Source organism: Adelges cooleyi, unplaced genomic scaffold (assembly GCF_023614345.1).
Source record: "Adelges cooleyi isolate 19-005CV unplaced genomic scaffold, UGA_ACOO_1.1 ACOO_flye_CR_arks_rails_tigmint_CR_PRNA_2, whole genome shotgun sequence".
Classification (NCBI taxonomy): domain Eukaryota; kingdom Metazoa; phylum Arthropoda; class Insecta; order Hemiptera; family Adelgidae; genus Adelges; species Adelges cooleyi.
In genome coordinates, this window is record NW_026095860.1 from 5,295,082 (window position 1) to 5,363,534 (window position 68,453).

The 68,453-nt window shown below is 28.8% G+C and overlaps 4 protein-coding genes and 3 long non-coding RNA genes across 11 annotated transcripts; 3 read left to right on the forward strand and 4 right to left on the reverse strand.

Moving 5' to 3' along the window:
* Positions 1–6,738: 6,738 nt before the first annotated feature.
* On the reverse strand, positions 6,739–9,744 carry LOC126833488 (actin depolymerising venom protein gelsolin 1-like). Its single transcript, XM_050564864.1, has 9 exons — positions 9,509–9,744; positions 8,362–8,436; positions 8,232–8,282; positions 8,031–8,154; positions 7,664–7,957; positions 7,402–7,517; positions 7,230–7,331; positions 7,033–7,170; positions 6,739–6,958 (listed from the first exon to the last, which is right to left on the reverse strand). Exons 1-9 carry the CDS (start codon positions 9,575–9,577, stop codon positions 6,887–6,889), a joined length of 1,041 nt encoding a protein of 346 aa, XP_050420821.1. The 5' UTR covers positions 9,578–9,744; the 3' UTR covers positions 6,739–6,886.
* A 3,843-nt stretch (positions 9,745–13,587) lies between these two features.
* On the forward strand, positions 13,588–15,662 carry LOC126833595 (uncharacterized). Of its 2 annotated transcripts, none has more exons than XR_007684978.1 (3): positions 13,588–13,667; positions 13,806–13,851; positions 13,929–15,024. It is a non-coding gene; the product is annotated as an uncharacterized LOC126833595 (long non-coding RNA). The 2 variants fall into 2 exon arrangements; XR_007684977.1 differs by adding an exon at positions 15,075–15,662 and having other exon boundaries at positions 13,600–13,851; positions 13,929–14,608.
* Positions 15,663–16,492: 830 nt separating this feature from the next.
* LOC126833504 (zinc finger protein 239-like) lies at positions 16,493–19,080 on the reverse strand. 2 transcript variants are annotated; one of them, XM_050564888.1, is made up of 4 exons: positions 18,954–19,080; positions 18,294–18,518; positions 17,784–17,885; positions 16,493–17,528 (listed from the first exon to the last, which is right to left on the reverse strand). In XM_050564888.1, exons 2-4 carry the CDS (start codon positions 18,476–18,478, stop codon positions 16,718–16,720), a joined length of 1,098 nt encoding a protein of 365 aa, XP_050420845.1. In that variant the 5' UTR covers positions 18,479–18,518; positions 18,954–19,080; the 3' UTR covers positions 16,493–16,717. The 2 variants fall into 2 exon arrangements, with proteins under 2 accessions (XP_050420845.1, XP_050420847.1); XM_050564890.1 differs by lacking the exon at positions 18,954–19,080 and adding an exon at positions 18,653–18,797.
* Positions 19,081–21,814: 2,734 nt separating this feature from the next.
* On the reverse strand, positions 21,815–23,429 carry LOC126833885 (uncharacterized). The gene is made up of 3 exons (XR_007685018.1): positions 23,290–23,429; positions 22,907–23,062; positions 21,815–21,941 (listed from the first exon to the last, which is right to left on the reverse strand). It is a non-coding gene; the product is annotated as an uncharacterized LOC126833885 (long non-coding RNA).
* Positions 23,430–25,235: 1,806 nt separating this feature from the next.
* On the forward strand, positions 25,236–26,454 carry LOC126833884 (uncharacterized). The gene is made up of 3 exons (XR_007685017.1): positions 25,236–25,371; positions 25,461–25,616; positions 26,328–26,454. It is a non-coding gene; the product is annotated as an uncharacterized LOC126833884 (long non-coding RNA).
* Positions 26,455–43,619: 17,165 nt separating this feature from the next.
* On the forward strand, positions 43,620–52,257 carry LOC126833675 (uncharacterized). Of its 3 annotated transcripts, none has more exons than XM_050565134.1 (27): positions 43,620–43,796; positions 44,117–44,224; positions 44,348–44,497; positions 44,733–44,777; positions 44,842–44,946; positions 45,007–45,171; positions 45,348–45,428; positions 46,100–46,204; positions 46,283–46,444; positions 46,514–46,579; positions 46,657–46,761; positions 46,834–46,998; positions 47,190–47,327; positions 47,745–47,843; positions 47,926–48,049; positions 48,112–48,169; positions 48,295–48,470; positions 48,542–48,731; positions 48,806–48,997; positions 49,055–49,165; positions 49,417–49,544; positions 49,862–50,042; positions 50,113–50,647; positions 50,721–50,831; positions 51,179–51,295; positions 51,513–51,593; positions 52,155–52,257. In XM_050565134.1, the coding sequence occupies exons 1-27, from the start codon at positions 43,710–43,712 to the stop codon at positions 52,224–52,226; spliced, it is 3,657 nt and encodes a 1,218-aa protein (XP_050421091.1). In that variant the 5' UTR covers positions 43,620–43,709; the 3' UTR covers positions 52,227–52,257. The 3 variants fall into 3 exon arrangements, with proteins under 3 accessions (XP_050421091.1, XP_050421090.1, XP_050421092.1); XM_050565133.1 differs by lacking the exon at positions 52,155–52,257 and adding an exon at positions 51,649–52,124; XM_050565135.1 differs by lacking the exon at positions 52,155–52,257 and adding an exon at positions 51,681–51,853.
* A 670-nt stretch (positions 52,258–52,927) lies between these two features.
* Positions 52,928–57,618, reverse strand: LOC126833314 (protein Lilipod). The gene is made up of 12 exons (XM_050564572.1): positions 57,174–57,618; positions 56,985–57,109; positions 56,779–56,918; positions 56,430–56,533; positions 56,233–56,359; positions 56,070–56,138; positions 55,873–56,002; positions 55,174–55,349; positions 54,939–55,093; positions 54,646–54,877; positions 54,426–54,582; positions 52,928–53,558 (listed from the first exon to the last, which is right to left on the reverse strand). The coding sequence occupies exons 1-12, from the start codon at positions 57,237–57,239 to the stop codon at positions 53,453–53,455; spliced, it is 1,587 nt and encodes a 528-aa protein (XP_050420529.1). The 5' UTR covers positions 57,240–57,618; the 3' UTR covers positions 52,928–53,452.
* Positions 57,619–68,453: the final 10,835 nt, after the last annotated feature.

A 68,453-nucleotide genomic window follows, 5' to 3' on the forward strand; every position in this document is an offset into this window, starting at 1 on the left:
ATAAGTCAAAATTTTGTATAAAATTATATGTGTTTGAATATTTTATTGACATAGAAGTTTCCAAATTTAGTAATTGTAAATGTTTTTTAAAACGAAAAATTAAAAATTAGAATCATCTTAGGAAAAAAAGTGTCATATCCCTAATGAATCATCTGTATATAACATAACATATATATTTGAATGGGTACGCAACTTTTGTGTACAACAGCACCCCTCATAACTCGTCAGGGTACCAACCGTATACACTTCTTTATAGACAATCTTTAGAAGTGCCGTCCAAGTTACAACGGGCAACCGAATCACGATATAATTACGATGATTTTTATTTTTATTTAAAACAAAAGATACAATTAACGCACAAATATAAATGGTATTTATTTCCAATGGTGAATCAGTATATATACTGTTGATTTATGTATAACCTTCCTACACAGAAAAATATATAGTTGGTCCAACTTAAACTATGGTTAATATAATATGATAATAAAGCGTACTCTAATTAAGACTAACTTTATAATAACTCGGCCCAACAAGAAACGTATTGTGCCCTTATATTAACTATAATTTTAGTTGGATGAACTTTCTATTTTTTGGATAGTTAAGGACGGCTCCCACCAAAGTAACTCGTGACATATAATATAATTACTTAAATTACAAATGACAAGTGTCAATACACTCCCACTAAAATGACGTAATTTTTAGTCATATGATGCCTAAACTTAATTTTATTTTTTTAAATGTCATCACTTTAACTTAACTATACTTCTTGTATTTTTTATTACATTGTTTGTAACTTTCTTTATGTACATATCACCATTGTAACGCTTTTCTACTTTTGGTTATATAATAATTTGTAATTGTCGATCCATCATATTTCCCAATAAAAGCTAATAAAAACAAAAACAAAGTTTCATCAGAAGATGAAGTCGTACTGGCTGCTGTAAACATAATGAACTTCTTAAATCATAATCAATAAAATATTAAGTTCGTCCATTTTAGCGCAAAAATTGTAATAGTCGTGGTGTTTACTCCGTGTTTAAAGAATTAAACGATCCTGATAGGTTTAAAAGTTTTTATAAAATAGAAAAATCTACATATGAAGAGTTGGTTTGACTAGTTGGACCCAGTATATAAAAAAGACACAAATTTTAGAAGATCAATATGTCCTGAAGAACGTCTACTTATAACTCTAAGGTAAGTCAAATAAATTATTTTTATTAATATTGTATTAATTATTTCAAACTATTTTTTACTATATCAAATTGGACTATATTTTCTTTATTAACATTGGTCAGTATATCAATATAAAAAAAGTAGGTGTACTCGTATAATTATTGTAGCTACAATAACAGAAAACTGAAAACTAAAAGAAATAATTATAAAAACACAATTGCACATAATAAACACAACTAACTTTAATAAACCAATGCCAATGAATGTAGACAAATTAAAAATTAATACCACTGTTGAGAGTAGACGATATCTTCACTGGCTTCATTGAGGTGAGATTGAGGTCTGGTTGGTATACTAGTTATTGTTGGTATATTTGATGAAATTACAGTGCTTGGAAACAAATTGGACTGTTGTTGACTAGAAGACGTTTTTGGTTCACTTGGAATTTTAGGTTCATTTAAAATACTTCCAGCTATGTTAATCATTTGAATTTTATAACGCCTTTTTTGGTCTTCGTACATTTTTCTCATATCTGGCAACAAACTTTTTAAAAAACATAAATCAGTGTCTTCTTCAGGCACCATTTTTTTCTTTTTGCTTATAAAGAAATCATATGCAGCTTTGTTAACTTCATCCAACTGGACCGATTGACGTTTCTTTATCAAGATGGGCTTTATTTTGCAGGTTTTTATTGGTTGATTATCTTCGACATCTTCAGAAAGCTCTTCTTCGTCAGTGTCTGGGATAACATTAGGCAAATAATTGCAATCATCATTTTCGATAATGTTTTCTGCGAGTTCTGACTGTTCTACTGTTGATATTGGTGATATATTAACTAGACACACATAAATATTTTTACTAACATATTGCTTACAAAACATTAAAATATGTTTTTCTACAAACCAGTTTGTTTCCGAGTTTTTGTAAATGGCTCTAAAAATTGCATATACTCTGACAAATAGTATGGTCGTTTGAATTTTTCCCCTGATCCTGATGGTAATTTATTTTTTAAATACCTGGTATAACACGCCCGAAGATTCTTATACCTTTCTTTACATTCCGATACTAAAAATATTAAATAATGAATTTAGTATTTATAATACACGATACTTGAAACTTGTGAACAATTTTAATTAAAACAAGTCAAAATTGAAAATTATGACGACCTTATACCTAATTGTATTATTATATAAGTAAATTATTCATTTAACGGTTTAATTAAGTTAATTAGTTTAGTAAATATATTTATATTTACGAATGTTCTTATTTAGTTTTTTTTTATTTAGATATTTTGCTGGTGATTCCTCTATGAAAGCTATTTCTTACTATTTTTTAAGAGGTGAAACTACTGTACAAAACATAGTTGAAACTACAAGTGAAGTGATATGGAAGGTTTTACAGCCTCTATACATGCCAAAGCCTTCATAAGACATTTAAAATATTGTATATAGCTAAACGCTATCAAGAATTATGGAATTTACCGAATTGTGTCGGCAGCATTGATGGAAAACATATACGTGTCAAAGGACCAGCGAACTCCGGATCAACGTTTTATAAGTATAAAGGCTTTTTTTCGGTTGTAGGCAACAGTAGGTGCAGAAAGAAAATTTAAAACAATAGATATCGGAGAATATGGCTGGAATAGAGGTTGACGAGTCTTAAAGGAATGTTCTTTTGGTCAACAAATACTAAAAAGGGATCTAGATTTACCGAAACCAGCGACTTAGCCAGTAGAATAAAACGAACCACCTTATCCATTTTATTTTGTTACGGATGAGGCATTTCCACAGTTAACAAAATCTAATTATTATATTAGTATATTCAACTATAGGTAATTTAAATTTAAAAAATCGATATCCGAATCGGTATTTTAATACTAAAAAAATTCATATATAAATTCAGCAATCGAACCTAGAGATAAAATGTGTAATTTTTTTTTTAAACCATATGCATCGTTGCATATGGTTGTTTAATTGTTATAAAATATACAATTTTTTTTAAAATAAAATTATAAATTATTACTTTTTCACTGTTTGATTTTAATGATTCTAAAAAAAAATAATTAAACACTAACCTGTTCCTTGAACTTCTCGGCTTATACTTTCCCAAGCTTGATCCTGTATTGTTCTATTAGAAAAGTCTGAATGGTGAAGGTCATACAAACATCGACGACTCTCAACGTGTCCAACAAAATTAATATTAAACTCTGGATCGTCTTTCATAATTTTAATTTACTTATTTAATAGTATAATGTTTAAATGTTATTTACAATACAAAGTATTGCTTCAAGAATTTTTTCGAAAATTATTAACAAGTGTCGTGATAGGAATGTGAAACGGCCCAAAACCTAGTTAAAACGACCAACACATAAAAATTAACTATATAATAATATAAATAATATATATACTACCATTGTGTATATAGTATATATATGTGTATATATATTGAGAAACAATCTGCTGTAAAAATAAGCTGCGCCGATAATGTAAGCAGCCGATAAATGGCGTCCAGATGGCATATGACATTTTCAATAACTTATTTTAATAATAAGTGCTAGCTGAATGGCTACTTTGATATGACAATAAGTAATTATACAATGAGCTAACAAGTCCAAACGAGAACTAAATTTTGAAGTTTTCAATCTTTCTTGTTTTTAATATGGCTCATTGCTCATCGCTCATTGGGTTTTCTAAAATCGTATTAAATATTTTTTTTAACAAATGATTTATTGTCGATTTCTTTTTTAAATTAATTTCGTGTTGTAGTCCTTTTTACTTATATGTTAGCATAACAAAAATTGGAGAACAAAAAAAATAATCATTTTGACGACTACCGGAAAACTTATCGAATAGACGTTGCGAAAAACACTGCTTAAGCATTGTGTAAAATTAATATTTTTAACTAATATTTTTCAAACACAATAAGTCAAAATTTTGTATAACATTATATTCGTTATTATTATAACATTATATTTTTTCTGTGTAGGAAGGTTTTATATAAATCAATAGTATAAGTATAACAAGTATGGGTTTTATGTTGAATACAAATTATTCATTAAGGATAAGACAATTTTTTCTAAAATTATTTTAAATCTTAGATTTCCTTTTTAAAAACATTTAAAATTGGTAGATTTGGAAACTTGTATGTCAATAAAATATTCAAATGAATATAATTTACATTATTTAACAAATGTTTTTCAAACTATGTAGAAACAGTGCTATAAAAGTATGACGCAAATGGCATTGTTTTTTGGTAAATAACAAACATATCATGTTTCTAAAAAAACATATGAGCCGGATAAAATATTTTGTTAGCAATAAACAATTTTGGTTAGCATTGCATGAAAATATCGTTTAATATTTAAAATATTCCTAACATTTTTCAAACACGATAAGTCAAAATGTTAAATATATTATTACATCGAGCTTTAATTTGGCTGAACTAAATGATTACAGGAACACATTTTTATTTAGTTATTTCAACTAGAAATTAATTGAGCCTCTTAAATAAGCGTATTTTAATTTAGACCAACTTTATAGTAACTCAGTCCAACTAGAAATTTATTGTGCCCTTATATCAACTATAATTTTAGTTGGATTATCCTTGTATTTTTTAAAAGGTTACTTAATCACCGTAAATTATAGGTTAAATAATATATTTAACATTTTGACTTATTGTTATCGAATAATAACAAGAATGTTTCAAATATTGTACAATAACTTCATGCAACGCTAGTCAAAATTGTTTATTTCTAACGAAATGTGTCGGACAACACATGGGTTTTTTTTTAAAACGTGTACGTTCTGTTATTTTCCAAATAACATTGCCATTTGCGTCATGCTTAAATAACAATGTTTCTAAAAAGTTTAAATAACGTTTGTTAAATAATATAAATTATATTTATTTGAATATTTTATTGACATTCAAGTTTCCAAATTTACTAGTACTTACAACAAACTGATGTTAATCGCCTAGTTAATTGGGCTGAATCAATTGGTTAGACATTTAATATTTTAAAATGACAAAAAAATATTTTTTTCCGGATTTCTAATACTCATGTCCATCGTATTTCATCCATTATCACCCTATTGCATCAATCTCTTAAAAATTCCGCATTCTCACCACGACTTGACTCCCATTCAAGATCTCTTACAACGTTTCCTTTAAATAATAATATTTGGCAAGATAGATTCCCCTGTCTTACTCTCAAAGTGAACTTTCTGAGTTTCCGCTCGACATACTCGAAACACTGCTCCTTTTTTCATTCCTCCCACTTCTACTAACTATTCTCTTCATTCCCTTAACGCGCATTGTAAATAGTAATCCTGATTTCTTACTATCTTTGTAAATTATGTAAATACGTTGTCATTGAGCCAATCTAGAAAACTTTTTTCTATTAATTATTTAGTTTTTTTTGTAATCATTATTTTGTGAAATATTTATTGCATGCTATATATTTATTTATAACAATTAATAAAACTTAAGTTGTTTGATGTTAAACTGTTTAACAGTTGATGTTGAACAGTCGTTAATTATTAATTTATTTATTCGATTATTTTGTGTACATTTTTTTTGTCTATTCGCTAGATAGTATTTTTAACTTCAGTACAAACCTGATGTACTTCTTGCCTGTATATAACTTAAAAACCGCTGGTTTGATTTGTTTTATCAGCAAGTCTACCAATCAGCAATAATTTTGTTTATTTTTCGTTTTGAGGGGGAAGGGGGCGGTGTAAAATTGGAAAAAGTTCAGATAAATGTAAATTGTAAAAAATCTAATTACTGTGCGTGATTTGGTGATGAATACCACGTGTGTTTAGCGTATATTTGAATAACCAAAAGGTAAACGACGAAAAGGTGTTAACATCAATAGCGGGAATGGTACCGATATATTATTTATTTTTGTACTAGGTCATATGTTGTGGAAAAAAATTTGCAACTTTTTAAATTCTGTATATGAAATTTCGTTGAATTTTTAGTTTTTACACCACAATTGTTACATATGCGTTAAAATATGTTGTTTTTGGATAAATGTATATTGTTTGTTGCATGCATTTATGTATGATAAAACAACAATAATAAATAAACAACGTACTAGATCCTAATATTAACTTGACTGAACTGGTTAAAAAAAAGTAGAAATCATTAACTAAGTAACAATTTAACAGCATTCTGTTAAGTGGAGCATATTAATTGTAATACTTTTGGCTGGCTTTTGTGTACGTTTCCGTCATACAAGACCTATTAAGACTATCTGTTAATAGCTCATACTTAAAAAACCGTCTTAAAACCTATGGCTAATAAATGAGAATTTTTTATATATAATATAACTAAAATAATATTTTATTCAACATAATAAATGTGTAAAATTTATAATATTTGCAATACATTACATATGGTTTGTTAATCATTTATAAATATAAAAAAAATATATATATATTTACATTTAGATAGATATCATTTTAATTTCAATAATTTTTTTTTTACTTTATGGCATTCTTAGTAAATTTGTCAATTCCCAGCAAATAAATTCATAAATATCTTCAACAAGACCATAACACAATATTTAAAACTAATACATGTATTTAAAATAACATATAACAAATTTAAATACGCTTATTATTTTAGTAATATTTAAAAAAAAAACTCAAAACATTCTACATATATTCTATATGTATATTTTATTTCAAATGGAATCCACCTTCATCTCTCCTCAATTGTCTTTCCAATTTTCGAAATATTGTTTAAACGCAGTTGGTTCACTGCCCTCGACAACTCTTACAACCTATATTAAGCGTGCATAAATAGTATGCAATCATTTTGTATACAAAATTAAAAAAATATATCTAATAAGCGTACTCTTGTCCAAGCAGGATAATTGTTCTCCAGGATGAAAGCTTGCGCTCGTTTCACGGACTCCACTTTTTCTTGAGACGTTCCTTTTTTGCCGATCCACACGTATACACCAGAAGAAACCGTATCCAAAATAAAACAGTCCTTGAAAAGATGAGTTTTTAATATTCAGAAGTACTTTTTTCCATGTACGCCGTACTTACGTCGGTTTCCAAGTGAGATCGGAGAAGTGGTTTTTCATTGACTCTTTCTGATGAAATTTGTCCACCTTGTGAATCGGTTATTTTGTACAAAACCGGTGTTATCTAATCAATAATATTGTAAATGAGTGTAAACTATAGGTTAAATTTTAAATTTATTTTCTAATACACTAACAGCTTCTTTCTTTTCAAATTCTACATCGTCATCGACAGCCGGTGCTACTTGGTCGGCCGATCCTGAACCCAATTGCTCAAAGAACTGGTCGCTTTCTTCTGGCGTGCTAGATCCGTCTACAAAATAAATAATATTTATATATATATTGACTTAACTACATTTTTGACCGCGAAAGGTATACTTTATGGAGCCAAACAAAAAACGCCCTAAAAAACATATGCATTTTTTAGCCTACAATATTAATGTTTATTAGTTCACTAACCAACGATATTTATTTTGGCTCTTCCCAGATGATCCTGATCTCTAATTTGATTAGCAACGCTGATGGCTTTGAGTCGCTCTGTTCCGTTTGCTTGTGGTCCAACGTACAAGTAAATTTCCTTACCGGTGTCCAAAATAAAGCAATCGCCTTGATTCATCGCCGACACATTTGGAGCTACTTGCCTGACTCGAACGTTCTTTTTGCCTTTGATTTGATACAGTTTTTTCTCGCCGCCAGGATTGATTTCCGTATGGTGGAATCCCGAAGCTACACCACCGGGCAAATAACGGATAGCTAAAACGAGAAGAAAATTAATGAGCGTTTTAGGTAGGCATTGGTTGTACCCAATATTTTGGAGTATAATTACAAGGTAAAAAAAGAGACAAAAACGCATGGCTCTCGTGATCCTGAGTTTCTTTATGCTGGACTGGTGCACCTCCGAGAGCGTCATCCAGTTGCACAGCATGCATAGCTGCTGATGCGATTTCATCCTTGATAAAATAAAAAGATATTTCTTTATTGAAAATACGTATACGTGTAAAATAAGCCATGAAATATGATTACACACTTGTGAAGATTCGCTTCCAGACCAGTAGTATATGTCGGAATTCCCGTTTGACTGAAAAATGTAAACCGTTAAGATTATTGGTTAGTATAATAATTGTTGCCCACCAATGTTTCTTTTTGTGAATTCTTACATTCAAAACGATGTACGAATCTCCGGTATAGAATTTTCCATAATCTTTTACTGGATACGGTACTGGTTCGAAATTCTGAAATAAAACAATTTGTTGTCAACGATTTTTCATGGCATGCAAAGGTAAGCTAATATACACTACACTACTTATGTAGGTAGTATAAGTATAAAATATACCTGTCTTATACATTTATGTTAAAAATTGTACAAGATAAACAATAAATTATTCGATATAAATGAGAAGATGATTAGGTACACTCACACTTAAATAACATTGAAAATCCCATTTTAACAAAACCCTAATTGAATACAGTGATAATGATAGTAAAATAAAACAAATTTTTTACCCTGCTTTGTATTATTTAAACTTTATGGAATAGCATTAAGGAGAAACCTTTTATATTATTAATTAATAATTAGTATTTTTTAATTGAATGTAACAGTAATCAAAAATAGTAACAATGCTGTGTGCCTTTTGACTGTATAGGTATGTTATTAAGTATATTATGTTTCTTAAATGTATACTTATATGAGAATAAAAAAAAAAGAAACAAATTTTAACTTTGAGGTAAATTTGAAGAAGAAAAAAATAATATTTAGGTACGATAATGTACAAAACTCAAAAGATGAAAGTTTTGAAAATACCTACTTATAATAGAAACCCCTATTACTAACCTTAAATTGTTTTCTAAGTTTTGTCGCACATATACCTTTATTGCCAAGTGATCATCTTAATCTAAAGTACCGAAAATTACCATTTGTCATGTGGAAATTTTAAAATAAAATTATATCCTTTATAGTCAAATGTATTGGTTGAATTATTGTCCAAGAAGAAGCTTATTGGTAATAACTTTTTTTTTGCGCATGCAACAATTATTTTTAATTTAAACAAAAATTGTTGAAATTTAATTACTGGATAATCATTTATAGCTGTTATAGTTATAAACGGTAATATTTTTCGGTATAATAAGTAATCATAATATACATAATCTAGCATGAACATGAACCAGTTCCTTATTTGAAAGAATTTTCCAAGCACTGGACTATGGTCACGTTGAAAGACTATAAATCAAATACGGTCTTTTCCCTTTTTTGTAGGCGATTTAAATAACTTATGATGATATGGTTTATAAATAATAGTATATTACTTCTATTCTCCAGATCTTTAGTCCAGCTGTTTTGCCGGCAGATTCAAATGCAGCATGGACGACTGACATGACGGTCGAATATAACGGCCGGTCTTTTTGGCTTTAAATATTGTAAAAATAACACACAATTACAAACGTGTGCACGTTTGACTCACAACCCGGTGACTGGTAGCATTGATTTTAGAATAATTTATATACTAAAATCAATGTCGCTATTATCATAAAACCATCAATTAAAGTATAATATTATTATTTATCAACAGCTATTCGGTGCAACGGTTTGACGTTTTCATAAAAAAAAAAACGTTGTAGATAGCAGTTGCTTTTTCCGCCTAATTAGCTGACGTCAATTAAAGAATAATTATCCGCTATAATATATGTTATATTTTGTTAGATTAAAAGAAAACGCATAAGCATGTATGTAGTCGTTATCGTTATCCAATGGCTTGTTGCTTTATATTAGTTTGCATATTATTGCCATAGTATGCCACTTGTGTTTCACAATACTGTATTATATTTTTAACAAAAATATACTCTATCGCCTATACTTTATCTTTCTCAAATAATATTCGAGATCTTCAATTGTTTCCCCCCCTTTGAATGTTGACTCGTTTTGCCCTCTAGTTCTTGACAAGGATGCTCATACAGAACTCTGCATTTGTAAATATTCAAGGCTCTATTACTATTAATATTTAAGGCTCTAAAACTGTTGGAACTTAAACTATGTTATTTAAAAATAATGTAAATCTTGTACTGTTATTTATTGCTACCATGTAAACAGTGGTGTGTCCGGCCAAAGATAACCGACATAGTTGTTAAACAATTAACTAAACTATGTACTAATAATGATTATAACCGTAAAAAACAATAATTATCAGTCAAAAATCACAATACTAGTCACTATACGGTCAAGTTAAAAGCGACGATTAACTGCTGTTTTTTGAATTTCAATCGCTGTAGGTCGTGTAATTACCGTAAGAATAATTGTGACAGCAATACACGAAATTGCACTATTTTAAAATTGAAATAATTTGTTTGTATTAAACATTTTGAAAAATAAAGTGACCAATTTAAACTAATGTAATTGAAAAAAGTTATAGTTTAATTTACACAATTTTTATACATTGAAAGACACAGTTTTTTTATTCGATTTTATTATAAAAAAAAAAAATTAATAAACTAATTTAACAATTAACAATAGAAATAATACAGTATTACTAATATTATCACGGACCAGCCTCAAACTTGTTACGATCCGCAAAAAGAGTGGTCTGAAAGTAAGTAAACTATTCTTAATTTATAAAGTTAAGAAAATGTATACGTTACCGTTTAAGTATTAAAAGTTTTATATAAAAATAACCAATTTGGAAGGGGGTTTAAAACATAAGACTTAGCGAAAAATTGAAATCTCATTGTAGAAAAACACTTCAATAACTGAATAAACCCTATTGATGTAGATATAATATTAATATACATGTAAATATATATTGTATTATATGCCCTATGTACCTATGCGGTTATAACACAAAAACTATTGTTTTATTTTTATAACTCTTTTCGTATTCAAGTGATATCAATGAGACATAAAGTGCATTTATACAATATATAATTAGATTTAATATAGATTAGAATATATATATATTCTATTATACAATTGTATGCGAATCAAAGATTCTAATGTCTAAGCCCACTATATAGGGAATATACGATACAGCTTGATTCTTATATTTTAATTAAAGTCGTTAATGTACTAACTAGTAAATAAGAGAGGTTATTTTGTTATTACTAAATTCACATTTGACCCAAATCCAAACTATTAATTACGAATATAAACTTCATATGCTGTTCAGTTATTATAATTAAAATAATATATAATATAATATATAAATATATGTATATACATATTTTTAGAGCTGTCTATTTCCGCGATTACTAAATGTATATTAGATTTAATGTTAATCAGTGGTTGGGAGTAACGCACTATTTGTAGCCATTCTACTAATTAACAAGTAGTGTAGACAAAATTGTTCTGAAGAGCTATTATATTTATAATAATAGAGCTATTAATTAATATTGAACTACATTCGTTTTTTTTTTTTTGTGAGTTCATATAATAAGGTACTTTGTGATTTTTCTGGTTTCAGATTTATAGTTGTAAATAATACTAGATAATAATAGAACATTCTTCTAATATAAATTGCAAACATATAATATTATGTTTAATTAACTTATTACCTAGTTATTTACATAGGCGCAACTAGTGGGGTGCTAGAAGGACTTCAGCAGTCCCAGACTCACATTTTAAATAATTTAACTAACATAGATAGTGTTTTATAAAATGTTTTTTAAAAAGTGTTTTTATTTGAAATCTTCGAATAATAACCATAACATTATATAATTGAACTATAGATGAACATGAGAAAATTGTGTGACCTTTTTACTATTATCCGTTTTAGATAACAATATATGTTTCAAATTGAGTATTTTCTTAAATAAATAAAAACTTAGCTTAGTTAGCATAATATTGTTTATTTGAACGATAAATGAATACGAGTAAATTATATGACCTCTATAAAATACTATACATATATTAACATTGCTTTATACATTAGTACGTGTATGATACACACATTTGAAACATTTCACAATAAAGAATTTGTTATTAAAATATTGTCATCGTGTAGAATGTGTAGATCAAGTAAAATGGTATTTTACTTGTTCAAAATAATTTATCCTATAGAAATGACTACGATAGTCTGACAAAAATAAAATGGCAATCAATAAAGAATCCCAATTATTGTAAATACTAAATAAGTGTATACTATAGTTCAAGTTTTAAATTAAGATTTTGCGAAAAAATTGCCTATCCTTACTCCTTAGAAATAAACGGGAACTGTCCTCTTAAGTATTTATGCCAACATGCAAGTCACTTTCTTTGACGGCTTAAGTTAAAAACTTAAAATAATTCTGCATTTTAAAAATGATTAACAATTGGTTATTGGGTATAGATATAATAGTAATTTTTTTTTTTTTTTTACATAGTATTGCAACTAAAATATTATGTTATTGACTTTTAAATATGTACTACTTAAGTTTAATTTTTATTCAAATACAAACATTGATTTTAGATAGGTATCATAAGATTTTTTTTCTAAGAAATATTTAAAACTAATAGAACAGATAAGATAAAACTAATATAAATAATATAATAATATAATATCTTATTATGGTTTCATATTTCATTATTAATTAATCAATTTTTGAACTTTGATCATCTTCTTAAGGCTACACCACTACAATATTGTTATATCTGTACATAATCATTTTAAGTTTGTGTAAAGATAAAATACATAATACCAAATAAGTCTTTACAAAATGGTCGTAACTTTTATGTTTACATTGAAAGTGACCCTTCTGCTTTTATCTATTTTGTTGGCCAACCATAGCCATATAAAAGCATTGTACTATAGGTAATATTATGTGTGTTGTGTATACCTGTTTGAGTTCAAATGCACCTAGTAATACGTTCCGGTCAATATCGACTTTTGAAACTTACATACTAAAATAGTAGAAGTTCTTAGCTTTCGAATGAGACTAATATCGAAGGTTTCATCGGTCACTAAGTATTTTTAGGATTTTTTTTCTAAGTCCAAAAAAAGCATGATATTATATTATGTGTATTTTATAAGTTGTCATTGTTTAAGCACCCTCCCCCACAAGAAACTCCTTCCGTCTTGATAAATAGTATCTAAAGGGCCCAAGTATTCTAATAGTTTTCTTAATTAGAAAACATAATAATTATTTTCTAAGCACAATAAAGCAATAGCCAATATAGAAGTAGGTATATTTAATGATTTTATTTTTTCTTAATATTTTGGGAACCTCTGGCTGCTCTTATCATATATTACATCCACTACATTCTACCTCCAGCCGCTGTTATCACCTACGACGCCGGCATTCGCACCATATAACCGTAACCACGGTTATAAGTAATGAGAGGTAACCGTGTTTTTGTTACATGACAGAGCCTATGAAACGCATCCACGTCACACAAGTGACGCTCATCATTATCAAGTAGGCACTTGTTTAGTTATATAGCTGTAGCGTCAGTAATGTGTATTGTGTAATATATAATGTGTTTATGTCTCGCCCGGTTAAGGTACTTGTCCATACTCCATGGTGTCGTCCAAAGTGACGGAAAATGAATAATAATCGTCTGCTTACATAATTATTTGTTTGACTCATAATATTAGATTTAGAATTGTGTGCTTTTTATACCCGTTGTTTTAAATTTTAGGATCAGAGCCGTAACCGGCGACCTCATCGTGGCTGTTTAATAGTAGGTAAGTACCGGGTTGGTGATGAACGGCGATTTTTATTTATTTATTCATTCTATTAAAATTCTATTGTGAATCTACAGTTTTCGGGTTCGTACATTCGTTCCATATTCAAAGGCTTACAGAGTGAGAAACGCTTTCATCAGTCGAAGAGGCGATAATGGTGAACAACGTTATAGGCTCTATTTAAATGTTAATGTTTTCCATGTGTGTGTGTACATCACTTTCAAGTAGATAGTAGTATTTATTATAACATATCTATGTCTTCTTTAAAGTGACTCTGATCTGCATGAAAAATGTTCAATGTTGTGTGTTTGCATATTATAAAAAAATATTATCATTGATTTGATCGTTTTATTGATATATTTTAATGAATTAATTAATGTTCTGTTTACGGGTTTGTACAAATTTTACAAACAACCTAAATTATTTACATACGTTAGTTTAAGACTTGAGAGAGTCAGAAGCGCTGTAAAGGGCTGTAGAGGTGATGCCCATATTTCATAGCCATAGTTATAATATGTGTTTTTCGGACTTGCCAAAGAATAGATAATTGTCATTTATCTTTTGGTTGAAGTGGGATTTTTCAGAAAATGACTTAGAACATACTTTTATATTTGTGTGTTCTTAGTCATTTTCAAAAAAAAACCCACTTCGTGACAGCGACAACTACAGACACAACTTATTGGCGGAGTTAGCTGTGAGAGAACCGTCGTACCGGATATAAAGCCATGAACCAAACGTCGCTCTTCAACGAGATTAGGTATATTATAATATTTAAAAATAATGTTCCAACTCTCCACTGAGGATAACTTCTGGAGATTATGACTTGATGTTTTATATTACTTAAGTATGATTGTAAGAGGCAGAGTGGTTTTATTAACTAACCCAATAAATGGTTATTTACTAGTGTTTTATGAGAAACGCAAAAGACATTGTGAGATTTGTTTGTTAATGTAATATTTAATGTTTCTTTCTTGACAATTATAAATGTATGTTTGCCAGTCAGTAAATAAAGAAGATTTAAACAAAATATTTTATTATGTTAATAATTATTATTTGTATCTTTAATTATGATATAGTGAAAAATTGAAATTTGTTATTATTTTTCGGTGAAGGAAAATTACTAGAGCTATGTTTGTATTTTATATTTGTGCTAATTATACTAGTGTATTATTTTTAAAAGAGTATTCATTATTTTATACCTTGTAAATATTGTTCTGTTGCAGTGTCAATGGTTTGAAAGGTATGAAGCGCATAAAAACAAATAGATGGTCGTCTTGAAGATGAAGTGGGAATTTTGAGAAAAAGACTTTAAGCACACGGTATATATTTTGTGTGCTTTAAGTCTTTTTCACAAAAAATCCACATCATGTCGTCAATGACCAAAGCGATCAAAGACGGACACAACGTAATGCAGAGTTAGATCTGAGTTGACCGTCATACTGGTGATTGAACCATTAACGCACTCCAATCAGATTAGGCTACAAACTGATCTACTCACAGTTGTCAAACTAATTAAAATTATTGTAACTAGTTATGAATGTTTTTTTCATTTGTGTGTAGAGAGCTCCTATAATTATTTAATTTAACATATTTATTATTATAAGAATTTTTAATTATCATAATGTAAACCTTTTTTTTTACCCTTATATATAATATATAAAATATATTTTTCTTATAATAATAACCAATGTTTGTGATTGGCAATTTTATTGATGTATACATTTTTTTTTATCTAAGATAAATTCAATGATATCAATTTAAGTGTTAACAACTTTTTAGATATTTTTGAATAGGCCATGCAAATAATTACAAAATTATTAACATGTAAATAAATAATGACATCTCTTTATATCACATAGTAAATATTTATTAACTTATTTTACGTATTTAAAAAAAAAAAAAAACTATTTTTGCTACTTTTATATCTGGTAACTGCTGGATAAATAAACACAATATAAAGTCAATATACTTAACCTATTATTGTTAGTTTAACTGTTTGGTTTGTATTTCAAAATCATTTATCCTTGTAAGAACAACCATTTGAACATTTATCGTGATGAATTAATACATTAATTTTTAACGGCTGAAAGGCAACACTAGAAATTTTCAAATACTTCGTCAGATGCCTTGTTAATAAAATAATAATATTATCTTCTATTATTACTTAAATATAATAAATAATGTTAAATGTTTTTTTTAATATTAATTATTTTAAAGTATTCTCTGGATAATTTTTTTTTTTTACTACTAAAAAGAAGTTTGAAGAAAAACCTAAAATGATAATAAAACAAATTTACATAAAAATAAAGTGAACACTGCAAAAATGGATAATGTATTTTTCAACCAAAATGTCTTGTGTTGTGTAACTACATCGATCAAGCTAACAAAGGTAGGTATCTAATCTAAGTTACCTAATGATAATGGAACTCAATTGTATCATTAATAATTTCACAGGAACATTTTAAGATGATTTCTTAACGCTCACTATTCGTGCGTGTGAGCCTGTGAAGTAAGACGTCATGTCAACATAATTGAATCAATGTAAATCCTACCTAACATATATTCAAATTTGTTATAATAATTAAATTATCAAATAAATTCAACAAAATATGAGAAACGCTATTAAAATATAAATAACACATTTCAAACAATCGCAAAAGAAATTCTGTTTAGTTAATCAACTATAAAACACATTTATCTTGTCTTTAACATAAAATCACTTAAACACCTAGAGGTACTGTACTCTATTAATTTACAAACTGATAGTTAAAAAGTCTAAAAAATGTACATTAATGATTATTCTAGAAAATGTGTGAAAACTAAATGTTGTGTTTCTAGTAAATGAATTCAAGTACACAGCACATTACTACAGCTTTCCGCCAGTGTGAACGCATTTGTGTACTCTAAGTGCCGATGACTGAGGAAATGACTTAGAGCACATGTCACAACTGAAGGGCTTTTCACCAGTGTGCAAGCGTTTGTGTTGTGCGAGGTGGGCTTTTTGAGAAAATGTCTTTGAACACGCGTTACAACTGTAAGGTTTTTCACCGGTGTGCACGCGTTCGTGTTGTGCGAGGTTCGAAATTACAGAAAAAGATTTCATGCACAACGCACATTGGTAGGGCTTTTCACCTGTGTGAACATGTTTGTGTATGCTGAGATTGTATTTTACAGAAAAAGACTTTGGGCATACGTCACATTTGTAGGGCTTTTCACCCGTGTGCACGCGTTTATGTGTTGCGAGTACCGATATCTGAGAAAATGACTTTAGGCATACATCGCATTTGTAGAGCTTTTCACCAGTGTGCACGCTTTCATGTTGTGTGAGGTGGCATTTTACAGAAAAGGACTTCAGGCATAAGTCACATTTGTAGGGCTTTTCTCCTGTGTGCACTCGTTTGTGTATTTTGAGGTTGTACTTGACAGAAAAGAGCTTTAGGCATACGTCACATTTGTATGACTTTTTACCAGAGTGCACGCGTCGGTGTTCTGTGTTCTTGGATTTAGATGAAAAATTCTTCTGGACGGTTGAATGTGCACTATGTAATTGAGATATGTGTTGGGCCACTCTCTTTTTTGTAATAAAAGACTTTTTACATAATTCACAAATAAATGACTGTATTTCGTCCAAATCTACTTCAATTTTGACCAACGTTTCATTCCATATTTTTCCAAAACTAAAAAAAAAAAATGTATGATTAGGCTCAAAATAAGGAAAAGAGAACATCTGGTATGAGCAAAGGATACCAAAATAGAATTATGTAATAGACGCTATCAGTCGCACAAAGAGTTTGTTAAATTAGTATTTAAAAAATAACTGTAAATTTTGGTATCCTTCTTTTAAAAAAAGAAATATCAATATTAATAATAGGTTTTTTAACCATGATCACAACATTGCTATTTAAAATATTTGATTTTATAAATTATATTACTAGTATGCATTCCCATCGATTGTATTTTGTTCCCTTTCTGACTGTTCATTTTCTTCTTCTACTTCAATTTTAATGCTCAGGTCGCCTCCTTCTTCTTTAAATCTAAAAATCAAAGCACATTTTAAAAAATTTGGAAGAAATCTTAACTAATATAATAATTTTAAAAACATTATATTTTTATTAATTTTGTTTGTTATTGTTATTATTTTATTTTCAGCAAATATTTGTTGTCTTAGCTTAAATGTAAATAAGAATAACCATTTTTTTATTTGAATAACCTAGTTTTATTTGAGGCTATGTTGGTCAAAGTTTATATAATAACATTTTACAGGCGGGTCTATTCCAGATAAATAGTATTATTAACACTAACAACAGGTTATCCAATGTCAATTCAATATCAGAATAAAGATGCCTAGTAATTTGTGACGGAATGCCTACTCAACTATGTTATTGTTATGTTTTAACAAAATGTATTTAAAATTCTTCAATTTAAAACTAAAGAAACATTACTTATATGGATCATCATTAGTGTTTTGTTGAAGACTGTTGTTGTGGGTTGTTGGAGAACAAACGTCAGAAGAATTTGCAATATAATAAGGTTCAATTTTTTCCACCAAGGTTTCGGTAAATTCCTCTTTTACATCATCATTTTCTTCATCTACTTTGATCACCATCCCATGGTTATAATCACCCATTTCAATTCTGTCTTAGCCAGTTTCTTACTACTTACTAACTCTAAAAAACAAAGCAAATATTAGTACAAGATCTCATGATTAATCTTTAAAAATATAGCTAGAGTTTGAGCACATTTATATGTAACATGAATGAAAATACACTTTTTGGGAAAATAAAGCAAAAATAAGGCCTACAGGTTTCATTCGAGAACAAAATCATTATATGTAGTACGCAGCTCATCTGTTTTATAGGGTATCACAATTAAAATTCAATTTTAGGTTTATTTAGCTTTAATCAGTAAAAAAAAAATGTATATAAAAGTTTGTTTGCGTTTTCCACAAAATAATGTACTTTTTAATAATACTTATTTTCTTAAAGAAATATGTTATTTAAGTATTATATAATAACAATAAAAAAATCGCAAAGTTTAATAATTATACAAAAAATAATAATAGGTACAATCATAATAAAAAAATATAAAAAAAGGAATAATACATTTTACTGATTTTTGAAATGAATGGTTTTTGTTAAGTGGGACCTATATGATTTTTCGGCTGACCTTCACTTAACGTATAATAATTAAATGATAATTAAATTTCAATATTTTAATAACTATAATAAGATTAATTAAAACATTTTAATATAAAAATTTCGTTATCAGGTATTATCATATTACTATTTCTCCATGATATAATTATTTCTTCCATGACGAACCTAACAACTCTCTCTGTCTTTTTTTAACGATGTCGATATTCGGACCTCTCTCTCTACTACCAGTCCATTTCTTTATAGGTCTATGGTTGCACCATACTGAGTAGGTCTTTACAAAATGGTCGTCACTTATTTGTTTACATTGAAAGTGACCCTTCTGATTTTATCTATTTCATGATGGCAACATTTTATAGTGTGTTTAAGAAATAAATTTGTAATTTATTAACTGTATATACACTTTATTAAAAACCCATTATTTTTTATGAACTTTTTGTTTTTTACAGTCTTAAATTGTAGCTGATTATTACATTTTTTTATAAAATTCATAGTGACATTTAATACCTTATCTAAGGTATTAAATACCTTATTGTAAATAAGAATTTACAATTTATACAAATATTAGGAACTATAAGTATGTAACGATTAACTAACTCAATCATTTTAGTTTTAATGTTACACTTAATTTCTAATAATAAATTCTACCTCTAGAGTCCTTTATGAATATAGTCTTGAAATAATAATCCTTGTTCTAGTAAAGCTTAAGTCACTAATTTGTTTAGAAAGTTGTTTGCATTAGTTTTTCATTGACTAACTATCCCACTATCTTACTTAACTTTTTTTCGTCTCTGAGTGCTAATGTGACTTATCTTTTTCTACGCTTAGTAGGTTTTAGTATTATTTTTAAGTATATATATATAATGTATATACAATGTATATCACTGTAAATTATTTCTTTAGGCAATTGTGCCTGTTTTGAAAATAAAACAAATAAATCGTATAATTTTTATAATAATACATTTGATTTGTTTAATTTTCTTTTAACATAAGAACCAACATACAAATATATACATCATAACATGTAGAATAAGTTATAAAATATAATTTAAAATGATTTCTTTTTTTTTTTATGTTTATTTTAGTTGGAATTTAAAAAAGTATATTGTGAACACCTCATTATGTAGATATAGGCAATCACTATGATTTCTGGGGGCTATGTCGCGATTTCTTATCATTAACTGTCCCGTATTGTAATGTATAGTATTATACCTGTACGGTCTCTGGAACAGTGGCACACTATATAATGCGCAACAAATAGCATACATGAGGTTATAGCAAAGATCAAAATTCAAAAGTTGATTAATTAGCTAATTTATGAAATTATAATACTATTAGTGATGTATATAGGTGGATAATAAATAAACCTACTTTATATTTGTGACTAATTTACAAAGATAACATAGTGTTTAAACTCGGCTTTCTTTTTTTATTAACTTTAGTTCAACTCCTTGGGAAAGCAAGTCCTTTTATGTGTAAAGCCATAATTGTAATATGTATAAGACTATCAAACTAAGAGCATCCACTTATTTTTCGTTGATGTATAACCATAAATGAACCATTTAATTCTTTGGTCACTCTTATATTATAGATTCCAATGTAAAAGAGTAATTTTATCTAAAAGTTGTTTAATAGAAATTTTTGAATAAATAATCAATGTCAACTGATTCCACCAGAGATTCCAAAAAGTGAATACATTAAAAACAAAATTGTAAAAAATATATTTTTTTTATACCTTTAAGTTTTATATTATATATATTTAGTTTATTTCTTAACAGTCTCAAAGCAAAGTTTATATAATATTTTGTTTTACTGTATGGTTATTTACATACCTATAATCTTTGGGCTGATTTTTTTTCAATTTGCTAATGCAGTGTACATACATTTTGTTAAAAATGAGAATTAAATTGTATATAATACATTTCAAACAATCACAAAAAAAAAAAAAAATGCTGTGTAGTTAATCAGTTTTTACATATAAATAAAATATTTTATCTTGTCTTTATTTAACATCATTTATCTGCTATTGTAGCCTGTGTCGTACCGTGCCAGGTTCTGAGAAAAATATTTTAATCACACATCACACGAAACATTCACCAGCTTGTACACATTTATGTAATCTAAGAGTTGAGTTTCGAGTAAATGACTTTAAGCACACCGCACATTTGTACAGTTTAACCTGTGTGCATGTATTTGTGTATGTTAAGGTGGAATTTTTGAGAAAATGTCTATAAGCATACATCACATTTGAAGGGCTTTTCACCAGTGTGCACGCGTTTGTGTACTATTAGGTTGTTTTTAGAAGAAAAACACATGGAGCAAACTTCACATTTATATGGCTTTTCACCGGTGTGCACGCGTATATGTTTTCCATAAAATTTATATCAAGATTAAAATGATAAAAACTGACACTTTTAAGAATAATATATATTGGCCCAAACTATGTCAATGGTACACTATGCATAAATATACCAAACCTATTTAGTAGTTGTACTAGTTATCTCTGGTGCATTTTACCAAACACATTGTACATTTAGCTTTACTTTACCTTGGTTTTAAATATAGGTATAATAATAGTTTTCGTTTTGTAGTTGATTTAACTAAAAAGGAAGGACTGTTGATTTTTAACATTACAACTAAATAATACGTTTTTAAATGTTAAAACAAGATTGTAGAAAACAAATGCTAAATAAAGCTAAATAGCTAACTTTTATAAGTATTTTCTCGTGTTAGATAAATGCAACAGTATGTCTCTTATTCGAAAAAAGATACAGTATTAGGAGTAAAATAAATAAACTTGTACCATGTAATTAACGGAAAAGCTGGTTTATTGATTGATTTTTAAACTCTACATGTCAAGTTTTTATACATTGGACATAATATCCGGTTGGTCTATGGCATTTTTGAGGTGGAGAAATGTGAGTTCAATTAACAGCTCTGGAACAAATAAATACAATTCTTTAGTTAATAATGTACCAATTGAATACAAGTGAAATAACTTTAAATATCTAAATACTACATAAATATTACATAAAAAAATAAATTCAACTATGTTGAACTTCTAGAAATTTAAATGCAATGTATTGTGTTATTTTAAATACGACTATGTTGTAAAGTGTGGTAGCTTTAAGTAAAAAAAACACAATTTTATAGGAGTGCGGTTGTACAGTTTCAATTTCAGCTAGATTTTTATTAGCATTTACAATATAACTCAAGAAAACATTTAAATTTTAACTACTAAGAAAAATTCAAACTTTTAAATAAAGCGCATTAATTTTTTTTAGTGAATAACATAAAAAAAAAATATATTATTGTAATTTGGTTAAAAAAAACAGATACTTAAATCGTGTAAATAAGTCGTGTCTTATATTTCAAAAAAGGTTCTGAAAACTGACAATTTTATTTCAAAAAAGCTATTCTAGACATTTGATCTTTCTGTTTTTGTTGAAATAGACAACTTTATTTAATTAAAAACAATGGTTTAAAGATACATTTAAATGGTATATTTTTATTCAGTGTTTATGGTAGAAAAAGTCATTGTAACTAATTAATAATCGGAACAAAGCTACCAATTCACGTATAAGTATTTTAAAGGTACAAGTGTCAGCGTTAAGAATCTTTTATTTAAATTTGAAAAATAGTTTTGAAGTTATAACGATTTTAGTAAAAAATAGCTCTATACGAACCACTTTGAGTTGTCCTAGAAGGCTGATTTAGGCTTAAGAATTGAATAGAATTGAACATTACTTAAATTCTAAACCAAAGTGTACTCAAATGTTAAAGAAAAGTGAGGGTGAGGCCCGTAAGTTATTTTAAAAAGGAATATTATCGTTATCAAGATTTTAAGTATATTTAAATAAAGGTAAAATACTATTACAAAAGCAGCTTAACTTTACTCTTACCATATTGTATTGAGAAACTTGGGGTTGGACCTTGGTGACGGTTTTGGCGGATTTGGCGGATTGCACTTGTCCGACCACAACGATGTTCATGGATACTTTTTCTGCGCCCATTTTTGGTTTTGGTTGGTAGAGGATTTGTAAAATGAAGACTAGAAACTGAAAACAATAATATTGCAGTAAATATTAGCTTTTTAATTGTAAACGTAAAGTATTGTATGCACGTTGAAATGAAGTATTATTAAATTAAAGTGTTATTAAATAGAAAAAAAAAATAATAAGTATTATTGAATAGTAAAAATTGAAAAAAATAATAATTCAGCAATTCAAATGTTTTAAATAAAACTAAAAAATAATAATATTATAAAATATGTTTTAAAACTCACCAGTGATAGTTTAGTACAAACAATTGTGTTATGCTTGAACTATGATTGTACATATTATTTATATGCTTTATTATATGGCGTGAGTGGAGTGGCGTGATGTGTTCGGCTGCATTGACCATAACAACATCCAATGATCACATTCCGATAAAATAATCTCATCTGTTTTTGAAAAAATATACAAATCGACCTAATAAAAAATTGTTACCTTAACAACAATTAAAAGAGTATACTGTCTACATGCATATTATACAATATACTATATTTAATATACATTGACTCATTATAGGTTTAGCTTTGCCTATTTACAATTTACAGAATGTAATTTGTTATTATCGTTATGTATACATGCCCTAGACAAATTTGTATTTTATTTTTTAACTTTTTAGTTTATATTCTTGTAAAATAATAGTATGTTTTATTATAATTTTTGGATTTGATTCAAAATAAAAATAAACTTATAATTAGAAAAGGGTAGTAATAAATCAAAAAGGTCACAGGTCATTAAGAATTTATTATTTCTGAAAGTGCAATAACAATTATGATATATAAATCACTATTAATTAATTATTCATAATATTATAATGAAAATTAAAACAAGTATAATTTTACATATAATTCCCTATTATAGAGTAACGTGGGATAAATAAGGGCAAAGTTTTAGAAGTAAGAGTGGTATTTAAACACCGCATGTACACATCTTTTATACGATTAATGTGGATGCATGTTTAAACATTGTGAATTTGGAGTTAAACAACGATTTGTATTTAAAAAAAAACACACATAGCCGGCCAATTAATTTACAAATTTTTTACTTAGAAAATAATGTAAGCGTTTGATAAAGGATTATAATTTTTTGTAATAACTAACGAGCATAGCATACACTATTAAATTTAATAATTGTATACTTCTAGTATAAATCATTACTTTAAAAAAACTTTGGGGTTCTTGGGCGTTGGGTCCAGGTTGGGGTTGTTGAGCCTAAGGGTTGAGAAAAAAGGCCAGTTTTTGGCTGACTTGACTCAAATAACAATGTTGTTCTACAGATAAGTTAATTTAGAGCTGGCTTAACCGCTCTTTATAGTTAACATTTCAAATTACCTTTTTTATTAAATAAATAAACAATAGAACTATTATCGGCCCAACTTTCAGACCCAAGCCTAAAAACTATAAGCCACAAAACACAAATGAAATAAAGAAAAAGTTTCTACCCAATCTAGATAAAATCTAGATGTGGAAATCAATGATTTTATGCATATTGTTCAAAAAAATGTTAATCCGAATAATAGGCTTTATGTTGTTAAAATATCTATGTATATATACTTTTTAAAGTTTAAGTTAAAACCTATTTTTATTTTTATAGGTTTAAACTTAAAATGTATAGTTTTACAAACGGCTAAAGATACGGTTATATTTATTTTCTTAACGCGATTCGTATTATTTAACTCTACTATGTGACCTTTTAACTATTGCCTAATGATGTATTAAAATATCAAAACATATTTTATGTTAATTAGTTAAACATCAATAATTTCAGTGTTTAATAATTATCTAATATTAAATGTAAAAAGGCGCTGTTTGAAGCATTGAGTTTACCACACACCAGATGACCTTATTATTAATTTACTTTTTTTGTTGATTTAACAAAGTTTAACGGTAATATTGTAATGGATATCATAATATAATTTTCTATTGATATTCCGGAGGAAACACAATAACCGAGAAATGGTAGAAATGCTGAGTGATTAATGAAATCTAAAATTGTTTTATAATCTAAACAAAAATAGTTGAGGTAAATGTCAACAAGTATTATTTTGTTTCTATTTGATTAAATTTTAAATAAAAATAAATAGTAATAAGTTAGAACGCGTTATGTCTAATGTCCACTATAAGTCAATCCAATCAAAATCAATCAATCTGGTTCCATCGTTGGCGTATGCTTTCGACGGCCAATGAACTTACAACTACAACAACACGCCATATCGTCCAATATACATACCATAAGACAATATCAGATTCATAAGAAAGTATAAAAGGCGAGTTACTTCGTTACTTTAACCATAAGCAATTTTAAGTGTTACTTTGGTGAGTGTAATATCTTCATTTCAACGTGCATACAATACTTTGCGTTTGAAATTAAAAAGCTAATATTACTGTATTATTGTTGTTTTCAGTTTCTAGTCTTCATTTTACAAACTCTCCACCAACCAAAACCAAAAATGGGCGCAGAAAAAGTATCCATGAACATCGTTGTCGTCGGACAAGTGCAATCCGCCAAATCCGCCAAAACCGTCACCAAGGTCCAACCCCAAGTATCTCAATACAATATGGTAAGAGTAAAATTAAGCTGCTTTAGTAATAGTATTTTACCTTTGTTTAAATATATTTTAAATTCTTGATAACGATAATGTTCCTTTTTAAAATAACTTACGGGCCTCATCCCTATTTTTCTTTAATATTTGAGTACACTTTAGCTTAGAATTTTAGTATTGTTCGATTCTATTCAATTTTTAAGCCTAAAATATTAGCCTTCTAGGACAACTCAAAGTGGTTCGTATGGAGCTATTCATTATTAAATCGTCATAACTTCAAAACTATTATGACTATTTTTCAAATATATCTGTTTTTTTTTAACCAAATTACAATTATATATTTTTTTTTTATGTTATTCACTAAAAAAAAAAAAATGCGCTTACTTAAAAGTTTGAATTTTTCTTAGTAGTTAAAATTTAAATATTTTCTCGAGTTATATTGTAAATGCTAATAAAAATCTAGCTGAAATTGAAACTGTGAGAGGTTCTTACATCTTAACTACAACCGCACTCCTATAAAATTGTGTTTTTTTTACTTAAAGCTACCACACTTTACAACATAGTCGTATTTAAAATAACACAATACATTGCATTTAAATTTCTAGAAGTTCAACATAGTTGAATTTATTTTTTTATGTAATATTTATGTAGTATTTAGATATTTAAAGTTATTTCACTTGTATTCAATTGGTACATTATTAACTAAAGAATTGTATTTATTTGTTCCAGAGCTGTTAATTGAACTCACATTTCTCCACCTCAAAAATGCCATAGACCAACCGGATATTATGTCCAATGTATAAAAACTTGACATGTAGAGTTTAAAAATCAATCAATAAACCAGCTTTTCCGTTAATTACATGGTACAAGTTTATTTATTTTACTCCTAATACTGTATCTTTTTTCGAATAAGAGACATACTGTTGCATTTATCTAACACGAGAAAAATACTTATAAAAGTTAGCTATTTAGCTTTATTTAGCATTTGTTTTCTACAATCTTGTTTTAACATTTAAAAACGTATTATTTAGTTGTAATGTTAAAAATCAACAGTCCTTCCTTTTTAGTTAAATCAACTACAAAACGAAAACTATTATTATACCTATATTTAAAACCAAGGTAAAGTAAAGCTAAATGTACAATGTGTTTGGTAAAATGCACTAGAGATAACTAGTACAACTACTAAATAGGTTTGGTATATTTATGCATAGTGTACCATTGACATAGTTTGGGCCAATATATATTATTCTTAAAAGTGTCAGTTTTTATAATTTTAATTTTGATATAAATCTATGAAAGTACTAATTTATATGCGATTTTATATTAAATATCTACTTTCACGTTGTATCAACCGAAAAAAATAAGCAATGGTCTAAAAAATTAAATTTTACCACTGTCAAACACTCCAATGCATGTTTTTCAGTACTTAAATAATAAGTTTTTTAGTGATCTTAACGTAAAATTATTGATACTTTATAAGAAATTATAAAATCAATAAAAACACAGTTTATATTTATCACAATGTCGATTTTAATTAAATTAATTTAGTACATTAAAACTAATAAATCTGAAAATAATTGTTACAATAGATTTTTCTATTAGCCCAAAAAAAAAAAAACAAATTATGCTTTATAAGTAATAGTGGTACAACACGTTAACAAGACACAATTAATGCAATTAATTACAATTTTAATTCAAGTTACAATTTTTCTATACAAAAATTTACTGATGTTAGTCACTGTGAATAGGAAGAATGTAACTAATTACGTCTGTGCGAGGGTTGTAATGAAAACCAAGTTTAAGCAAGTGATTGCTTATGTAGGATATGTAAAAATTCAATCTGTTTACATAAAAATCGTAGAGACTAAATATAGCGTTTTGGTTTGTATATTCATCCATTAAGTTGTCTATTATGAGGTAACTATGTTCTGGCTCACATTTTGACCTCAAAATGTACCCTAAGGCATTGGCAAGAACTAGGGTTTGTTCTGTGTCATCTAGTTTCTCATCACTACATTTCCTACGAGGGTCATATGTCTCGAGAAAACTCTGAATCGAAAACAGAATTCCGTAGTACGGACTTGGAATTACACTTTGGTCAAAAGAATGGATCAGCTGAAGTGTGCGCATCAGTTCCAACATAGTAAACGCACCATATTCGATACTAGCCTTGAGCTTACCCCAACAATCGTTTGCGTCGAGCTTTTCTGATTGACTGGTGCACTCATCGCCTGTATGAAATGTTAACCAAAGAAAGTCATACAATTCTTGTCCGTAACCGCATCCCATCAGGTAAGGGAACATTTTCAACTTATCGAGCGGACTAAAAGCGACAGCTTTACTATTTACATTACCCTTATTTATCCAGCCCAATTCGCAGTGGAACGCATCGAACTGCATTCCTCTCCAATGTTCATCTCTGCAAACATAGTTGGCAAGATTCGTTTGATCAAGAGACAGTACACTATCACTACTCGTCTCGACGACGACAAACGCAATTATGAACTTAATGATAAATCGTTTTTCCATGTTAAACCGTGTAGATATTAGAACTTTTAGAATACGACCTGCCTATGTTATTACGAAAACTAAAATGTTAAAATTAATTATATTTGGGCCACGTTTAACAGTACTTTGCGCAAAAACAAACAGACACGCACACATTGTTTGCATAAGATTGTTATAACTATTGAAAGTGATTTAAACGTCAAATTTTATACTACCACGAAATTAATAATGCACTCACGTGTACCACGTTAAAGTGTACACGAGGAACACAATTATTGATTAATTTGTATAAACTATCATAGCACAGTGGGGAAGAAGCATAATATAGGAATCGACAAGGTCTTAGGACTTCGAAGTTATTGAAATAAATGTAATAATCACTTAAAAAAAAGCACTTTGATGTGAATCTGTACATGGTAGAAATATTAAGAACAGGTAAAAGCTTTTAAAATATAATAAGGTTTTTATAGGATTGTTTGTTTGGTATTACAAGTTTGTTTCCTTAGCTACCCAAAACTTGATACTGCAAGTGTGTGATTTCACTTTTTTTTGTTTTATTCTTTATAAATAAAAAAAATAGAATATTTGACTTCAAAATTTGAACAAAATTGTAGTATGTTATAGCCTCACTATCGAACAGTCTGGTTTCAAACCACTAACTTCACTTATGATAGAGAAATAAAGAAAAAGTTTCTATACCTACTAGATCTAATGAACAGTCTATACCTATCGGATATTTTGAAAAAGTTAAAAATCACCATAGTTTTAAATTGTAAGATGTATACATTTTGTTGGTCGTGTCTCTGTAGTTTGAAAGGGAAGGGTAGGACTTTTTAAATGTTCGGCCCTATAAGTACCTTTAAGATATGATCTTATAATATTATGTAAAATATGACTGAGCAAAGTTTGTAAGTACCCATATGAATTGCAACACTGTCAACCCTTTTGGTGAATTTTTTTCAGTTCTTTAAATTTCTTAATAAGGCATTAGATACGTTTTAAATACACTTAATCTAAAATTAATAATGCTTAATATTGAAAAAAACAAAATCAATAAAAACATCTAGAGTCCATTTAAAAGACTTAATTTTTATTCCTTTTTTTTTTTAATAGATTGAAACTAATAAATCCAAATAAAATTGTTATAGGTGATATATATTACAATACAAATTATAGAGTAGTATAACACGTTAACATGAAAATTTTTAGAACGAGAAAAAACATTAAAATTGTTATCTTATCCGAGTTTCCGTACAGCCGAATTAACTGATATTACTCACTTTCGGCAGGTGTAGAAAAACCCACTCTGTCAATGTGCGGGTTGTAATGAAAACCAAGGTGGCGCAAGTGATTGCGTATGTGTGTCGAGTAAGAATTCAATCTGCTTACATAAAAATCGTAGAGACTACTTGTAGCGTTTTGCTTTGTATACTCATCCGTCAAGTTGTCTATTATGAAGAAACCGTGGTTTGGCTCACATTTTGAGTTGAAAATGTTCTCCAAGTAATTAGCCAGAATCATGGTTTGTCTTGCGCCGTTTATTTCTTCGTCTCTGTAGTTGCCGCGAGGGTCATTTGTTTCGAGGAAACTTCGAATCGACGACAGGATTCCGTAATATGGACTTGGAATTATACTTTCGTCAGAAGAATGTATCAGCTCAAGTGTGCGCAACAGTTCAAATACTGTAGACGCACCATAATCGAGACTAGCTTTGAGCTTATTCCAACAATCGTCAGCGACCACCGTTGGCGATAGACCTTTGCACACATCACCTGTATAAATTGTTAACGAGAGAAAGTCGTATAGTTGTGGTCCGTAAGCGCATCCCATCACGTAAGGGACAATTTTCAACTTATCGATTGACCTTAAAGCGCTACTCTGACTAGATATGTCCGTCTTATTTATCCGGCCCAATTCGCAGTGGAGCTTAACGAACCGCATGTCTTTCCAATGTTCTTGTTTGCAAATATAGTTGACGTGGAATTTTAGTTCGACAGAAAGTGCGCCGTCACTCCTCGTCTCGTGTTTCGTGCACACAACGGTCAACGCAATCATGATTTTTATGATAAAAAGATTGTCCATGTCGAATCTGTATTGTAGCCGTGACAATGTTCACTTGGCAAAACGAGAATAAGACCCCCGTGGTCTGTAACGAAATTCAAAATGTCTTAATTAATTTAGATTTGTCACTCGTAGTGCGTGAAACGGTAGGTGCTCTGCGCAAAAACAAACAGACATGCATACATTGTTTGCACATGCCCCGTTTTAGACTAACGCGCATGAATAGTATTATTATGGAGTTTTCCAAATACATTGCTGAAATGTATGGCGTATGGTTTTTTAAATGTCGCCAATCTATAGAATTCTAGTAACGAAAAATATTAAGACAGGGATATGTTTGAGAGTAGGTGTCAGTATATCATAAAAGTTTATTCCATGTATCTCTAGCTTGAGAACGGCGATAGTTAATAATACCTTTTTTTCATAGTTTAAATTCAGACGCTCATTATAGAACGAGCACCCAATTTCAAATTTTAGTTTTTTTAATCAGACATAAAAAACTATTTTTCTAGTTAGGTACTAACATTTTTTTTAAAGATGACATTATAATTTTTTTTAATTTTTTACTATTTCATGGATTGATTCAATTGATGACATATTTATTTTTTAATTTAGCCTAAAGTATTTTTTGAAAGTTGTAGAGTTGCATTTGTGTTAATCAAAATTTTTAAAATTGAAAGTTTATATTTATCACAGTTGTACTTTGGTTTATAAAATAACATTTATTAGGCCCTTTTTCTAGTTAATTAAAATTATGTTTTCTTATTAAATATATATATATATATATGAAAAATTATTTAAAAAATATAAATGTTGTTAATTCGGTCTTGTCGGATGGGAATGTCATGCTTTACTAGATCCAAACATATTTTTTTTAAAGTTAGTTAAAATATAAGTTGAAAGTAAAAAAAATTATCAAATATTTTTTTGTATTTGACCGGTTTTAAGACTAAGAGTCTGATCTTTTTTAACTACTTTGTTGGAATATCATATTTAATACAGTTATACTAAACGGGTTCGTATTATGATGAACCTATTTGATTTCTTAGGAAAAATAAAATAAATCAACAATCAAGATTTCACTCCAAATGAGATCTATTTCGAATTTTTAATGTATTAAAGACCATTGCCCTTTAAATTTAGTTTTTTTTCGCTTTTATATGTGCACCCGATAAAATAAAACTTAATATAATATACAGTTTTAACATTACAAAATTGAAGGTCATAATAAATCATAAGTTGACAATATTCTCGAATCAGACATACTATTTTGGGAAATGTGCACACATATGTTTTACTTTATTTTTTTATTTGCTTTTATTGGATACTCATAAAACGAATTAAATAAAATGTTTTTTAAACAACATGTATATTTTTCAGACGACTTGTGTACTTGGGAAATGTGTACATTGTCTGAAATTTGTTCAGGTTTTTTTTTATTACCAAAAAAACTTTGACTATGTCTACTTATTGAAAATTACAAAATTTGTGATTATACATAAACATATTATTTTGTTCATTTGACAACGAAATACACGTTAACGGTTAAAGACATAGCCAGAAATAAAAGATAATGAATATAGACAAACATAATCAGGTTTTGGTAATATTTTAGAGGGTCCCTGACAGAGTTCTTGAAACACGAAAAAATATTTTTTGATAATATAATATCGATAGAATTACACTATTTTTTTTTTTTAATATTAGCCACGTACTATGATTTTTTTTCGTTCAAGTACAACTAAACCTAATCGGGCAATGGTCTGCGATCAGGCGTGTCTCAAGTGTGACAAAACTACCATTTTCGGCCAAATCCTGTAAGAGCAGATTTCAGAAAAATATCTTAGTTTATACATGGCAGATTATTTCTAATAAAACCAGCTTTGATTAGAAGAACATTATCACTATCTATCGTCGATGGCTTTAGCATATTCTTGTATTTTTCACAGAGACGACAAAATAGTAATTACAATCAATAAAAACCCAGTTTATATTTAACACACTTTGATTTTTATTGCATTTTTTGAATACACTGAAATTAATAAATCTAAAAAAAAACATTATAATAGAGTAAAACTTATGGTCAAAAAACAAAAATTAATGTCGAACAAATTATGCTTTACAAGTTATAATAATATAACATAATGCATTTTGTTTTAATTTTTATGTTAAGAAAATAAAACATTTAAATTTCTATCTTATCTGAGTTTCTATATTGCTGAATTTACTGATGTTAGTCACTTTGAGTAGGAGTATTCAAAACAATTTTGTCTGTTCTCGCGTTGTAATGAAATCCAAGGTGGTGCAAGTGATTGCTCATGTATGTCGTGTAAAAATCCAATCTGTTTGAATAAAAACCATAAAGACTTCTTATGGCGCTTTGCTTTGCATAATCACCGTTTACTTGATCAATTACGGAGGAACGTTGTTTGGGCTCACAGTTAGAGTTCAAAATGGTATCTAAGAAATTAGCAAGAGTTATGGTTTGTCTTGTGCCACTCCATTCTCCTTCGTCGTATTTTATACGAGGCTCATACGTCTGGAGAAAGCGTCGAGTCGACGACAGAATTTCGTAATATGGACTTGGAATTGTACTGTCGTCATAAGAATGTATCAGCTCAAGTGTGCGCAACAGTTTTAAGATTGCAAGTGCACCATTTTCGAGACTAGTTTTGAGCTTGCTCCAACAGTCGTCACCGTCGACCGTTCGTGACTGACTTTTGCACACATCGCCTGTATGTATTGATAACCAGAGGAAGTGATACAGTATTTGACCGTAACCGCATCCCATCATGTAAGGTACAATTTTCAACTTATCGATTGCACTTCTACGGGATATATCCGCCTTACTTATCCAGCCCAATTCGCAGTGGACCGCAACGAACTGCATATCTTTCCAATTTTCTTCTCTGCAAATGTAGTTGATATGATTCTCTAGTTCAACAGAGAGTGCGCCATTACTCCCCGTCTCATGTTTTATGCTTGTAACTATTAACGCAATTATAAACTTAACGATAAAATGTTTTTCCATGGTAAATCGTGTAGACGTCAAATTTTTTACTTGACAAAACGAATATGACCTGTCCAGTATAGAACGAAAATCAGAATGTCAAAATTAATTAGATTCGTGCCGCGTATTGTATGACATACAAAAACAAACAAACATGCACACATTGTTTGTCTAAGACAGTTGTTTCAATGAAGAAAGTCCTGGCGCTGTCTAGCGGTAAAAAAAAGAAGAAGAAATATCTTCTCAGACCCGCATCAAAGCTAACGGCTATACATAGTTATATTTTTTTTTTTATAGATTTTTGTTTATAAATCAAAACAATTTAATACCTTGGGCCTATCACTTAATCTCTCGAAATGCAAAATTATGACCTTCACTCGATCTCGATCACCATTTTTGTCCTCATACTTCCTTAGTGGTACTGCTGTCTCTCGGGCTGTCGATTACGTCATAGATCTGGGTTTCAAGCTTAGCTACAACCTCGACCCGAGTAGCTCACATTGAATATGTATGTTGCAAGGCTTTCAAAACTCTTGGTCTAGTCATGCGTTTGGCTAAGGACTTTCGACTTGAAGTGTCATTAAAAGCTCTTTTCTGTGCACTTGTGCGCCCTATTTTAGAGTATGGAGCTGTAGTCTGGGATCCTTATACTACCGATAATTCAAGACAGCTTGAGCGTGTACAACGTAGATTCTTACGCTTTGCTAGCTTTCTTCTTAATATACCTTGCTCGCCTCATAATTATACGTCAATTGCTACCCACCTTTCTTCCCTAGCTGAGCGCCGTCGTTTTACTGGCCTTAAATTCCTCGCAGGGTTATTAAATCATAACATCGATTCACCCGTCCTACTCTCTCTAATCTGTTTTAGAGTTCCACCTCGTTCATCCCGTTCTTCCGCCCAATTATATGTCCCCCATGCCACCTCAAATTATATGGCTAATGAACCTTTAAGACGTCTAATGTCGGCTGCCAACGCGGATCCCTCCTTTAATGATTTATTATTAATTTAATTTTGTAAAAACTATATTGTATCTATATTTCAATTTATATTGTATTATGTATTATGTGTTATGTCCATTGTTATATTCAAAAGGGCCTAGCCCGTAAAATCTATTAAAATAAAATAAAATAAAGTACAAATATCTTTTAAAATTATTTAAAATCAAAGTTGAAGGTTAAAAAATTAACAAATATATATAATTTTTTTATTTGTGTCAATTTTTAGAGTATTAGTGTGATATTTTTTTAACTATTAAGTTGGAATATCATATTTAATACAATTACAATAAAATAGGATAGTAATATTATAATGAACCTATTTAATTCCTTCGGAAAATATTGTGATTAAATCAACATTCGGCTCGTTATACTATAATAATAGCACAAATTAAGAATTTTAACAAAAATTTCACTCCAAATGGGATGTATTTTTGACCTCTTATTGGCTTTTGTACATTGATCTAATAGTAGATTTGTACATCAATCTAACAAATTATTGATAAACGAATTACCGCTACTTATTGGACATATATATTTATTTAGAATTTATGAAAAACTGTTGCCCTCAAATTTTGTATTTTTTTGCTTTTGTATGCGCACCTGATAAAATATAACTTAATATATTATAACATTTTATATTAAAAAAATTGAAGGTCATAATAAAATCATAAGTTGTCAACATTCTTGAAACAGACATACTATTTTGGGATGTGTACACACAGCTGATTCAGCAACTTTGGTATTTTACTAAAAAAGAACAATATTCAAGAGCTTATAACTTTTTAGGTCTTGAACTAAAAATTCTGAAATTCGCTTCAATCTTTTGAAATAGAACACTTAAATTACAATTGTTCAGTGAAAGTTCAATTTTGATATCGTTATTAGTCTTTATGTAACATGGCCGTCAACTTAAGGTGTTTTACAATAAATTTACAGAATAAAGCATCGCCTGAGTAAAAAAAAATTGTTTTAAATTTGTTTTTCTTTGTTTTTCGATTTTATTGAACTATTTGCATAGGATATATTAATTTGTAACATTTAAAAAATGCACTCGAACACTCTTCAGGTGATTTGGTATGGAATGCCCCAAAGAGGATCTTTGACAGATTTTACATTTGTTAAGTTCTTGAAACAAGGGAAAATAAAAGTCTGAACGCAATAGTATAATTATTAAAAATAAAAATGGAACGTTTTTGTGGCAGAAGAAAAAAAGCATATTACATATTATATAATGTAAAATAACACAATGTTATCAATAACATCTGTGGTGAAAAAAAATGGTGCGACATTTAAAATATAATAGAAATGAATATGCTTAAAATGTATGTGCTAAACATAAATGCAAACAATAAAGAACACAGGAAACACACCAACAAAAAAATTAAAATTAACACATCAACATGTCACACAAAGAGTCAAAAGAATCAAGAAAAACTGACAACAACAAATCAGTTTTGAGAGAACAACTGAAGCCCATATCGAGAAAAACTTAAAAAACATAAATACGATTTGTTACTTAATGTCGACTTAATCCTACTTTACTTTACTTCTTTAGTAAGTTATTAAATACATTTCTGGTTTTTGAGTAGGAACAATAGTTATATGTGAAAGTACCAAAACCAAAAATGGGCACAGAAAAGGTATTCATGAACATTGTTGTGGTCAGTCAAGTGTAATTCGCCAAATCCGCAAAAATCGTCAAAAAGTATCTACCATTAGTATACTTAGTAATTAAGCCATCGTTCTATAATGTTATATATGTGTTTTTTTACCTAAACCTACCACACTTGATTTTTAATGATCGCTGTTGTATTTAAAATAACACAATGTGTTTAAACTTCTAAAAGTTCAACGAAGTTGAATCTATTGTCTTATGTAATACTTATGTATCATTTAGAAATTTAAAATTCTTTCATTTGTATTCAATTGACATTATTAATTAATGAATTCTATTTCTTTGATTCAACTCATATTTCTCCACCTCGTAAATGCCATAGACCAATTAAATATTATGTTCAATGTAACATAAACTTAACATATAAAGTTTAAAATCAATCAATAGCCCGGCTCTCCGTTAGCATGCATGATACAAGTTTATTTAGTAAAAAATATTGTAAAGTTGTAATGTTAAAATTCAATGGTTCTTCCTATTTAGTCAAATCAACTACAAAACGAAAACTATTATACATTTATAACTAAGGTATAGTAGAGCTAATTGTACAGTTTAAATGTTATGTAAGAATTCAATCTGTTTAAAAAATGGTATATTGCTTTGTATATACTCATCCGTTAATTTGTCTGTTAAGAAGGTGTTTTGGCACAAAGTTCGAGTCCAAAATGTTTCCAAATTGCAATGCATTTTTTCAATACTCACATTAACAGAACTAATTTTTTAAAGTCATTTGTTTTTAAATGCACTTAACATAAAATTATTAATCAATCATAAGAAAATAGCAAATCAAAACACGGTTTCTATTTAACACAAATTCGATTTTTATTGCATTTTTTGAATACATTGAAACTAATAAATCTAAATAAAATCGTTAAAATAGATATTATTGCCAGACAAAAACAGTAGAACGAATTATACTTCACAAGTTATAATAGCATAACACTTTAACATGACATATGTAATGCATTTTATTACAATTTAAATATTAAGAAAAGAACCTTTAAATTGTTATCTTACCCCGAGGTCCCGTATTGCTGAACTGACTGATATTACTCACAAAAACATTTGAGTATTAAAGAGCATCTTGTCTATGAGTGCGTTGTAATAAAAACCAAGTTGATACAAGTGACTGTTTATGTATGTTATATAAGAATTCAATTTTGCAATATAAAAATCGTAAAGACTACTTATAGCGTTTTGCTTTGAAAATTCAGCCATTAATTTGTCGATTACGAAGAAACTGTATTTTGGTTTACATTTTGATTCCAATACGTTCCCTAAGCTACTAGCCAGAATCATGGTTTGTCTTGCGCCGTTTATTTGTTCGTCTCTGTAGTTGCTGCGAGGGTCATTGGTTTCGAGGAAACTTCGAATCGACGACAGAATTTCGTAGTACAGACTAGGAGGATTTACACTTTCTTCTAAGGACTGTATCAGCTCAAGTGTGCGCAACAGTTGGAATGCTGTAAACGCGCCATACTCAAGACTACCTTTGAGCTTACTCCAACAGTCTTCGGTCTCTAACTTTTGTGTTAGACTTATGCACACATCGCCTGTATGAATTGATAACCAGAGAAAGTCGAACAATGTTTGTCCGTAAGCGCATCCCATCAGGTAAGGCAGTATCCTCAACTTATCGCTTGGCCTGAATCTGACCCCTTCACTAGATATATTACCCGTCTTCATCCAGCCCATTTCGCCGTGGACCTCAACGAACCACATATCTTTCCAATGACCATATTGGTAAATATAGTTGACATGTTTCGCTTGTGTAACAGAAAGTGTGCCGTCACTGCCCGTCTCGTGTTTCATGCACACAAAGATCAGCGCAATTATGAACTTTATGATAAACGGGTTTTCCATATCAAATCCTGTGGGCTATGGTGTATGACACTAAAACTTTAACGTCTAAATTAATTAGATTTGTGCCTCGTAGTAGGTAATTGTAATCCGCGCAAAACCGAACAGACAAACATACATTGTTTATCTAAGACAGTTGTTATAACACTAAGGAACAGTGATTTTGCGGCACGGTGTATAGGAGTTGACGTTAAATAATTAACACCAAACTGGTGAGTACGAAAAAAAATGTTTGATTTATCGAATTGACTCTAGTTTGTAACATAAATACTACCAACTAATAGACTGCGTGGGTGCTAGATAAAACAAACACTATTATTAATTATATCTTACATTCGGTATCGATTTTATTAGCTATTTGGTGAATGTACAACAAATATCTGGATATGTCGGATAATTATCACATGACTGGATAAGACACTATATTTGGGTATACTTTTCCGTTACTCATTGGACATAAATATTTATTTAGAATTTGCAATGTTTAAAAAACTATTGCCCTCAAATTTTATATTTTGACATGGATATGTCTTTTGGCTGGGGGTCAATAAGAAAATCTGTGGGTGCATCACGCTGAACGTTACCGTAGAAAATATGTGCGTGTGACGCGTTTTTTTAATTAAAGGGCTGATTAATAGTAAGTTATCAGATAACTGATAAGGGATAAGATATTAAAGATACGAGAATAGTTACACCTCATTAGGTACACCTAATTTAGGCCAGATATTATAAAACTACTAAAAACCGTTTGGCCAGAACACGTAATTAAGACTATACTATCAGCATATATCGCAAGGAGATTATTGATCGGAAATAATCATATAATTATCAGGACATATCCATGAATTGATGTATCTGCATGAAGTGTGGATACTCTTAATTTATTTTTATGTGCACCTGATAAAATATAACTTAATATAATATACAATGTTAATATTAAAGTTGCCAAAATTCTCGAAACAGACATACTATTTTGGGATATGTGCGCACACAGATATGTTTCACTGTACTTTTTTTTAAATATATTTGAAAACTCATAAAACGAAAAATATTAAATGTCTTATTAAATAAGGCGTATAAATTCCCGTCAACTTAAATGTGTACTTTGTCTGTTATTTGTTAAGGTTTTTTTGGGAAGGGGTCTAGAACTTGGCCCTTTTTCACTGTTAGGTTTTTGTTGGATATATTTTATTTGCTTATACCAAGAGTATATTATTATTTATTAGATTAAAGGGTGGACGTTTTTTTAAAATTTTTCTTTCTATATTGTATTTATAGCAACAATTACTTTACGATTTAAACGAGTCGATCGTTCACACTCGAGAGTGTCGTCATATCTTGTTAAATCTCCATGTAAAAATATGTTTTTATTTTATCCGAGAACCCGCTCGATCCAATGGGGCTATAATACAACATTTAAGTGGAAAGCAATAAAATAATGAATACTCTGAAATACAATAAATATAAGTATTATTAAAACTTACAGTTGTGAGAACACCCGTAGTTAAAGGCACGCGTGTAGATACATATACAGTGTGCACGTGTAGTTGGTACACATGCAATTATAATTATACCAACTCATACACGTGTATGTGAACTATGCGTGTTACACATGTATACAGAGTGTCCCACAAAGATTTCACAAATTAAATAACTTTAGTAATAATGAATATTTTTAAGATTTGTTTTTAAAATTAATTTATACTCATTTGCGCTATAAATAAAAAAACATAAAAAATAGTAAAACCGTCAAGAGCAATACAAACCTTGATGTTTATAGCGCAAATGAGTATTTTAAAAAATAATTTAAAAAAAAAAAACCTTAAAAATAGACAAAAGTTATTTCGTTTGTCAAATCTTTGTCGGACACACCTAACCTAACCTTACCTATACGTGTAATCATAGGCGCAACTAGGGTTCAAATTTTGGGGGGTGGCTACAGCCCTCACCAAAATTGTGGACTAAAATAATCTACTACTTGTACTCATAGAAATTGTTTTACATGCAACATGAGAATAACCCCAAAAAAAAGCTATCTCTTTGTTAGGTTCATACTTACAAGTCAATAAATACAATTTCAGAATTTTAGAATATTACATTAAAAACCCCATCGTTCAAATCTAAATTCATTTTTTTTTTCCAATCAATATTTTATCACAGATAATAGGTACATAATGTATAAAGTTTAATTGAAAAAAAAATCGTTTTAATAACGTTCATTAACCGTTACTTTTCAATTTTTCAAATGACAACATGATAAAATTTAACTAATATTCAAGTCAACGAGGACTATTTTGGTGGAATGGCCTAAATTTTAGTCATGGGGAGCTAAGCCCCCCTTAGTTGTGCCACTGCGTGTTAGAGGGACCTTATAATAATCATACCATGCATTTAAATACTGCTGTGCGGTATGAAAATTATAAGTACTGCTTATAATAGACACAATTTAGTTATTTAACTGTCCTATTTGTATTGCTTTTCGACGTTTAGTGTCACAGTGTTTGAAATTCAAAGTTCAAACACACAATCTTTAAAGAGTACACAAACTTTAAAAAAAGTTCATTCAGCTTTCAACCGAACAACACTTATTTTATGACGCACGTATAAAAATAATGATATTGATTCAATTTAAAAATTAATAATCAACCGCCTATATTTGTTTCTGAACACAAATTTATCATTTTGAACATTTTCAAACGGTTCTATAAGTTTAATATTATATTATTAAAATTGTAAAATATTATTTATTACCATTATGCATACAAATTGCTTTTATTATTATATTTATTTATAAAATTTCCACATTACAGACGTATACTACACCCTCACCAATACATTTAACGCCAATAGCTTGTCGTTCGAAATTGTTTTACCCTAAATTAATAAATATATAATCATATCTATAGTCTCAAAAATATATTATGAAATCTCCCTAAATGGTAGGTATTTATGTCGACTATGATATAATAAGTCTGTAAGAATTGTATAACATTGTTAAACCGAATTAGTATGTGAAAGAAATTCAAGCTCTGTAGCCTTGTCTATTCCGTTCACTCTGTCTCATCATTTGTCGGAATAATTGGGCTGTTGACATCAACTGATCAAGGAAGTGTATTGTGTTTAAACCCAATCCATCGCATATTTTTCTTATAAATGCTTTGAACAGAAGAATATCTACATTATCTATAAAAAAAAAAAAAACAATTTTTTACAGGGTGATCCGTTTAATGAAGACACTAATTTTCTCAAAAAATATTAATATTTTAAAAAATGATTTTTTTCCTATACTTGTAGGAAATATAGAAATATATATTTAACTATATTTCTTAATGCTTAACAAACGTTTACCTACCTCCATTTCTTATACGTAAAAGACACAAACATATTATGGTTTTAATTCCGTAAATATGTAGACAAAAAAATGTTAGCATTTGACTTTTTAATTGTCATTAATTAGTCAATCAAAACGAGTGTTTAACATCAGATGGATCATTCTGTATATGTATATATATATTTTTTTTCTTCTTTTAAACCAAATGCTTCGCATCGAAACTAAAAAAATTATTATTAAATAACAATAACATATGTACAGCAATTTTGTTACCTCGGTTTTACACACTCGCATTATTCGCTTAAGACAGTTGTTTGAAATTGATAAGTCATTTAAACGTCAAATTTAATAGTGCCACGAATTGTTTGTTTGTGTTGTGTCTAAGACATACCCATGTGCCGATGTATCGGTGTATAGCGTAGATACTTTTTAATTGACGTGCGAGCCACCTCACCTGTGTCGCGCGTTAAGCTATACTGATTTTTATTTAAATTATTTACTGCTAAATATACAACATGCTTGAACAACCAACCGTCAAAGAAAGAAAGAAAGAAAAGAAAGAAAGAAAGAAAGAAAGAAACTAGCCAACCATTTTAACACTTTTCATCCGTTTTTAAGATCTAACGTGTGTACTGACAAAAACCATACAATATATATTTTTTTATAGTTTTTTTATCTTACTTAAGTGTTTCTGTACAAAAAAAAAAATTATTTATAATCTATTTCGATTTGTATGTAATTTCCACTTACATTTTTGAACCTTTTTTGGTTTTACTTCATTGAAGTTTGAAAGTTTTTCGATGGCAAGATAGTTTTGATACTTGTCAATAGACATTTTAATTTTAACTGAGATTAAGTAAATAAATTAAAATTATTATTATTATTGAAAAAAAATTCAAAATTGGAGTTAAGTATGATGTTCAATAACAGAAACGTCGTTGGTTAATACCAACGAACTAACTTGATACTAGTGTATCAAGTGAACTCATAAATAGTGTAAAAGCTAAGCAAGAAACACAAAACTGGGCGGTAAGTCAATTTTTTTTTTTTTTTTATAAACAGTAATTCATTTTTATTCTATGCTATACAGAGGAGATACCTCTGTATTGGCTTTGGTTCAAGTCGATTGAGACGTCCACTCGACACAGGCACAAGGCGAACCAGACAGCGCCACATCCACAGAATAACTTACACCGCTAACTATAATCGTATTTTACATTTTGCACACTAAATACTCTCATTTTTTTTTATAAACTAATTATTATTATTATTATAACCTCTTATTCTAATCATTTTTATATTTTCTTTTTTTCACCTTTTCTTATTGGGCTGTAAAAAAACAAACACACCAATGCACATCCGCCCAATGGTCTGACATATTGTTTTTAATTTTTTTTTCAAATAACGTGTGCCATTTCCACATGGCCTACTGCGTCCATTTGCGTTGTCGCCGCTGCCCTGCAATCACGATTTTAGTTTTAATATATAGGGTGTCTCAAAAAGAACGCCGGATTTAAATCTGCTATAAATTAAATTTATTTCTCTTAAAAAAACATAACAAATGTATCATTCTCTTCAGGAGAAGTTTAGGTTTAACAGCGAAAAACAATATCCATTATATGACCCCCCACCCCCTGCTAGCCCTACAGGCGATTATTCTTTCCATAAAATTTACCATCACTCGATCACACATTAGCCCCATCAAGTTCGTTAAGGACACGACAGTCAGATTTCGGCGCGACCGATTCGCCGCCAGAACAAGGGACGTTTTTAATTATAATATATAACGGGGAATTACTTGACGCAATTCTAGCGGGGGCTAGGATTTTATAACACTAGAGATTAACACGTTCACTGTCCTCCACGGTCATCGGACGATGACCCCTAATGTGGTTCATGATTTATTTATAGATAAGTCCCTAATTTATTAATTAATTAATTAATTAAGTCCCTATCATCTTACCTGTCCAACTGTGTTATTATAAATTTCATAGAATATAGTCCATACAAATAAATCTCCAGAGAAATAAATGTTTGAAATGAACCACATGTGGATCATGGACTACTAAAATAGGTTTAACGTGACCGCAATCGGCCGCTTTTTTATTGCTGGGTTGGGTTCGGCGGCTTCTGGTGGCCGCAAGACCCCCGGTGCCAACTTTTTACATAGAAACGAATTTTTAGACATTTTAGTAAGCTTTCGATTGGTATAATCAAATTGAGGGGACCTCTTCCGGAACATTGTCAAAAATTGACATAACTGCCGACGGTTTCGGTCGGCGTTCGGCCGCTTTTTTATTGCTGGGTTGGGTTCGGCGGCCGCAAAACCCCAAGTGCCATTTTTTTAAGTTAAATAATATACTCTTACTGTTTTGTCGATAATTAGAATATATTTTAATTAATTAAGTCGATATCGCATAATAATAATCGTCGGTGTACGTGGATATATGGGCTGCCCCTTAGAATAATTAGTGTATTGGCAACACAACATACACCAACGCCATGACACTTTCTGTTATCAAATATTGCTGGCTCGTTTATGGCTAACTTCATACTCGTTGCAGTCTGATACTGATAGTGACATAGCGGCGTCAATTTTTGAAATCAATTGTTATTACTAAGGTATTAGAGTCAATACTAAATAGTTTAAAATTTTAAACATTCTAAAATGAATAACGAAGATAGTATAGAGAATTTTCATGAAGACGTAAAACTTGAACCAGAAGTAACAATAATCATCGCCGCTGATACCATGGTGGGTTTGAAATAAATTTAATAGTTGATAGGATAATAGACTTTTATTAATTGTTCTTGCAGTACAAATTATTATAGTTTATTTTGTTCATTACCTTTTGGTTTGATTGTAATTAATCATTGCTATTTATAATACGATTTTTTTTTAAAGTGGATACAATTATACAAATTTGTATAAAAATGAATCAATTAATCAATAATTTTACACAACACCTTTTTATAGCCTAAGTTTAAAAGTGATTGTATGATTTCTTGATATTATTAGATATCCTACTATGTATTATACTAGCATTGTTATTGTTAACTAATACATTTTTTTAGGTCACGTGTGGTAGATGCAAACAACAAATGCCATTTGCAGACTTCGATAATGAACATCGTATAACTCATTATAACTTATGTTGGCTTGATGGAATTGAAAGTGAAATAGTAAGTTTCGTGAAGTTATACAAAACATATAATATACTATTATAAAATATAATATACTATTTTTTGATTTGTGAAATGCCGACAAGGATATCACTATGTTTATATTATTATTTTAATTTATAGGATTATACAGATACAAGTGCAGTTCTATCCTTATTACGTGGGGCTACTAAAAACAAACCAAAAATAAAATTTATTTGTGAATGGTGTAATGATGTAAAATTAAGTATTGTTGGATTTTGTACTCACCTCCAAAAATGTAGAAATAATACGGTAAGTTTTTTTAATTCTCTACTACAAAAGTAATAAATTCTAAAAATATTTGGAAATGTGTTAAAATATAAAATATACAATGTGTATAAACTAAATAAATGAAAACAATTTTCATTTCTATGTGTAAATGTATAATTTTAGGATCTTTAATATAAATTTATTTACTGTTTGAGGAATGTAATAATTTAAATTAAACATATATAATTAACTAAATTATTTATTAATTTTTTTTCAGGGTACTTCAAATATAACCAATAATAAGATAAGTTACCAACCTACAGTAAGTATCATGTTATTACCTGATTCTGTTGATTGAAAATATACACACTACACATTTTATACAGGTAACGTGTGGCCGATGTTATACTAGTATGACCGGTGTGGAGTATATTAATAATCATCGTCATATCCATAATAACTTGTGTTGGGTGGAAGGTGAAGAAACATTAGTGAGCCCAAACATTGATTAGATGTTATATTATTTTTGTTATTATAACTTTTTATTATAGGATTATACAGATGAAAATAAAATTGCCTATTTATTGCGCTCAATTTTACCAAAGTATGCTGAACGTAACAAAAAAGTATCTTTTACATGTGAATGGTGTGGTGAAAAAAAGAAAAGTGTAAGTGGCTTTGCTAAGCATGTTGGAAAATGTGATGCTCAACAAAATGTAAGTATTTATGTAATAAAATTAGAAAAATAAAATAAGAATTTTTGCAATGTTAAATTCTTATGGATTTGATGTAGTTTGCCAAAGTTCCCAGACGCTAGCAAACTTTATTAAACATGGATTTTGCGCTCACATTTCTAAAGATAATTAAAATTGTATTCTTAATTTTTTAACAGTTATCTACTCTACCTGTTGAAGAAAATAATATGTCTTCAGCTGAAATTGATGATGAACTAGAAGCAAAATATAATTCAACTGTAAGTTCACCATTAATGTGATACATTTCTTTAATTAGTATATGACTACTTAAGTAGACGTTTTACCAACTATTTATTAAAAAAAAATCTTGATATAAAGCTAATATTTTTTTATCTTAATTTAAGGGGAGGGGGAAGGGTCATGTGAAAAAAATGTATTGCTTAGAAAATTAGTTAATCATCTGGAGAATGTGCTCTTAAATTTTCAAATTTATATTTGAAGTCTAAATTTACGTATAGTGTACCTATTTAGGTGCATTCCAAACCGTACTAGGCGCAGGTATATTATACTACCGCGCGCGTAAATGCTATACTTTTCAGTCTATTGGCTAAATATACTTGTTCTTTTGATATTTTAACATTAAATGGCAGCATTATCAAAGAGATGTAATATTTTGACTCTATAGAACAACACTATTTGTCAAAAAAAATCATAAAATTTGGCATAAAAATGCAAAAAAAAATTTCAAATCTGAGAGTTGATCTACCAACAGTGTGGGCAGAAAACTTAAAAAATGTATGTACCGTAATTGATTACTATGTTGAACACGGCAATACAAAAACATGATTTGAGGAAACTAAGTAGTTTCAGTTTAGAATAAATTATGTGTATATACTATATATATATTATTCTTACCTACTTATTTTAACTTCGCATTACTTATATTCAGGTAACTTGTGGCCGTTGTGATGAAAGCATGCTGTACAGAGAATACGAAGAAAAACATAAGAATAAACATTACAATTTATGTTGGCTAAAGGGCGAGAAAGAAGTTGTAAGTAGTTTGCAACGACATGAAGTTTTAACTTTTATGTAATTAACTATATTATGTTGTAAACTTTTTTTGTCTAAGGATTTTGATGATGAAACTACCACACAAGATTTAGTTAGAAAAAGTTTACCTGTTAATGCAGCACGTGAAAAAAAAATAATGCTTTCTTGTGAGTGGTGTGATATTGTTAAAAGGAGCATTCCAGGTTTTGTTAGCCATTTAAAAAAATGTCAGTTAAGACCAGTGAGTGTTTTTCTATCACTACTTAAAAAACAAACTATACCTATCTATCATTTTTTTTTTTTTTTTTAGAATACAGTTAGTCAAAGAGAAATAAAAAACTCTGTGTGTATAAGTTCAGAAAATAATTCATCCAAAGTAAGATATTGAAAATAAAAAATATTTTTAATCTCATAATTAAAATGTCTTATTTTTTTAACACTTATTGTATAAAGGTTACTTGTGGACGTTGTAATAAAGAAATGACTCTAAAAGAGTACCATAAAGTACATGCGGCTGAGCACTATAACTTATGCTGGATTGTTGGTGAAGAAAAACCTGTAACCCAATAACAATATTATGTTATTTTTCTAGTGAAAACTGTTATTCAAATAAAAATTTGTATATTCCAGAATTTCGATAGTTATGAAGTTGTACTATCTATATTAAAACAATTTATACCATTTAAAGTTGTGCGTGGGCGAGGAGTAAAATTGACTTGTGAAGATTGCAAAACTGTTAAAAAAAGTATTCCTGGCTTTGCTAGCCATGTATTATTTTGTAAAAAATCTGAAAAAGTAAGCAAAAATTTAATTTTTATTAATTTATCAAGTATAATAATACATAAATCTATGAATTAAGTATAGGCTGCGGGGTAATGGACTTCTTTATTTCCTATGATGATTATTTGAAATATGGGAGTCTATTACGCCGCATGCACCCTGTACCATCACTACAGTACACATTTATAAATATATATTTTCAATAGGACACGATACTTCTTTTAGCGGAATGTGATAAATGTGGAAGGAAAGTTAAGCCAACATCTATGATATGTCACAAATTAAATTGTCATGGTTCAATTGTTAAAACATCACAAGATTATAATCACTATAGTAGTAATACGGTAATTCCTAGTTATTTAAATTTTTGGGCTAAATTCAACAAATGATGTCATACACGTGTATTACAAAATTCTTTACTAAATTGGACAAAATTAGAAAACAACCAATAGTTACTAAAACATTCATAAATACGGGGAGATTTTTAGAGGACTCCGAGTACAAATTTTTTTTTTGGTAAATCACTTTTTTGCAGTTTGATATTGACCAGTGTTTAAAATGGGAATGGGGTGTTAAACAACTTTTTTCTCATATATTTTATGTATGTGAATGTTTAAAAGTATATTTTCCTATCCATTGTATTGTCACAGGTATTTCTAACTAGCTGAGTCTTGATTTTAAGATATTCTAAGCGGATCATTGACTATCGGCTTTTTTAGTTACTATTTTAATACATTTACTATTATAGTTTAAACTTCTAGGATAAAGGAGATTTACTGTTTTACAAATCGAAAAGGAAACAAAGACCTCTGAATGTATTAAGCCTACATCCAGAAACTAAATATTTGACTGAGTATTGTGTAAGATTAAAAGCTAATCACTATACGGTTATATTTAAAATTTATTGAAATAAAACTAATAGTTTATAATTATGTATTACAGGATTATTTTTGTATACTATGTAACTCGACTATTATGAGTTATAATGATATAGTCGATCATGTTGAAGATGCTCATAATATTGATATAAACGAAATAAAAAACAATTTAGGAAAATATGTATCGAGTATGTCATCTACTTTGTATAACAATGTGCTTAAAACTAATAAATGGGTTTAATTATTGCAGATAAGTATGACCCTTATATAAATGTTTCTGTAAAACCGTTATTACACTATTATGATTTGTGAGTATATAAATTGAATATGTATGTTATATATTTTACTATTTACACTTTAAATGTCTGATCAAAATATAATTTTTTGTGAAATTGTAAAACATAGTTTCTAATCATTTTAATTATGTCCTTAGTTATAAATGTATATTATCGGACAACAATTTATTCAAAAATATTCAACCTGATATTCAGCTATTACATGATGTAGAAGCGAAAAAATATTTGCCAATTTGTCAGCAGTCGTGCAAAATTTTTTGTTCAGAGGAAAACCACATTTGTGTTAATCTCTTTCAATCGATATACATTAATGGTTAGTAGTTAAATACTGAAAGTGTAGACATAAAAAAAAAATTGTTTTGACGTTTTAATTTTCTTTTTAAGAAATGTATTGGCTCAATACTGGTGGTCCAGATTGGGCAATGGCGTGGTGTCCTGCTTCTGAAGACGTACAAGTTCAATATTTAGCTATCTCATGTCATCCTAATCCCGACATTATTCATAAAGAAATGCAAAGTTACAAATATCCTTCACTTATTCAGTTATGGAAGTTTGACACCTTGCACAACATAAAGTATTAGTCAAAAATTAAATAAAAATTATGATTTATAGAAATAGTATAACAACATTTTTATTTTGTTTTGTTAGCCATAGTTCAAGTGATATGATGCCCTATATGTCGTATGGTATAGCTCACGAATTTGGAGCTGTTTGGGATATGGCTTGGTGTCCTGCAGGTTCTTATGAGCCAAATAAAAAAATTGGTTTGTTGGCTTTGAGTACATCCAGTGGTGATTGTCCAATATTTGCAATGCCTCATATGAAAGGCGATCCAGTAAAGTAAGACAAAAATAATCTTTTTACAGACAATTGATGTAATACAACTTGAAATTTTAGATTTAACATTTATAAAGTCAAGCCAATAATAGCGAGGAATTTTGAATTTGAATGGAATAACACTAGTATACAATGTACTAGAGTTTGTTGGCAAGCAACTGCCCCTTTTAAGTAAGTACTACTGACAATTTGGTTTTCATTCTGTTGTTTATCATCATGTAGTTTTCTGAGGCGGGTCATCAGTTGTCGCCGGGGAGGGGGATATCAGCTTCTTTTTAACTGATGGTTTTTCAGCCGGAATATGGAGCGCCCGTGACCAATTGTCAAACCGGTGACATATTAACCACTTGCCACTTGTCCTCTCGTTCTGTTCTTATTAAATAATAATATGTGTATTACAATTTGTAACTTTGTTATTTCAGGACTTTAATATGTGGCTATACAAATGGTTTAGTTAGCATATTCAACTTGAATTTAAATTCAATATTTTTAAAAGGTGACATACTGTATCCAAGTAATACTTTTCGAGCTAGTAAATGCTGCATAACAGGTAAAAGATTATTTCTAATATCATTAGCCAATATAACAAGATAATTAACACATATTTTGTGTGTTGCTCCTTTTTCTAATTTGACTGACAATATTAAACTTATTTGTCATAAGTATAATTTTTTTTACCAAAACAAACAACATAAAGTTAAACATAACAAAAAAACATCTAAATTTAAAGTTATCTCAGTTAGGCCCGAGGCATCTGATTAAGTCGAAAATTGTATAAGAATAATATATTATTTAATATATTAAGTATTTTCACGAATGTATATGTATTAAAATGTATATAAAAATTAATGCATTTGTACTTGACAGGACTTTCCATGAACTATTTAAATCCCACAATTTTAGCTACAACTACATTTGACGGTAAAATAAATCTATGGGATATAAAATCGACTGAAGATCCCATATTTGATACAAAATTTTATAATTGTTCTGATTGTACTTGGTTACAACAATGTTATACGTTGATGCTATGCTCAAAAAGCGTAAAGTAAGTTGAACGGAAGCTTATTTATCTATTTGCACAAGTATTTATTAATTATTTTTCCTTGTTTTTTTAGTTCCCTTTTTTCTAAAGTGAGAAGTATAAATTTCTTTAACTGTAATGATGATTTGAACGATTATAATCCTGAATTGTTTGTGTTATCATCATCATTGAGTAATAACAAAACGAAAACTAGTGATATTGTTAACAAAATTGAATCATTCAATGATAGTGTCGATGAATGTTGTGATCTTGATGAAAGTATTAATAGCGAAAAGTTTAAATGTGATAATGATAAAATGAAAGTGGACAATTCTTATGCAAATAGTGATGATGATGATGATGATGATGATGATACAAATAACCGCGATGGCACTGTTGATAAAAATAACTTTGATGGCGATAATGATAAAAATAATGGTCATGACGATGATTATGAAGCATCAGCTACTGATTCAAACACTAGTGATGAAGAATTATCAAACCTAGGAAAGAAGAAGAAAAAATTAAATAATAATCATAAGAACAGTGAGGAAGATTTTAAATTAAAAGACTGTTGTGAAGATGATGAATTATATGGACCTTCTTTTTTTCAATCTGGTATTCATTGGGTTAGTTAGAGTTTATTGGTATTTGATAAAAGTATATTATAGTAGTTTTAATTCTCAAATATATTACATTTAGTCGATTGCTGGTTCAAATTGGATGAATATTATTGCAACTGGAGATGAAAATGGAAATGTTTATGAAAATTGTTTTTCAGCTGAAAGAAATCATTTGCGAAAAAAATGTACTGTAAGTACCTTAATTATTTTCTCAACTTAATTTCTTTTCTTATTTTTTGTGGTTGAAATTTCTATTTAATAATTCAATTAATTTAAGCTTTTAACAATGGTGATGCCAGACATTTTAATCCTTACTCTTGATTTATTAATATCAGATAAGGTTTTATGTAACAGTGAAACTCATTCCAAAAGTTTGTTTTATACCAATGACTGCTTATATGTAAATTTTTTAGAAAAACGAGCAAGCTCAAAACTTGAATTTAAAAAAACCTAGTTTAGTTTAAAATATATTTTTTTCTATGTTGTCTAATTGTTAGTGTTGTTGCTTGATTAAAAATAATAAATTTATTATTTCAGAAAATATTACAACTTTCAGTGAATAAAGTATCAATTAGTGAAGAGTCTCGGTCAGAACCATTGAACCTTAGTCGTTTCAATGACACTGTAAAAGAATTTGCACTAGATGCTAAATTTGTGAGTATCATTTTATCTGGCATTTGTGCTCATTTAGCAAAAGGAATGCATTGGCTTTTTTTTCTAAATTTTAGATTTCAATAGTTTTATGTAAAGGCAACATCTAGTTTTGTAGTTATAATAGTTGAAGCTGGTTAAATAAAGTTTATTAAATATTTATGAAAATATTTGTACATTATATTAGTAACTTTCTTTTTTCTTTTAAATTATAATTTAGTACCCTTCAGAAAATGACGAAAAGAGACATTTAAAGGACAGTACATCATTATTAAGATATCCATTAGAAAACATCACTAAGGTAAGAAAGTTTAGTTATAACTTAAATAGTATCAATTTAATTGATATTTTTTTAGGTTTGTTGGAATCAAAATGTTACATCATTTAGGTGGTTAGCTGTCGGTTCTCAAAGTGGTTTTACTTTTGTTACACCTTCCAAAGAATTATCTGAAAGTCATTTTGAATCATTTTACAAAGTTACTTCTAGTTTTAAAGAACAAAAAATAGTAGACCATACAAATAATACAAAGACTGAGGATAACATTTAATTTTAATTTTGTAATATAACATTAGCTTTAAAAACAAAATTTACTTATTTGTGAATTATAAATATATTTTTCAAGGTAAAGTAGAGCTGTTGTATTCTAAATGATTAAAATTTGATGTATAACCCATTAACTATTGATAAGTGTTTACAACGTAAGTGACGTACAGAATCAGAATGGATAACTCTAAATGTTTTAACTTTTGAGTTTAAAAAGTTTTCTAATAAAACCAACTTTTCTATGTACAGACACACGCCATGTATAAAATAATTGCTTAAGAAACATCATGGCCTATCTCAGTTTTCACTACTTTTCAGGAGAATGTAAAACATGTCACCGAACCTGCCAGACAAACATCGAAACTAATAACTCAGTCTCACATCTTGTAAATACAAAACTCTATTTCGAATTTCTTAGATAGGTTAATATATGTATATATTATTGTTAAATTACAACATCAATGTATCGGAAAATTTCTAATTATGCTGCAACCATTATTGTCTTTTAAAAAAATTGAAATGCTTGAGTATTCATATCTCTAAATAAGGAAGTTTTATACAATATTATTTTGAAAAAGGCAATAAGTATCTAAAAACCAGGATAAATCAACCTTATAAGTTATATTTGATTAAAAGATTACTTATTAGATACTTCTAATTCATAACAAAAGAAGGAAAAGTAACCTTTAAGTGAAATATATATTATGTTATACTTTCCGATAGCTACACTTAGAATCATATCTAAAATAGAACTTTTATTCACAACATTTTAATATATAAAACAGGAAATGATTTTAATCACTAAAAGATTAAAATTCTTTAAATAATAGTATATTTACATAAACAATGTTTCATTTAAAGAATTGATTTTATTCCCATAAACAAAATACAAATATTATTCAGTACATATTTACAATAATCAGAAGAGATTATTTCAGTTTTACAATATTAGTTCAAATAAAAAAATAAATAACTTAAAAACATAATACAAAAAGAACAGTTAAATAAAAACAATTAAATTGTTACTTTAACATTCATAGAATGCAAATCTGATTAGTAAAAAAAAAAAATGATTTGAAGTAAAATTTTACATTATATTATAAACAAAACGGTAGGCATAGATAATAATGATTTTGATGTTCATGAATATACAATGTAGTTGTAAATTAAAAACAAAAAAACAAATATTTTTTATAGTAAATAAAAGTTTACGTAATAAAAATAATTTGTTTATTTAATATTCACTGATGGTTTAATAATTTAATTAATTTCGAACACTGGCTATATCAAGTTATTTATAATAATAATACTTCTGAAAACTTAACATTGCTATATATTTCAGTGATCTTAAAATTAACTGAAATTAAAAATGCAAACATTAGTCTATTTAATTTGCTATAGGTACACTCTACCCATTTGCATCAGTCAGTATTAAAAATATATCTAATGAAATAAATAGGATTGTTTTGACGTGTGCATAGTTTTTTTTTTGCTACATAAATAAACACTTCAAAAACATACTAGTTTTGATTTAAACTAAAAATAAATAAGTAAAAATAATAATAAACGATAACAGTAAAAATATATTCACTAAACATGAAATGGGTGTAAACAAATTAACTAATTTTTTTGTTAATTGTCGGTGAATTGTCAATTGAAAAACTAGAATTGTGTGTAATACTGCAGTCACGGCCCATCATCCATTGCCAAAAACTTTTCAGTCTGGAAACAATTATTTAAACATTTATATTTAGCTTTTGTACAGGGTGCGGAAAAACAGACAGTGCAGTTTTGAAAGACTATTAAGAAAAAACTACGCAACTTACAGAAATTAGATTTATTTAATTTTCTTCAGTACATCATGCCGTTTTATGTATCCAGTTTTAAAAATGACATCAGAAAGATAATGGCCGCCAACAGCGATACATTGATGAAGGCAACTTCTAAGTTTTCGTCCGCATTTTGACACATTTCAATTGGTATAGCGCCAATTTCCTCCCGAATTTGCTCTTTGAGTTCTTCCATGGTGTAAGGTTGATGTTTAAAAACCTTTTCCTTCAGGTAGCCCCACAAGAAAAAATCACAAACACTCAAATCCGGTGAGTGCGCGGGCCACCTCACACCACCCCTCAGAGAGACGAGGTGCGTAGGGAACATCTGTCGCAGCTTTGTCATTGAAACTCGAGCAGTATGTGCCTTAGCCCCGTCCTGTTGGAACCAGATGTCCCCCATATCTGTTTCTCCCATTAGCTCTTCCAATTGTGGTTCAAAAAAATTGTCCAACATGGAAACATAACGTTGAGCGTTGACAGTTACGATGAGGGACGGTATCATGACGCGCAAGGTTAAAGTGCAGCCAGAAAGCTCGCTGAGTTGCGATGAAAGAACGACCATTTTCAAAAAACGTACGGACGGCGAAGCCCCGTAGTTCGCCATTTTTAAAACTTGATACAAAAAACGGCATGATGTACTAAAGAAAATTAAATAAATCTAATTTCTGTAAGTTGCGTAGTTTTTTCTTAACAGCCTTTCAAAACTGCACTGTTTGATTTGCCGCACCTTGCATAATAATATAATAATTATATTTACCTTGATAATAGTTCTTTGCGTACAGCTAAAGTGAATTTGTTAATCAAGCATAGAGTAGCCGCTGTAGCAAAAACCACATTATAAAATGCAACAATTGCAAAGTTACCGAGCCACTCAATTCTCCCATAATCGGCTAATAAATCAAAATCTGTAATACCTGAATAACAATCAAACTATGAAGATCGTTTCAAATGTCGTGTGAATTAATAATTATGCTTACCCAATATTCTGGACAAAAGTGGTAACGCAGAACTTAATATAAGCAACAAAGTGCAATTTCCCACTATGTGTGTCAGAGGAGTTTGTTTGATTCGTGGACGGTATCTAGATACTACAGGTAACGAATAAAGACCGACCGTTGACGCCACTAGCATATAAAGAATAATAACAATTTCTAGTCCGGCTCCAAAAGGTCCCAATTTAGAAAGAGAACTTACACCCAAAGTAAATTGCTAAAAACAATACAATTCATTATCAGTTTACACAAAAAAAAAATTAACATGTTTTCCTTACTCGAGTATTTAGAGGCAAAGCTCTAATTCCAACAAGTATCAATAGTAAATTCTGAACTACTAATAGAACTGTGACAACTGTAAGAATAAGCAATAGAAGCATAAACGTAGGAAAAAGAAACAGCTTACGAAACACAGATGTTTTTCTTTGTTTTTCTGTAAAGAAGGTAATAAATAATTGTTTAATTATTTGATAAAAAAAATTATATATCGATAATAAATGGTCTATTCTTTACCAAGTATGTCAAGTCGCTCCTGAAAGTTTGTTAATCTATCAACTACTCCACTCTTTAGCTTTCCATTTTTCAACGTCCATAAATCTCTTTCAGTTATGGTCATTATTCTTTCTTTTTTTGTCAACATAGGTTCTGGAGACATATACGTCTCACCATTTTGAGTTATTTGATCCAATCTAAAAAAATTAAATAATCATAAAATAAGATTATTTATTAATAATTAATAATCAGTGTTGGGTAGTAACATAAAACAAATTTCTTTTGTAATACAAGTTACTTTTTATTTACAGTAAGGATGACTTAATATGAATTTTAAAAAAAGCAAATTACTATATTGTATAAAAATTACATTTGAAAAATAATTTTACAAAATATGTGTTAATTAATTTAAGATTACATTTTTTTATTTAGTGTAAAATTAGAATACTATTTCAAACTTAATGTAATGATTTATGTTTAATCAATTACATTAACATTTATTCGTGTTAGAACAAAATAAATCAATTTGTTCCAAAACAAATAAAATACTAATGAACTAAGAAAACATTCAAATAATAAAATTTGTATTTGCTCTGGAACAAATAAGTGAAGAGAAGAAGAGATTTTATTTGCTGCAGAAAGAAAAACTTAAGAAAGAAATAGGCATTAGATACAGAATTAATTTCAAATCTATGCAATAAAGACAATGTCAAGTAATACCTTCTAGTGAGACAATCTACTTCAAGTCTTAATATACTAATTTCTTCATCAGTAGTTTTTTGTAACTGAGGCTTTATTATAAATCTACTCAAAATTGTAAATAAGGTGGCAAATCCTACAGGCGTACATACTGAAATTAAAAACATCAAGTTAATATTTAATATATTCTTAAAAAATATATAACTTAGAAAGTATACTTAATAGCATCAGAACACCAATAAATGATATGCAAGAATATAAGAAGGGCAAATAATTGTTCCATAAATCTGCAAAAGACAGTTATATTATATTAATATATATATATATATAAATGTAAAGATACAATCATTTGTTTAAAATGAAAAAATATTAAAAACTTACTAAATAACATATAAAATATGGATTGTTCCGCATAGAAAATGGTATAAAGCAAATATGTTAACACAAGCACAAATATTGCAAGCAACAACATTACAGTACATGTTTCATACACTCTAGCTTTTAACCCCTAAAAAGAAATACATAAATATATGTTTTGTCAAATTAAATGAATAACATGTTACTTTGGTCACACTTACTTTTCGATGACCTGGAAAACCTTCAGACTCATTGAACAAAAATGCAAATGGTAAAAAAATGAAAAGTGAAAGATTGGAAAATAGAAATACTAGACTCCATAAGCCTAAAAATTGGTATAATAATTTTTAATTCTTAGTAATACAAATTGTATATTTAACGATATTATCGTAGATTAAATATATCATGGACGAGCGATTTTGTAGATTTAATGCTTATTTTTTTAAGCATCATAATAATACATTTACCATTTTGAAATCAAAAATTGTGATTTAATAATGACTATTCAAAGAATATATTTTAATCTATGATACTATTTAATACATACAATGTAGTGTCATTAGTCATTACCATGTATAAGTGAATGGTTAAGCCACTGGACATAATAGCTTGATGGGTACAAAGACAATACTTCATTACTGGCTATGGATATAGGTAGTAGCAGTGCCGCACCAACAGAAACAGCCAATGATATGGTGCAGAGTAGTAGGCTAAAATAGTTTTTATTCACTAATACATACACAATAAAAATTGTATGTTTATAAATTTAACCTTACCTATACTTGTATACAGTGAAATCGTCTTCATCTCTAATAGAAACAACAATATTGTCTCGCTTTCTATATTGATTTACAATAACGTAACTTAGCGTCAACAACAAGACAAATAATAGAAGAAAAATCTACAGAGAAAAGAAATTATGTTAAATTTTAATTTAAACTCAAAAACAAATAATTAATACTTACTATTTTTTCTCTGACATTGTTGTAGAATAACTCTTCTCGCTCGTCTGGCTCATCTACATCATACATTATTCGTATTATTACCTATGTCGCGTACGCTTGCGTGTCGTATATGGTGTACTGTAGCCACCACCAGAACATGCTTACAACTAATAAACTTAATCTTTTAAAGACAACAGAGCAGCAGATGCAAACGATTTTGCATTTTACACTAACGGTTTCTAGGACAACCTTGCCACGACAGATAAATATTATATTATATTTACCTTCTTGTTTACGAATTACGACGGCAAGATAAATAAATTCTTATAAACTAAAAACAAAGACGGCGGACGATGTAAACAAACATGACAATTAGAGTAAATATTGCCCTACCAATTTATAAGCTCGTATTTCGCGCAGACAGTATTCGCGAATTAATCTTACAAACAAATCAAGTATAAATATAATAAATGGCAAAATTTGATGGAATGTGATATCAGTCATCGGTAGAAGGCGGTTAGCCGCTAGATGGCGTGACACGTATGCTAATTTTATCACTGTGATTATGATAACGCTTAAGAGGGCGCCACACACCCGTTATTTTCTTCAAAAAACCCGCCTTGCGCGGATTAATTTTACAAAGACTGAAATCAAAACTAAGAAACCAAATTTTCACATAATATAGACAACATCATTGTCTGTGTTCTACCATCGCCCTTTTTTTAATATCTCAACCAGTTACTGAATAATTAATTAATTATGAAAGGGCTTTTTGACTTTTTTAAAAATGGTATAGCGTTGGTTGTATTAGGTATATCGAAAAAATACGGATGATGGAACACAGATAATTTTGTCATAAATATGTATGAATATCTTCCCTTAACTATATATGAAGACTGAAGAAAATTAATCCGCGTAAAACTCAACTCAACAGAATTTTTTTTTGAAATCGCTATCAAGGATGCTGTGATAGTCCGAAAAATAATTTAACTACTAAAAGAGTCCTAACTACTGAACTCATAGTTACACATCACAGTTTAACCTTTAATATTTGGAAAAAATTGCCTATACTTTACTCCTCAAAAATGGGCAGTGTGGCGTCCTCTTAACGGTTATCGCCTGTGCCCTGACCATAGAATAAAACACGTATTTATGTCTGGTAAATACATAATCTATATATATAAAAATTAATGTCTGTCTATTTGTTTGTCCTTTATGAATTATGCATTAGTACACCATTCATCCGATCGCCATGAAATTTTGGAAAGTTGTTTAGTACACTCCCGCGAACCTAACTGGCATAGTAATTTTCGAAAATTCCACCCCTAAGGGTGGCCTCAAACACGAACTTTGTACTTTAAATACGAAATGTAAATAAATTAAATGTTTGTAACCATAGTAACCCAAAACAAACACTTGGTTTGTACCCATGGTAACCACGGTACTCGAGCAAATGGTCGGTGATGAAAGAATATAAAGAATATAAAGAAACAGGCCGATTCTATGTACCACGATGTAGAGAAGATAAGGTGACACCACTCAACTTCTTATCAGTAAAAATCTGGGGTCGAATGCTTCAGGCATTTTGGTAGTTCAGCTTCGCTGTACAGGCGGCGCTACCATTCGCCCGGAGGCCGATATTTTCTATGCAGTTTATGGTCGATAAACGTTTTATTTTTTATTTTATGTTAATTATTCTTTATTTGGAGTATTTATTATTTTTATTGTCTTATTTAATAATAAGTAATTATTTTGTTAACTTTTTAATTGCAAAAACTGTGTTTTTTAACGGCATTAAAGTAAATATTAGCACTGGAATATAGCTTTCATAATTAATTTAATTAAATTCATTCTGATCTAGTCTTTGTCCAGCAAACTTATTTATTTTATTATTTTAGCTACTCTACTAATATGAAGTAGTATTCCAATACTAATTAGTCATTAGTATACATGGTCATAATTTCCAGTTCAGAGTAATAGAATAAAACTAGAGTAGAACAAATATTGCCAATAAATCCAAAAGATCTACATTAGTCAATGAATGTTATTTGTAAAAATGAATAAGAACAATTTAATAAGAACATTTTTTATATATGCCGCGGTTTATTATGTAGACACAAAATATAAACAATTATTTGTGATGCAAATATCATCTCTAGGAACACAATGTAGAGAATATGTCTCTACTTCGTCCCTAGGCATTGCACGTATGGTTGGGCTTGAATTACACGGTAGTCGGGCTTTCGAAGACACTTAATTGGGGTTTATTAAAGTAATTAATATCCACCTTACACAAGCGATGCTTATTTTTCGGAGGTAAATTAAAATAATCGGAAAAAATGTATTTATTGTTATGTACAGTGATGCACTAACAGGGGGGTTCAGGTTCAAACCCCCAAAGCTAAAAAAAAAAATTGTGTTTTAAGTAATATATTATAGGCATTTATTGTATAATTGTTACACTGTTACTCTCTGAAGTAATTTAGAACTTGAAGTAAATAAATAATAATTTAACAATTATATTTTAATTATTAAGTATTAAGGGGAATTGCGGCTACCTAAGTAAGAATTAAAATATCTTCGTAACTATAAGTCCAGAAATTTCGTTATTTCTTGAAATCGTACTATCGAGTTCTTTTTCGAAAATAATATTCCAACTTAATTGATAATAATTAACCATATCAGGTTATGTAATATTATTTTTTTACACCCCCCCCTCCACCCCCAGAGGAAGATTTAATGTACGCCACTGGTTATGTAAAGCGTGAAGTGTGTTCACTCAAATGGATAAGGCTCCGTTTATTAAGTCAGAGGCATTATTATACATTTTTCCTAAGTAACTCTCCGATCCCTGTTTTAATATACCCAACTTTATAAGTCCATTTAGTTACCATAGAATAAGCTTTATCTTGTAAAATGTCTAGTTTCACATATGGTTTTATAAGAAACTACATTTTTTTAAAGAAATTTTCGTTATTTTTTATAACAAATTATTCTTAGACCTTCAACAACTATAAACTCAATTTGAAAAAACTTCTCTGGTGCTTAAAATCGATATAGGAGGGGGGAGGGAGGGGTTGAGGACAATTTTTTCTTGTACATAATACGTGTTATTATATTATATATCGTATAGAATAATTTCATATATATTGTTATAAAAGGATAGTCATCGTTCGACCACAGATTATATGAAAACAGATTGTTCACTCGGGCCTTTAACAATAGGATTGCAAATAAGGCTCTATGATTGGCCCGCCAAAATCAGTATGACCGACTGAAGGGAATTTGTTTTTAAACGTGTTCGCGGGCTTTCGCATTTGTTAAATAATTGAGTTAAACAGAATGTTTCTCTTGTATTTACCAAACATTTTATAAATATTAATAACCATAATGATAATAATAATAATTTAATAATATTATTCTAACAATTACAGTTGTTTTATATTATCTTACGCACTATATAGTATGACTTATCCAAGGGCAATAATTTTAATTTCAATAATAAATTACAGTTAATAAATAATAATACATTTAATAATAAGACATTTTAAAATTCCCAATAAGTAAAAATATAATGCGTTATAAACAATAAACATAACATATCCATACTTATTAATATACAATTTTAATTATTTCTAACATAGAGAAATAGTAAGCTGTCCACCATAGGGCATGACAACTGACAGAGCATTAATCAACTATGAATAGTATTGACACGCAGTATTTAATTACATTGTTATTGTAAAAATAATATCAATTCAAAAATAATAAACAAAAAATAATTATAAATAAAATAATACAAATTATTATAAAAAAGTATTAAACAAATAAAAGTATTGCATATTTATATACCTAGTTATACGTGTTTTAATATAACCAATTTTTTATTTACTCTAATTCTATAGGCTACTCAGATAAAAGTCGTGCCTTTAAAAGTATATTTGGCGTACAAAATGCGCATACGCGCCTGCTAATAGGTTAAAATAAATAAAAAATAATGAACATGAAATAATTATTAAAAATTAATAAATCACAAAGTTCACATAAATAAAATAGTATAATTGTTAGTAAAATAGTATAAAAAACTAAAGTGCCGAATTGTTTTCCGTTTAACATGTTACGGATACATATGAGTTCTAACAACTGACAAATTTTCAACTTAAAGGTCCCAAAATTATGGCTTAAAAACAAAAAAAACTTGTAACCATCCTAGGGGGTGGGAAATGGGAGTAATATAAATCCGACACCAGTCCATTTTTGGTCGTTTAAAAAAAATGTTTTGCCAGAACCATTTCCATTATTCTGAAAATGCAAACTGTATAAAAGACTTAGATGCTATTTTAAGTATTATGAATGAAAACAAATTTAAATATAAAAATATGTTTTAATAATTTTTATTTTTTTTGGTCAGAATAATAATGTCAACCAAAAGATCACCTTGTATAAACTACAGGTGATTCATCTGATGTAAGACATTCGTTTTTTCAGAAAATTAATTCCTTTAAAACTGTTTAAAAAATGTTAGTAATTGATTATTTATTGTTCATCAATCTGTTCATTTGCTATGAAAAAATGTATAAAATATATCATAAATTAAATATAAATTAGTAAATTACAGTCAATTAAAAATTACTAAATTGCCATGAAGTGTTTCTTTTTTTAGAATTCATTCACATTCCGACATAAGGTTAATTAATTCCCATTCCTCATTCCTTAAAACTAAATGTAATACATTCATGATTGCATTCCTCTAAAAAGGAATGAAATCCAATAAATGCAATCTTTCCAACACTGATATATATATATATCAGTGTTAGTAATGAAATGTCTTTGAGATAATGATAGAGTGTTATCGACGGGATCAATATTATTACCGATATAACATTTATTATTTTTTTAACATTTAATATGATAAATACACAGATTATATGAAATAATCATATAATTTGTGATTATATGAAATTATATGAGATTATATGAAATAATCATATAATTTGTGGTAAATACAAGTTCGATAATTTCGTTCCGGCTGACATGGTCACACTGGTTTCGGCGGAGTGCTTATCAGCTCATTTTTTGTTTACATCGAGAGTGAACAATCTGTTTTCATTTAATCTGTGGTTCGACTATAAACGTCTTTTGTGGAATATACGGTTACACCTCAAAGAGCCACTCGACACGGAGCCACTCGACAAACAACCACCGAAAATCGACACCGAGCCACTCGACAAGCAGCCACTCGAAGGGGTACCAACATATACAATATTTATAAAAAATGCACGATTATTATTCGTGTATATTGTGCGGCTAGTATTGTTTATTTAAAGGGGAAAACTTGTACATTTCATAACTAATGCAATAAGGCTTGAACTATTTTTAATTCACTGTGTGACCTGTCTCCTGTTTTGAGTTTTTTTATTTAAGTTATAATCAAATCAGTTTCTATTATTGAAATTTATATAAAAAAAAAAACTAAAAGTATATGAAACAATATTTACAATATTATATTATAGTGATAATTTACCAACAATAAATTGTCTCTTGAGTTTGTAAAAAAAAATGTTTTTCAAAACATACTTACACGTTTTATAATAAGTAAAGCAGAATGTTCATTGATCAAATTTCAATGAAATTATACTTTTTTTTAAATTATTTAATACCGATGTATTATACCTATCTATTTAAAACAATACATCGTGAATACCTCATACGAAACTATTCGATACCCGACAATAAAATTAAACACATTTACTTAAATACTTTACAACTTCCAATAGGCAATAACACAATAATAAATTATAGTTAAATACTATTTAATTTTGTATTATATATTATCATATCTGTGTATTAGTTATCATGTTATATATATGCCGAAAATAATAATTCCGAAAAAATTTAGAACCAAAACATATATTAACCGAAAATATATTAGCCGAAAAATATTTAAGTCGAAAATAATGTTATCGAACGTATTTTAGCTGACACTTATTGTTTGAACAGAACCTTATAAGTTATAAATTATAATAGTATACAAAAACACTGTTACGCGCGCCGTGTGACCGCGTTGTGTCTACTGTCTACGCTATTTTTATAACATCTGTGATAAGTTCCATTTGTTATTGAAATATACAGCTATTTTTTATTTTGTGGTTGACATTTTTTTTCCATATATACTACCAATGCTTAATTGTTAGTATTTGTTTATACTTAGCTACACAATAGTAAATTCAAACAGGGACAACCTATGGTAGACTGGCGCCTTGCCGATGCTGAATAAAATGTTTATATATTATTAAGCCGGCAGTAGTTTTTTGGGGTCTAAAATAACCGGTATGGTTCTTTTGGATCTAGATATGATCACTCACCAGACTTATCACTAATGTCCAGCTAATATATAAAATAGATCACTCCAGTTTATGTGTAAACAAGGTCAGATACAAGGGGAAGGCTGGAGTTAATAGTTAATAGTTTATAATACAATCTATATTAAATTTATATTTATAAACACAGATTTCCTTATTTCACACTATTATAATATACAAGTTAAAAGTTAGCTATAACTTAAATTTAAGTGACATGTGTATTGGCGTTGTCGATTGCATTATCTAGATGTTTTTATACATGTGCATAGAGTACACAAGGGTTTCACAAAATGATTGATACTTAGTGTGTGATATTATAATTAACGTGAAGTGGGTCTCATACGGTTAAAAAGTTATTAACGAAACGTTAATATTACTAAGTTTACTATGGTCAAGTTTATACAAACTAACGGTTGGTTACCAACTGCGGCCATCCATCACTGATGTTAAATAATTATGAGATTCGAGCTATCAAAAAAAAAATATAATGGTTCAACACGTTGGCGGTGGCCGTTACTTAACAAAAGACTGCAAGGAAATAGTTTTTACTAAAAAAATTGATGATTTTACTGTTTTTATCTATTTTTAATGTTATAATTTTTAAAATTTATTTTATTATTGACCACGATTTAATAAAAAAAAAATTGTTTGGCTTAAGTATTCTAACAGCCTTGACAAAAATGTATTTTCTAAAATGATTATGTACATGTTTATTTTTAAAAGTTATTATCAGCAGTAATAAACATATAATATTAATCATTTGTTGAATAAAAACTAATAGTGTACATATTATGAACACAACGGATTTCATACAAGTTATTTTAGTATTAAAGTTAGAAACAATTGTGCATTATTAAAGAAAAATACTAAATTAATATAATCAAGTTTATAAAAAATGTTTACTAAATTATTTCCACTTGGCTTATAGTTTTGAAATTTTGAACATAGTTGGAAAAATAACAAAATACAGTTAGAACATTACAAATAATTATGGTATAAATCTACTTTACCGGGCACCCTTTTTTTCGATTATTTTTTTAAATCGACAGTACTTTTAATGTTGATTACGAATATGTAAAGAATTTGCGCCGCTCGCACTTAGTTTGGAAGTTACAGACTTTTAAAGTTCGCCGAAATCGACATACGTGCGCGCCCGGCACTGCACGTCTACCCGCGCCCGCTGGGTACTTCGTCCGTCGATCGCCGCTTAATTATCATCGGATTCCTCGTCTACCTGCCTCCCGCCCGTCATGGTCCTTTTTTTTTTTTGCATCATAATTTCATCACGCTAATATTTGACTTGTTTGGGATTTTGCTATAGCGAACAATGAACAATTTTTGGCTCGCCCGATGCACATTGTTGAGACTTGAGGATGACTTAGTAGTAAATATTAATGTTTTATCGCGCCCCGCTAATATTATAAAGTATTACGGGCTATTATAAAGCAATACATGTTATTCATTTTTTATAATTTGGTTATTCATTTATATTTTATGATTCTACATATATTAACACAAAATAAATATATAATGCTGTTTTTCTACAAACTCTGATGAAAATTGTGAGGGACACACACACATACATTAATTTATATATATATATATATAGATAGTAAAAATAGAAATAATTAATCAGATAAAAAAATCCAATTTATATAGATGGCCTATAGCATAAGCCAAATGGGTGGAAAATATACACATTTGCCAATTAGCTAAAAATGTACTTTTTTTGGATTTTTATATCGGTATTTATCTAATTCTAACCCTCTGCTTCTGAGTTTTTAATAATTAGTTCTAAATCAATAAAAAGTAAAAACCTTTATCAAATACTTTTTAGTTGTATATATAATACATACATGGATCGTTCATTCCGATACTCATGAAAATGCACACAAATTAAACAATGTTCAATAACTTCATTTGTTTTATATTTAAAATATATTTGTAATTTAATTGGAATACATGAAAGCAAGTTAAAATATTATTCAATTAATATCGTTGCAATATACATAATTTTTTTACCTATGTATTATATTAATAAATAAGTATCAATAATATAAAAATGTATAATTATTTATAATAATAGGGTAAAAGTATATAGAAACAATAATTATTATTAATAGCATGAGTTAACAATAAATCCTGTTGAGTAAATTGAAATGTTTACAATGAACATAGTAACAATGTCTACTATACAATAGGGGTTTTAATAAAAATATAATATTTTCTACAAAATTACTGTTTTTATTTTTATTGATATACAATTTGGAAATTACATTTTTTGCTATTACTCCGTTATAATATGTGGTGTCGGCCGCACAACATACACAAATAATAATCGTACATTTTACATAAATATTGTACATGTTGGTATCTCTTCGGGTGGCTGTTTGTCGAGTGGCTCCGTGTCGATTTTCGGTGGCTGTTTGTCGAGTGGCTCCGTGTCGTGCTCCCGAATATACGAATATTGTGGTTTTTTAAATAATATATAATCTATAGTCCTGTAATAAAATAAAATTACATGTAATATATTTATATTTAGCAATAAAAATGACAGTAACGTATAATAATATGTCAAAAACCCTATTAGCTCCATGTAAAAGTCGGCCTCCGGGCGAATGGTGGTGCTATCTACGTGACAAAATTATACTACCAAAATGCCGTAATTTCTTGACCCACTGATTTGGTTGGAGTGGCATCACCTTATCTTTTCTACATCATGCTTTTAACTGATGGAACGGGAACTGGGACTCTTGAGTAAGAGGAGGACATAATAACCGATATAAGTGTCACAAAAACGCTGTCACGCTGTTATCTGATAAGAAATTAGAGATTGAAGATGAGGGGTGGGGTGGGAATGGGGGAATGGGAATTATTTTGTTCAGCACTGGCAGATTAAATCTCGGGCAACGCCGGGTTCGGACAGCTTGTAATTAGAATATGTCTATGGTTTTTGGATTAACTTCGGCGCCAAGAAATGAGAATATTGTCATAGGCCGTTGAGCAATCATATTATCTTAAATCGTGGGTAAAACCTAAAACCAAATATTATAAATGACTATAATAATATATAGTACTTACCTACTAGGTAAAACGGTATAAATGTATTAAATCATGTATTATATTTATTGGTCAGGTCAGGTCATATATTTTGTTACCTCACCAATAAATTACCGTTGACAATAATAGCTCTTCTGGTGTAAACAGATTTAGATAATAGGCCGTCATCACGAATTTAATTTTATATAACATTTAAAATTTAAAAGTGATCAATTATGTTTTTACATTCAAATACATTTATAATAGTTTATAGTATTGTTAATCCCAACAAAAAAACTTCGTTAACTCAGTATAAATGGTAGCTAAGTAGGTTAGTTTACTTGGCCGGAAGCCGTTTTCTACTTCCTACCTAGTAAATATAGCACATGTTATAATAGGGACATAGTAGGATAACTATAGCAAGACAAAAATTTAACTTCCAGCCAAGTAAACTAAATTTATATTTTTTCATGACTGGTTTGATATGTCGACTGATTTTATTTGTTGACAACGATGTATAATAAATATATTACATTATGGTATTTACTTAGTTCCTATATTATATCACGTATTTTAAGGCTTATGTTGAAACACTTCTTTTTTTTTACTTAGCTACCATTTACACTGAGTTAACAGAGTGCTCAAGGTAAATTCATATACATCGATCTTGATCTTGTCTAGAACGCTCTCGATAAAATATAAATACTAAATAGTAATAGCATACAAATATAATTAAATCTAGTTAATAGTAATCTATCGGTATAATCTATCGCTATAGCTAATATTGATTTTCATAAAAAAATGTAGTAGGTATGTTTAATCATAAATCATTATTAATCAATACTTTATGAAATATCTAATCTGCGATTTTGTAGGTATGAAAAAGATATTAATTTAAAACCTAGTTTAGTTAGTTCAATAGATACAATAATAAGTAAAAAAATTGAAATTTTTAAAATAAAAAAAGGGAAATAATTTTTAATATACAAAAAACAATACTGAGTTTTACCAATTATACCATTAATAACCCAACTATTCCAACTATATCCACATTGGCAATATCCTAAGCGAGTAAATTTAAGAAAATAATTCATCATTTTCATTGATATGTTGAATTTTATACTTGGTGTAGAAAATACGCAGGTAAAAGAAAATGATGGTAGGTTAGGTAATAGGTATATCTCTGAAAGTATGGACTCCCGAAGTATTCATACTTACTTATAACATTGTTATTTGTATTACTCGAATCAAAACAATTATAACGAAAATCATTTAGTAGTTACTTATAACAATAATAAATAAGTAATAACTATTTTATGGCATGTATTAAACGTGTAGTTACTACGTAGAATCGTTTGATTCGTTCATTACTTGGTGTTTTGTTCCTTGTTTTTGCTATACGTTAATCGCCTTGAGAAAATATATCTATTTTGTCACGCTACACATAAACCACATAGACACCAATTTAAATAAACCAAGTGACATTTGCTGACACCGAGTTGGTTATTTATCGCATAGTAGATAATATTATATTTTAATAATTGTTAATTAATTTGTTTTGAAAGCATCCCATCTTTGGACTTTAGCGAGATCGACCATATCTATGGTTATTTGTTTAACTTTAAGCGCATAACAATAATTTTTTAGCAAATATATTTTTTTAAATTAATTCTTCCTGTGAATATGTATTTAGGAACCCACTCAGTTGTTAAATCAAGTAATTATAGGTATAAAGAAATATTTCAATTTTTCGATTAGATTGTTATAAATTATTACAATAAGCTTACTTCATTACCTTTTTAAAAATTATTAAGTAGGCATTAGGTATTTGTTAGTCAGTTCCTACTATTTAAAATAGCTAATAAAATGGCTAATAGCTACGTTTAAAAAAAAAGAAATT

Excerpts from the sequence above, each read along its gene's own strand:
- LOC126833488 (XM_050564864.1), bottom strand. The coding sequence starts at position 9,577 with ATGTCAGTCGTCCATGCTGCATTTGAATCTGCCGGCAAAACAGCTGGA. Across the intron at positions 8,283-8,361 it reads ATTCGTACATCGTTTTGAAT|TCAAACGGGAATTCCGACAT; the intron begins GTAAGAATTCAC and ends TACATTTTTCAG. Across the intron at positions 7,518-7,663 it reads AGCCAAAATAAATATCGTTG|ACGGATCTAGCACGCCAGAA; the intron begins GTTAGTGAACTA and ends TTTATTTTGTAG.
- LOC126833504 (XM_050564888.1), bottom strand. The coding sequence starts at position 18,478 with ATGGGTGATTATAACCATGGGATGGTGATCAAAGTAGATGAAGAAAAT. Across the intron at positions 17,886-18,293 it reads ACTAATGATGATCCATATAA|ATTTAAAGAAGAAGGAGGCG; the intron begins GTAATGTTTCTT and ends TTTGATTTTTAG. Across the intron at positions 17,529-17,783 it reads ATCGATGGGAATGCATACTA|TTTTGGAAAAATATGGAATG; the intron begins GTAATATAATTT and ends TTTTTTTTTTAG.
- LOC126833675 (XM_050565133.1), top strand. The coding sequence starts at position 43,710 with ATGAATAACGAAGATAGTATAGAGAATTTTCATGAAGACGTAAAACTT. Across the intron at positions 46,999-47,189 it reads TTTGTAAAAAATCTGAAAAA|GACACGATACTTCTTTTAGC; the intron begins GTAAGCAAAAAT and ends TATTTTCAATAG. Across the intron at positions 48,170-48,294 it reads TTATTACACTATTATGATTT|TTATAAATGTATATTATCGG; the intron begins GTGAGTATATAA and ends TTATGTCCTTAG.
- LOC126833314 (XM_050564572.1), bottom strand. The coding sequence starts at position 57,239 with ATGTATGATGTAGATGAGCCAGACGAGCGAGAAGAGTTATTCTACAAC. Across the intron at positions 54,878-54,938 it reads CTTTGCCTCTAAATACTCGA|CAATTTACTTTGGGTGTAAG; the intron begins GTAAGGAAAACA and ends TATTGTTTTTAG. Across the intron at positions 53,559-54,425 it reads CGCAAAGAACTATTATCAAG|ACTGAAAAGTTTTTGGCAAT; the intron begins GTAAATATAATT and ends AATTGTTTCCAG.